The sequence below is a fragment of the Mizuhopecten yessoensis genome, unplaced genomic scaffold, assembly GCF_002113885.1.
Source record: "Mizuhopecten yessoensis strain PY_sf001 unplaced genomic scaffold, ASM211388v2 scaffold10603, whole genome shotgun sequence".
Taxonomy (NCBI): domain Eukaryota; kingdom Metazoa; phylum Mollusca; class Bivalvia; order Pectinida; family Pectinidae; genus Mizuhopecten; species Mizuhopecten yessoensis.
This window is the reverse complement of record NW_018408629.1, coordinates 2272688-2333803: the sequence shown is the minus strand read 5'-3', so window position 1 is coordinate 2333803 and position 61116 is coordinate 2272688. Positions and strand designations below refer to the sequence as shown.

At 36.3% G+C, this 61116-nt stretch overlaps 2 protein-coding genes across 2 annotated transcripts; one reads left to right on the top strand and one right to left on the bottom strand.

Annotated features, from left to right (window-relative positions):
* Positions 1-7855: 7855 nt before the first annotated feature.
* On the top strand, positions 7856-14515 carry LOC110461343 (mitochondrial import inner membrane translocase subunit Tim22-like). The gene is made up of 4 exons (XM_021514784.1): positions 7856-8094; positions 9828-10012; positions 10849-10921; positions 13161-14515. The coding sequence occupies exons 1-4, from the start codon at positions 7857-7859 to the stop codon at positions 13241-13243; spliced, it is 579 nt and encodes a 192-aa protein (XP_021370459.1). The 5' UTR covers position 7856; the 3' UTR covers positions 13244-14515.
* Positions 14516-18181: 3666 nt separating this feature from the next.
* Positions 18182-58175, bottom strand: LOC110461381 (protein PRQFV-amide-like). Its single transcript, XM_021514831.1, has 3 exons — positions 58080-58175; positions 39181-39246; positions 18182-22239 (listed from the first exon to the last, which is right to left on the bottom strand). The coding sequence occupies exons 2-3, from the start codon at positions 39230-39232 to the stop codon at positions 20465-20467; spliced, it is 1827 nt and encodes a 608-aa protein (XP_021370506.1). The 5' UTR covers positions 39233-39246; positions 58080-58175; the 3' UTR covers positions 18182-20464.
* Positions 58176-61116: the final 2941 nt, after the last annotated feature.

Sequence of the window (61116 nt, the reverse complement as noted above, 5' to 3'; positions counted from 1 at the left end):
GAGTATCGCACCAAGTACAAGATTTATGTAACCAGACATAACGCCTCCATTGCTTTTGATTAATTAAACGTTTCTGATCACAGGGATATGAGAATTATAGACATGGCATTTTGAAACCGTTCTTGATGTGAACGAAGTATTATTACAATTACTGCAGACGTTTTCAAGGTTGAGACCAACCCTTGACAATAATGTGGTATCTTTGCGGTTGTTCATTTAATTGTATATATCCCGAAAACTGTTTCATAATTTTACCTACACACCAGAAAGTATATAAAAACAAGGCAAACAATCTATTAGTCCCCTACCGTTAGTGTTTGTTCTTTACCAAACTGTTCACCTATCTTAGGATCAGCATGCAATAAAGAAAGTATCTTGATACAGAATACGGCTTTTTTTCATTGATGACAGTCAGAGGTTTAACATCAAACTCACAGCGTTTTTCTTCTGGCACAGTTAATTCCGTCTCTCGGGGATCTTTCTGCATACCAAATGGTGCTCCTACCTTTTTATCACTCCGGTATCATATACCTTTATATCAATTAGGTTAATCCTGATGAAATAGTGAAGAAGATACGCCCTAGAAAAAAAGGGTAAGGTAAAAGCAAAGGTCACAGTGACCGCCTTCTTGTACTCTGCACTCCGCCATCCAAAGTTGTACAAACATACAAGATCGGGTTAATCCTGGTGAAATAATGCATGGGATGGGCTCTGGACAAACTCTTTCAATGGCTGAGGTCAGGGGTCAAAGCCAATATCACAGTGACCTACCTTACGTACACTGCACTCCACCATCAGCATTTGGTTAATCTTGGTGAAATATTATATAAAATATGCCGCATTATTTTTTAATTTAGGTAAAAGCATAGGGAATCTGCTTCTCTTAATCTGCACTCCGCGATCTCATGATGTACTTGCATACCAAATCTGGTTAGGACCTAGCTACTCCAGGTGAAATTATATAGAATTGTATGCCCCAGACATTTTTTTTTCAAATGTAACTAGTTCGCGAAGTCACAGTGACCTACTTCTTTTGCTCTGCACTCCACCATCCCAGGATATATTTGCACAAAAGTGGACGGGCGGAGTGAAAACCTATAGTCACCGGTGGGGGACTAAATATCAGGCCACAGTGTTCCTGACCAGCGATACAGACAAAAATCAACTAATTAACTTGGAGATTTTCCAACGTTGACTAAACAAACTCTCCGTTTTTCTTGGCACGTGCATGTGTTTGCCGATATGAATCACAGAGTTAGTATAGATATACAATAGATTTGTTGACTTACCGACCTGTGATGGCGCCTTCTGTTTTCCTTTGCCTTGTTCTCAGTTCATAACACGGGAAAGGGTTTATCGGAACCCTTTCGGGACTGAAAGAAAGCAACGAGAGTTGTGTGCGTTAATTACACGGCTCTAAAACAGCACATGGTAATTTGTGGCTAGAACCCTTTTGTAGAAACCATCACTAATTAACNGAGCTACATAGAGGAAACCATAGAACGGTAAGCATCATCTACATAGAGGAAACCATAGAACCGTAAGCGTCATGTACCTAGAGGAAACCATAGAACGGTAAGCGTCATCTACCTAGAGGAAACCATAGAACGGTAAGTGTCGTCTACTTAGAGGGACCATAGAACGGTAAGCGTCGTCTACCTAGAGGAAACCATAGAACGGTAAGCGTCATCTATATGGAGGAAAACATGGAACGGTTAACTTAGCTACCTAGAGGAAACCATAGAACGGTAAGCGNGCAATTTTCTTTGTGCTTTTTATCTCATAGTAAATGAAGAAATGTCACAGAGACATGTACAAATGGAGAAGGCTGTGAAGATGCCAATCAAAGTAAACTCCGACCCCTCAAGACCGCTTTGCAACCTAAGCTGAGAAAGCGTAGGTGTCGAAATGGTCTAGAGAGGTCTGATTTTAATTAGACTATAAAGATGTACGAGTATCGCACCAAGTACAAGATTTATGTAACCAGACATAACGCCTCCATTGCTTTTGATTAATTAAACGTTTCTGATCACAGGGATATGAGAATTATAGACATGGCATTTTGAAACCGTTCTTGATGTGAACGAAGTATTATTACAATTACTGCAGACGTTTTCAAGGTTGAGACCAACCCTTGACAATAATGTGGTATCTTTGCGGTTGTTCATTTAATTGTATATATCCCGAAAACTGTTTCATAATTTTACCTACACACCAGAAAGTATATAAAAACAAGGCAAACAATCTATTAGTCCCCTACCGTTAGTGTTTGTTCTTTACCAAACTGTTCACCTATCTTAGGATCAGCATGCAATAAAGAAAGTATCTTGATACAGAATACGGCTTTTTTTCATTGATGACAGTCAGAGGTTTAACATCAAACTCACAGCGTTTTTCTTCTGGCACAGTTAATTCCGTCTCTCGGGGATCTTTCTGCATACCAAATGGTGCTCCTACCTTTTTATCACTCCGGTATCATATACCTTTATATCAATTAGGTTAATCCTGATGAAATAGTGAAGAAGATACGCCCTAGAAAAAAAGGGTAAGGTAAAAGCAAAGGTCACAGTGACCGCCTTCTTGTACTCTGCACTCCGCCATCCAAAGTTGTACAAACATACAAGATCGGGTTAATCCTGGTGAAATAATGCATGGGATGGGCTCTGGACAAACTCTTTCAATGGCTGAGGTCAGGGGTCAAAGCCAATATCACAGTGACCTACCTTACGTACACTGCACTCCACCATCAGCATTTGGTTAATCTTGGTGAAATATTATATAAAATATGCCGCATTATTTTTTAATTTAGGTAAAAGCATAGGGAATCTGCTTCTCTTAATCTGCACTCCGCGATCTCATGATGTACTTGCATACCAAATCTGGTTAGGACCTAGCTACTCCAGGTGAAATTATATAGAATTGTATGCCCCAGACATTTTTTTTTCAAATGTAACTAGTTCGCGAAGTCACAGTGACCTACTTCTTTTGCTCTGCACTCCACCATCCCAGGATATATTTGCACAAAAGTGGACGGGCGGAGTGAAAACCTATAGTCACCGGTGGGGGACTAAATATCAGGCCACAGTGTTCCTGACCAGCGATACAGACAAAAATCAACTAATTAACTTGGAGATTTTCCAACGTTGACTAAACAAACTCTCCGTTTTTCTTGGCACGTGCATGTGTTTGCCGATATGAATCACAGAGTTAGTATAGATATACAATAGATTTGTTGACTTACCGACCTGTGATGGCGCCTTCTGTTTTCCTTTGCCTTGTTCTCAGTTCATAACACGGGAAAGGGTTTATCGGAACCCTTTCGGGACTGAAAGAAAGCAACGAGAGTTGTGTGCGTTAATTACACGGCTCTAAAACAGCACATGGTAATTTGTGGCTAGAACCCTTTTGTAGAAACCATCACTAATTAACACCCTGAGAGAAAGCAATAATCACCAATAATATGAGAGAAAGCAAGCTCCAACACCCTGAAAGAAAATAATTACCAACGACCTGAAAGAAAGCAATTATCAATAAACATAAGAAAAAGTAATCACCAACATCCCGAGCAAAAAGCAACCTAGCTATGTCTCCAAGGCCAAAATTAGCAGGAAACACAGAAGAGTAAGGTAAACCCGTGATTCGAACACGTAATCGATGAAACCAATGAACTACGAACAAACAACAAAGGAAAAAGATAAGCGCCATCTACAAAGGGGAAACCACAGAACGGTAGGCGTCATCTACATAGAGGAAACCATAGAACGGTAAGCGTCATCTACGTAGAGGGACCATAGAACGGTAACCGCCATCTACATAAAGGGAACCATAGAACGGTAAGCGTGTTCTGCATGGAGGAAACCATAGAACGGTAAATGTCATCTATATAGAGAAAACCATAAAACGGTAAGCGGCATCCACATAGAGGGAACCATAGAACAGTTAACTCAGCTACATAGAGGAAACCATAGAATGGTAAGCGTCATCTACATAGACAAAACCATAGAACGGTGAACGTCTTCTACATAGAGGGAACAATATAACGGTAACCGGCATCTACATAGAGGGAACCATAAAACGGTAAGCGTCATCTACATGGAGGGAACCATAGAACGGTAAACGTCATCTATATAAGGAAACCATAGAACGGTAAGCGGCATCTACAAAGAGAAACCCATAGCACGGTAAGCGTCATCTACATATAGGGAACCATATAACGGTAACCGCCATCTACATAGACAAAACCATAGAACGGTGAACGTCATCAGCATGGACGGTAAGCGTCATCTACATAGTGGGAACCATAGAACGGTAAGCTATATATACATAGAGGGAACCATAGAAAGGTAAGCGGCATCTACAAAGACAAAACCATAGAACGGTGAACGTCTTCTACATAGAGGGAACAATATAACGGTAACCGGCATCTACATAGAGGGAACCATAGACCGGTAAGCGTCATCAACATAAAGGGAACCATAGAACGGTGAACGTCATCAGCATGGACGGTAAGCGTCATCTACATATAGGGAACCATATAACGGTAACCGTCATCTACATAGACAAAACCATAGAACGGTGAACGTCTTCTACATAGAGGGAACAATATAACGGTAACCGGCATCTACATAGAGGGAACCATCGAACGGTGAACGTCATCTACATACAGGGAACCATAGAATGGTAAGCGTCATCTACATAGACAAAACCATAGAACGGTGAACGTCATCTTCATAGAGGGAACCATAGAACGGAAAGCGTCATCTACCACAGAACGGTAGGCGTCATCTACATAGAGGAAACCATAAACCGGTAAGCGGCATCTACATAGAGGGAACCATAAAACCGTAAGCGTCATCTACATAGAGGGACCCATAGAACGGTGAACGTCATCTGCATGGACGGTAAGCGTCATCTACAGAGAGGAAACCATAGAATGGTAAGCGTCATCTACATAGACAAAACCATAGAACGGTGAACGTCAGCTACATACAGGGAACCATAGAACGATAAGCGTCATCTACTAAGAGGAAACCATAGAACGTTAAGCGTCATCTACAAAGAGGAACCTATAGAACGGTAAGCGTCATCTATTTGGAGGTAAACATAGAACGGTTAACTTAGCTACCTAGAGGAAACCATAGAACGGAAAGCGTCATCTACCACAGAACGGTAGGCGTCATCTACATAGAGGAAACCAAAGAACGGTAAGCGTCATCAACATAAAGGGAACCATGGAACGTTAAGCGTCATCTGCATAGAGGAAACCAAAGAACGGTAAGCGTCATCAACATAAAGGGAACCATGGAACGTTAAGCGTCATCTGCATAGAGGAAACCATAGAACGATTAGCGTCATCTACATAGAGGGACCCATAGAACGGTGAACGTCATCTTCATACAGGGAACCATAGAACGGTGAGCGTCATCTACATAGAGGGACCATAGAACGGTAACCGTCATCTACATAGAGGGAACCATAGATCGGTGAGCGTTATCTACATAGAGGAATCCATAGAACGGTAAGCGTCATCAACATAAAGGGAACCATGGAACGTTAAGCGTCATCTGCATAGAGGAAACCATAGAACGGTGAGCGTCTTCTACATAGAGGGACCATATAACGGTAACCGTTATCTACATAGAGGGAACCATAGAACGGTGAGCGGTATCTACATAGAGGGCACCATAGACCGGTGAGCGGTATCTACATAGAGGAAACCATAGGACGGTACGAGTCATCTACATAGAGGAAACCAAAGAACGGTAAGCGTCATCAACATAAAGGGAACCATGGAACGTTAAGCGTCATCTGCATAGAGGAAACCAAAGAACGGTAAACGTCATCTATATAGAGAAAACCATAAAACGGTAAGCGGCATCCACATAGAGGGAACCATAGAACTGTAATCATCATCTACTTAGAGGGACCGTAGCACGGTAAGCGTTATCTACATAGAGGAATCCATAGAACGGTAAGCGTCATCAACATAAAGGGAACCATGGAACGTTAAGCGTCATCTGCATAGAGGAAACCATAGAACGGAAAGCGTCATCTACAAAGAGGAACCTATAGAACGGTAAGCGTCATCTATTTGGAGGTAAACATAGAACGGTTAACTTAGCTACCTAGAGGAAACCATAGAACGGAAAGCGTCATCTACAAAGAGGAACCTATAGAACGGTAAGCGTCATCTTCATAGAGGGACCATAGAACGGTAAGCGGCATCTACAAAGACAAAACCATAGAACGGTGAACGTCTTCTACATAGAGGGAACAATATAACGGTAACCGGCATCTACATAGAGGGAACCATATATCGGTAACCGTCATCTACATAGAGGGAATCATAGAACGGTAAGAGTCATCTACATAGCCTAGAGAATCATAGGGGAACCATAGAACGGTAAGCTATATATACATAGAGGGAACCATATAACGGTAACCCTCATCTTCATAGAGGGAATCATAGAACGGTAAGCGTCAACTACATAGCCTAGAGAATCATAGGGGAACCATAGAACGGTAAGCGGCATCTACATAGAGGGAACCATATAACGGTAACCGTCATCTACATAGAGGGAATCATAGAACGGTAAGCGTCATCTACATAGCCTAGAGAATCATAGAACGGTATAAGCGCCATCTACATAGTGGGAACCATAGAACGGTAAGCGTCATCTACATAGAGGGACCATAGAACGGTAACCGTCATCTACATAGAGGGAACCATAGAACGGTGAACGTCATCTGCATAGAAGGAACCATAGAACGGTGAACGTCATCTACATAGGGGGAACCATAGAACGGTAAGCGTCATCTGCATAAAGGGACCATATAACGGTAAGCGTCATCTACATAGAGGGAACCATAGAACGGTGAACGTCATCTACATAGAGGGAACCATATAACGGTAACCGTCATCTACATAGACAAAACCATAGAACGGTGAACGTCATCTTCATAGTGGGAACCATAGAACGGTAAGCGTCATCTACATAGCCTAGAGAATCATAGAACGGTATAAGCTCCATCTACATAGTGGGAACCATAGAACGGTGAACGTCATCTACATAGTGGGAACCATAGAACGGTAAGCGTCATCTGCATAGAGGGACCATATAACGGTAAGCGTCATCTACATAGAGGGAACCATAGAACGGTGAACGTCATCTACATCCAGGGAACCATAGAACGGTAAGCGACATCTGCATAGAGGGACCATAAACGGTAAGCGTCATCTACATAGAGGAAACCACAGAACGGTAAGCGTCATCTTCAAAGAGGAAACCATATTATGGTAAGCGTCATCTACATAGAGGGTACCATAGAACGGTGAACGTCATCTGCATAGAAGGAACCGTAGAACGGGGAACGTCATCTACATAGAGGGACCCATATAACGGTAACCGTCATCTACATAGGCAAAACCATAGAACGGTGAACGTCATCTACATAGTGGGAACCATAGAACGGTAAGCGTCTTATGCATAGAGGGAAATAGACGAGGATCTATGAAATTTTTGGGGGGGTGCGAAAATAGAAATAGAATCTATATGTCTATGTATATCAGAGACGTTTACATTGTATATATAGATATATGTAATGTATACGTCTCTGTGTATATCATTATTTTAATATAATATAAAAATATATAATATGATAACATTCAGAAATGTTAGAATGGTTAGATGAAATATTATTCAAATTCGAAATTTCATCATTATGATGTCTGTACATGAACTGAAAGCAGAGACCTAAAGTAAATTTAGGTCTATGCTGAAAGCGGGAACAGAAACCTGATGCAACTATTCCGGATATACAAGTCCGGTTACTTTTCCAATTTAGAAACATTCAAAATGGCTGCGCCCACAAAGCCCCACGGTCCAAGTAAGGACGGGGCACTGACAGACTTATCGTTAATAAATTTTACCAATGTGGTGGATGAAGTGTTAGGAGAAAAGAATGGAAATCGAAAATACCAAGCTCCTATTATTATTGGTGGCATACCCAGACTTCCAATGCACAAACAAGAGGTCAGGATCTCCAAGTTCTTCGAAAGTTGCAGCTTCAAATTTTGTGCCAGTGGGGTCATGGGTAAGATCTTCACTAATTATATATACATCATATCCTGATCATATATTGGAATACACATTCTATATCGATTCTGCTACTAGCTTTCATGTTAGGTGTATAAAGTTGATATGGCAGCACTTTTCAGTTAGTACCTTTTATATATGGGCCTACAGCGCTAGCACCAGACTATAACCAGGTGGTGATACAATTTGTCATTTTCACAAAAGTTTAGACAACTAAATTTATAATTTTTGTACTGAATTGTATTTTTTATTTGATTATGTTGAAAGAATGACGCCCTTTTTTGTTCATAATGTGTAAAAGATCTTTGTGTTTTTTTATTTCACTTTATTACCCATTTCAGTAATAACATTATTACTGAAATGTGTAACTAGTACTGTTACCCGAATGTAGGATGATTACCCATATGTGCCATTGTGCCCAACCTGATAACGTTAGTGACCGGTTGTTTTGCCGTTATAATCCACCTACTTGTGTTTTTAATTGATTGTCCTGACATCCCCAGACAATTATATTATATGGTCTAAGGCATATTAGTCTGTTTACCAATTTGTTATATGATTTGAAATTAAATTGTATTCCCAGCCTTCCAACATTTTATGCAAAATTGTATAAACTATTCATTTATCCAATATTCTGACCTATAGAAATAAAAAAAATAGGACTCAGTAATTGGAGTCCTGAACTCGTGATTTTCCTGTGTGACTCAACAACTGTGTGAGGACACATAATTACTGTATATGAGATTCATAAAAAAAAATGAGAAAAGAGATGTTCAGGCCTCGCCTGAAAAAAATTCTACCAAAATCACTGAGTCAGATTAACCAGCACACCAGTTCATCAAGAAATAGTATCTTATCTGTAGAAATATGTTTCATAGTACATTGTTTATATATATACGTGTAGTTGATCTGGACTGGTATGATCATCGGCATCAAGATAGCTCAATATTGGTAGAGGCCTATAGCTAGGGTCCATCTAAAACTTGGAGGGTCCTAGGATCAAATTCCAGTCTGGTTGTACATTTCTCTTTCTCCTGTTACAAAGTTGGCGAGCTTGACATCTTTTGTTCCAAGCAGTGATTAAATGCATGGCAAGGGGATACGCAAACCTAGGTTAAAGATAGTTGTGATTTCGGGGCAAAACTTAATAATAGGAGGGAGGAACATCAATGTAGCGGATCTGGACTGGGTCAATCGTCAGTGACCAGGCCAGGTAGCTCAATTGGTAGAGTGTCCGTCTAAAGTTTGGAGGGTCCCAGGTTTTATCTACTATACCACAACTAATAAACACTATGTATATATATAGGATCTTATAGGATCTGATGTATACATGAGGTTCTGTTTCATTTGAGATTCATGAAATGAAAAATGTGTGACGAGTTTCATCATATGAAATGAAAACAAGTGTAAGATCCCTTTTATCACATAATCAAGATTTGTGGCATTTATTTGTGTAAAACGACAATTTTCATGCAACCTTGAAATTTATAATCCGCCATTTTGACTCCAGTGCGTAAGTCTGTGACATCACGTACTTGTCCTAGGCGTGACGTCACAATTGAAACTTACAACCAATCACAGGGCGGATAGGTCATATTACTTGGGTTAATACGCAAAAAAAATGAAATGGGTATATTCTCTGGATAACACAGTAAAATAAAATAAAATACCTGGTATGAACTGAATTACATCCATCGTTACATCCTAACACAATGTGTTGGTGTGTTTCAGGGTTCGCCTTAGGAGGTGTTTTTGGACTGTTCACTTCGGCCATAGACCCAATGTCTACGATGTCTACAGAAACCCCAACTACAAAGATGGTGCTAAAGGAAATGAAAGCACGATCCTTGAGTTACGGGAAAAACTTTGCCATTATTGGAGCCATGTTTGCCACAACAGAATGTGTTATTGAATCAGTAAGTTACAGTACATGTCCTTGGAACCAGTGTAAAATGAACGTCACTTGGAGTGGGTTTTTTTTTTAAATAGACAAGGTTTTGGTTTTTAAGCTGGTGCACTATGAAATTTAACTGTAAATGTCTTCTTGTATATGTTTTTTGAAGAAATTCTTTTACAGATAAAAAGTCAGTTTTAATCTTGGTTGATTACTTTTAACATCACATATGTATGGATCATCGCAGAAGGAATTTCAATACCCCAGTTATTTTAGTTTAAACAGTATTTTATTCAATACCACACATGGGTTATAACAAACATGTGATTTCAGAAGGATTGCAAAACAAAGTTTTTAGCTTATATTAAGTTCTTTCACAGTATTAGTTTACAGTTTCCTTGAAGCCACATGACACTCCTAGGGCTAGATCTAGTGTGCTTGATTGGTGCTATCCATATATGGCATATTTGCAGGGTAAAATGTGTCCCAATCATTTGGATGCTTATCACTCAATCACAGTGGCGTTATTGATTTTCTTGTGCTAACTTTTACAGCCAAATTCTAGCAAAGATTTGCTTGATTTTTTCCAACACGAACAAAAAAATAAGAAATGTCTTCCCAATTCTAATAAAAAATATTGTTATATTTTCTCCAATTGTCAGTAGGCACAGGCTGTTGCAAAGTTTAGGTAGAAAAATCACTGCTGTTAATCATGTAACATAACTTGTTGTTGTATCTTTGATCTCTATATATGCATACCTTACAATCATGGTTTTATTTCCATGACCAAAACTTAAATGCAATTACCCTTAGTTCTAATTCCTCCAACCATTTGCCATTTCTGTTTCTCTTACACAGTACCGAGGGAAGACTGAACTTATCAATGGAACACTATCTGGTGGAATAGTTGGTGGTGTCCTTGGCATAAGAGGTAAGATACAAGGGAGATTATTTGAACACATTTAGTACAAATAGCGACCACAGTTCTGCATGTTACACATTATAAAAGGGAGATAATTTTTGATAATATGTCATATGTGTAAAATATATTTAACAAGGGAAATAAGTTTGCATATTTGTGAAATTTAAAAATGAATATTAATCTGGGATGTTTCATTCAATGCAAATCACTTTTAATGGAGAGTTAGTGGAACATATTGTACAAGGGAGATAACTTTTACAGAGAGTTCAAGGAAATTTTGTGCAAGGGAGATAACTTTTACAGAGAATTCATGGAACATTTTGTGCAAGGGAGATAACTTTTGATAGGAGGATATTTAAAGTACATGTACATGGAACATATTATACACGGGGGATAACTTCTGATACTCTAAATAGAAAACATTTGACTTCTCGCATGATAATGATACACATGTAAAATATTATTCAATGTAAATAACAACTCAAAAGTTAAAAGATCATGGTCAGACCAAACTGTTTTGGTATTTAAAATAGATTCCAGATGAATAAATACATTCATTTTACCATATTCACAGGATATTTGATTACCAATCAGGAAGGTTATTAGGTGAAATATTCATTATACATTGGGACTCTGGAGGGAGTGCTTTGCTGACAACTGATTCATTTATTAGTTTAAAAACCTGTTTTAGGGGGTACTTGAAAATAGCCCTTTCATTAAACTTACAAACACACAAGTAATTGAACATTTCCTGTGGTTTATTGAGATTTTCACATCTTCTTGATGCCAAACATTTTACAGTAGCAGCATGAGGGGTTGGAATTTTTAGCCCACCATCATCTGATGTTGGGCTATTCAAATCACCCTGCGTCCGTGGTCCGTCGTCTGTCTATCTGTCGTCCATCCTTAAAAAATTCTTGTTAACGCAATTTCTCAAGAAGATCCAGAGGGATCTTTCTTAAATTTTATATGTAGGTTCCCCTTCGTCCCTTGTTGTGCATGGCAACTTTTGAGACTGATCGGATGAACAACATGGCCGACAGGCAGCCATCTTGGATTTTGATAGTCAAGGTTTGTTATCGCTATTTCTGAGGAAGTACTGAAGGGATCTCTCAAATTTCATATGTAGGTTCCCTTTGGTCCTTAGTTGTGCAGGGCAACTTTTGAGACTGATCGGATAATTAACATGGCCGACAGGCAGCCATCTTGGATTTTGATATTGAAGGTTTGTATAATTATCACTATTTCTCAGGAAGTACCAGAGGAATCTTTTTCAAATTTTATGTGTAGGTTCCCCGAGGTCTGTAGTTGTGTAGGGCAGACAGGCAGTCATCTTGGATTATGATAGTGAAGGTTTGTTATCACTATTTCTTGGGAAGTACTGGAGAGGTTCATCTCAAATTATATATGTAGGTATCCCTCGGTTTGTAGTTTTCAGGCTGATCGGATATAGAAAATGACCGACAGGCCACCATCTTGGATTGTGACATTAAGGGTTTGTTATCACTATTCCTTAGAAAGAACTGGAGGGATCTTTCCAAAATATGTTATGTAGGCTCCCCTAGGTCTGTAGTCGTGCATGTTAAATTTTGAGACTGATCAGATAAACGAAATGGCTGACAGGCAGCCATCTTTGATTTTGACATTGAAGATTTGTTATTGCTGTTTCTCAATAAGTAGTCGAGTGATCTTTATCAAATCCTATATGTTGGTTCCCCTTGGTCCTTGTGCATATTTACTTGTGAGACTGATCAGATAAACAAAATGGCAGACAGGCTTCGATTTTTGACATTGAAGGTTTGTTAGTACTATTTCTCAGGAATAACTTTAAGGATCTTTATTAAATTCAATATGTAGGTTCCCCACGATCCCTCGTTGTGCATGTTATATTTTGAGACCGATCATAAAAACGAAATGGCTATAGGAAGAACTAAACAGATCTTTCTCATATTGCAATGATCAATTATATTTCTTTCACATTAAGTACTGTACTAGTAAATATGTGAAATGACAAACTCACTTTGAAGGTTGGCTTTCATACACATCAGTATTAAGTTTAGATCAAAAGTTACCTCAAGGTGCATTTACTGTTAACATGACTTGATCAAACAGATTAGAGAAAAGAAGAGAAAAGATCGAACTGACAAAGATGTAATGAAGATGGTACAATGGTGGGCATCTCTTGTTAAAGTTTAAGATGTGACTTACTTTCTGTACTTACTTATATATGACTGGTTTCTGTTTTCAGCGGGACTCAAAGCCGGAGTAATAGGATCTCTAGGATTTGCAGCCTTCTCAACAGCTATAGACTATTACATGAGACACATGTGATGAAATGATTATTCCTAGGATTTATATTCTAATCTTCATAACAGTTACTACATCGGACATGTGACACAACAATGGGGAAAGAGTTTCCTAAAATGAAAGCATATGGCTGCCATTTTGTTTTAGCTGGTGAAATGAAATTGGCATCATACCTAATCATGATTGCTATATATGCTGATGATGATAGACCATCATGAGATGGCTATATATTTTAGGAAGACACTTAAATTTTCTAAAATATTAATGGACATGGAACAAAACGCTTTACTCTCTAAGTGTTGAAGACATCTTTATGTGTACATGTATAAAGCTTTGAAAATGTCAAGTCTGTAATACTATCTGATAAGATATATTTTAAGTGTTTCCATCATTTCATTGGTTATTACGACTTACATCATTACATTGGTTACTTTGACTACCCTACCAAGTATTTCTATAAACACCCTGGTTACTATGGCTACCCAACCTGGTGTTTCTATTAACACATTGGTTACTATGACTACCTTACCATGTGTTCTTTTAACACATCGATTACTATGGCTACCTTACCAGGTGTTCTATTAACACATTGGTTACTATGACTACCCAATCAAGTGTTTCTATCAACACATTGGTTACTATGACTACCCTACCAAGTGTCTCTATCAAAACATTGGTTACTATGGTTTCCCTATCAAGTGTTCTATCAACACACTGGTTACTATGGCTACCTTATCAAGTGTTTCTATCGACACATTGGTTACTATGGCTACCTTACCAGGTGTTTATATCAACGCATTGGTTACTATGACTACCCAACCAAGTATTCTTATCAACACATTGGTTGCTATGTCTACCCAACCAAATGTTTCTTATCAACACATTGGTTACTATGACTACCTAACCAAGTGTTGTTATCAATACACTGGTTACTATGACTATCCAACCAAGTGTTGTTATCAACACATTGGTTACTATGACTACCCAATCAAGTGTTGTTATCAACACACTGGTTACTATGACTACCCAACCAGGTGATTTATAGTTATTTTGGTTGCTACAGTTTGGTTGGGGATATAATTAGAAACCACCAAATGTCCAAAATGTTTTAAATGTGAGCTCTGTGAGTAGAGTGGGTGTGAGTTGATACTTTATGATATAGTTATTAGTATGTTTTTAAAGTCTGTCAGTTGGATTGTGTGAATGTGCTGTATGAAAAAGAATCAAATTTGTGATATTCTTCTTGTTGAAAAGTTTTTAAGAATTTTGTTGTACAAAATAAATAATGATTTTGTGTGGAAATTCAATGTGCTGATTTGTTTGTTATATTTAAAAAAGATCCTTTAATAGGCCAACTAACCGTATTTACCCTATTTCTTTGGCATACACAAAACATATTTTAGTAATATTTCTCCTATTTAACGTTGCCAAAATATTGAATATAGGATTTATTTCCGACAATTTTACCTATCTTAATGTTTTGAGACATGTAACAGTAAACAAACAGCAAGTGAGCTTATGCCATGGTGCGGCGTCCGTCGTCCGTTGTCCGTCTGTCCGGCGTCAACTTTTTACTTTAAACAACTTCTTAACCAAAAGGCCTAGGATGATGATATTTGGCCAGTAGCATGCTGGAATCAAGGGCTACCAAGTTTGTTCAAATAAATGAGCGAGACCCATTTTCAAAGTCACTGGGGTCAGATGTCATAAATCTTTAAACGACTTCTTCTCAATAACCAAAAGGCCCAGGGTACTGATATTGGGCCTGTAGCATGCTGGGATGAAGGGCTACCACGTTTGTTCAAATGAATGACCTTGACTAACTTTCAATGTGACAGGGGTCAGATGTTGTAAAATCTTTTAACGACTTCTTCTCAATAACCAAAAGGCCCAGGATACTGATATTGGGCCTGTAGCATGCTGGGATGAAGGGCTACCATGTTTGTTCAAATGAATGACCTTGACTAGCTTTCAATGTGACAGGGGTCAAATGTCTTAAAATCTTCAAACAACTTCTTCTCAATAACCAAAACGCCCAGGGTACTGATATTGGACCTGTAGCATGCTGGGATGAAGGACTACCAAGTTTGTTCAAATGAATGACCTTGACCCACTTTCAACCTAATGTCCTTGTTTGACATTCAAGGTCACAGGCGTCATATGTTTAAATCTTTTAATAGGTTCTTATGGATCAAACACTGGTATTCTGCCTGTAGCTGTATTATAGTCCACTTTTAAGATTACAAGTGTGAGATTAATACCAGGTGAGCAATACAGGCCCATTTTACCTCTTGTTTTTAGTTCACATGGCACGAAGTGCCAAGTGAGCTTATGCTGTGGCGCGTCGTCCGTCCGTCCGTCCGTCCGTCTGTCCTAAACGACTTCTTCTTAATAACCGAAAGGCCTAGGGTGTCGATATTTGGCCAGAAGCAAACTGGGATGAAGGACTACAAAATAAATGACCTTCACCCATTTTCAAGGTCACAGGGGTCAAATATGTTAAAAACTTTAAACAACTTCTCCTCAATAACCAAAATGCTCATGGTGATGATATTTGGCCAGTAGCATGCAGAGATGAAGGGCTACTTAATTTGTTCAAATGAATGACCTTCACCTATGTTCAAGGTCACATGGGTCAAATATGTTCAAAATATTTAAACAATTTGTTCTGAATAACCAAAAGGCTCAGGATGTTGATATTTAGTCAGTAGCATGCTGGGATCAAGGACTACTATGTTTGATAAAGTGAATGACTTTGACTTATATTCAAGGTCACAGGAGTCAAATTTCTTTAAAATCTTTAAACGACCTCTTCTGAATAACCATGGGTTCCAGGATGTTGATATTTTGCAAATTGCATCCTGAAATGAAAGGCTATAAAATGTGTTCAACATAATGACTTTGTTCGACTTTCAATCACAGGGGTGGAATGTTTAAAAAAAAATGGGTCTTTTGAATGAATTTTAATCATCAATACTGATATTTTGCATGCAGCTTTATTTTAGATCACTTGTAAGGTTACAAGTGTGAGATTTATACCAGGTGAGCGATGCAGGCCCATTGGGCCTTTTGTTTAATGATTTGCCGTATCCCGTAAAATTTTAAGAGAAAATGTTCGGAACTGCAAAATTTAAAAACTTCATATCCCAAATTGATTGCGAAATCTTATCTTGCCGTTTGTACTGGATAATGTTGTAATATTTGGAAATATAACATTACTGTTAAAATTCGAGAAAATTTAAATGTTTTAGATTTGTTTGAACTATGTTACATACTACTCACATTTTGCAAAGGATCACCTATATTTTGAAAAAAAATCAAAATGCTAGAAAGGATATTATACTTTCCTTCCGTACTGTTTTGAGCGAAAATGTTAGCCTTCCAAATCGTCCTGTGTGGGTGTGTTCAGTCAACCATTCTTATTGTTATTTAGGATGAGTTTTGTTCAATTCAAGTTTTTTACTGAATACCTCGTTGTTACCAATTTTAAGGGTAACCCTTTTCTTGTGGCTCATTTCCCGACTGTAATTACGATTTTTGGATTTTTTTGCATGTTGATGAATTAAAAGAAAAATCAATTTTGCAAAAATTATCTCAGTATAACTTATTTTCACATATACTCAAAAATAAAAGTGATCCTTAGCAAAATGTGAGTAGTATATATGTATGATTGCTGGATTGGGTTCTCGTCCCGTCTGTAGACAGTTTATCTAGTTTATTTAAAAGTTACAGACAAGGTTTGATGACATTTCACACACACAAAATCCATCACATAACATTTGTGCATTTGTGACTACTGTTTCCCTTTCCATCAAAATAACATACACCCTTAATTTACTTCACCCGACAGATCATTGTGAAGTCTGTTTCTACAAAAGACATATTTCAATAAACTTGTTACCTGGTAAACCTGTTGTTATTGTAAACAATTTCAAAGAGGTATGGCAATTGTACTTGTAAAATACAGTTTTGTCCAGACACCTAAGATCATGTCTGATGTTAATATTATTTGGCACACACCCTTCCCATAATATGTACATGTTATTTGTAATTGTTTTGTTCTTTAGGTCCAATTCCAATGGTGGGCTGTTCACATAGCGTTTTCGTTCGTGGTCAAGCGTCCCGACTATCGGTAAACATTTGTTTGTTAACATTATTTATTAGAAACTATTAAAGGAATTATAATGAAACTTGGTGTACAGGAATCCATTTGTCCGGCCGTAGTTGATCATGCTCCAACTTGAGATGGATCGAAAAAAACAAAATGGCACCCAGGCAGCCGTTTCGGATTAAGCACTTGAAGTTTGTTACTGCTATTTCTCAAAACATATACGTAGTGGGTTTTAGTGAATCTCAGTATGCAAATTATTCCAGTGTTCAATAGTTGTGCTTGCGTCGATTTGAGATGGATGAGAGAAAAACTGACCGCCAGGCAGACATCTTTGGTTTTGTTGGTTTACATTTTTGTTGTTTTTATTTATATCGCAAACTAGTGAAAGGATTAGAACAGACGCTTATATGCATATCACCTTTGTCTCTAGTTGTGCATGCTGCGATTTGAGATGGATTGGGAAAATAAAATTACCACAGAAAGCTATATTCGAATTTGCATTTTTAGCCTGTTACCGCTACTTCTCGTGAACTACTGAATGGATCATGAGTATTCGTGATCCTACAATTTACATAGCATGTCAGCTAACCACTCTTAGAATGATGGAGATCTTATTTCAATGTAAGAAAGTACATAACGACGGGCGTACATTGTCCCGACCCGTGGTACTCTTGTTTTTACTTCCTTTTTGAAACAATATTTCCCGTATGCCGTGTTCAAGCACTAAATTTCAATAGGGCAGATCAAGGTTGTTATGGTTTTAAGATATAGGACATACCATTAGCCTCTATATAACAGTTTCATTTAAAACAGCTATATTCTGTAATGAACTACAAAACACAGATTGACAAGATATCAATTTATTCATTTCATGTTAACGAAAACAAAGACATATTTTGGAAAAATACAATAATTTATCAAAGCACTACTAGCATATCTAAGACAAAATTTTATAATTGATATGTGTTTCCCTATCAAGGGGATACTCAAAGTACTCAATATAGTATTACGAACTCAACAAGGGAGAAAATATTTTGAAATTACGAAACACTGTTTCCGTTGACAATGCGATGCACTTTTAGCTTTAAAGTTCAAATACCATATCTAAATGATCAAAATTGAATACTTTTTAATAATTTAATAATTAAATAATTTATTTAACGAGTATCAGAGTTATTACAGAGTCGACTCGTATGATTGCCATGGCGATGTTTTCATGGGATAACAACCAAACCTTAAACTATCATAATGCATACTTGTCAACAGTTTTTCCAGACAGTGTTGGTCCTTTCGGAGAAACGCCTTTCAACACTGAAAACATAAAAGTTCGAAATATTCACTTATACTTGTGATAAAATCACGAAAACATAAAAAAAAAAAATATCCACAAGCACATAAACAAGAACTATTTGAAATTATCCAAACAACAAATAACAACATGGACTAAAGTCAATAAACACTTAACCTTTACCTATTAATAAAATGTACAATATAACCTTTCCCGGAATATACTGTGCACACGGCAGCATTCACTTTGCACATTAACTAGCAGTCCCACATTTAATGAAAAATGCCAAAAATATATATATATACGAAAGAAGGTAACTTGACAAAATAATCAGGCTGTAAATTTTAACAAAGATGAATTAAACTATTTTATAGGATAGACTATAACTTATCTGAATTTTCATCATCTGGAACAAAAAATAGCAAAGCATCCAAGTGCTTAATGCGTATAACAATTTCTGTTCAGGATTTTCTATAGACGTCGGAAAAGACGTCAGTCGACTCTAAAAAAGTATTTGACTAACCTCATTGAATGCCTGATTAATCTTGTAGCTAGGATTTACACAAATAAACAGTTGTTTTACCATAATGTTTAACCAAAGAAGGAGTTTATAGAATATTCACTTTACGGAGTGTACACGACTGCCATACACCTATGAACATTTCTTTGTTCAAAGTTTCTTACTGTCTGTGGCTGATAGTAAATCCCCTAGGTAGAGGATTTAATAGCTCATCTGCTAAAGAGTTTGCGAAGATCTATGGTACCAATGAACACATGATAATCATCGTGCTTAGCAAGTCTAAATGATTTACCAGACATGGAAGGTACCAATGAACACTTATGAGCTGCATGAACAGTGCAATACTGACACGAAAACGATTGATCGGAAATTAGAAAAAATAAAGTGCCACCCACCCCCATCACTGTGTAGGTATAATTCACCAAAAGTCTTTCCCGTCTTTACATGTTTGAATGTTTCTTTGAAATGAAATGCTATACTATTGAAATAAGACGCCTTTTTGCGTTTACACATTTTAAGATGCATGCTTTACTTTTAACATTACATGATAAAAGATCCTTTGAACTATGATACTTATTATGTTTTCAATCCAAAATGAAATTTTATTACAGATACTTTTACAGTAATGAAATTTCTCACTATCAATTCCAAAAATGACAAAATCTTATTAATTAGTTTTACGGTTCCAACCTCGCTAAACAAACTGATAGCATATGAGTCAGCATCGTCTCATCAATTTATCGTTCGTCTACGTCGACAAATGTATAATAGCTGACTACAACATCTTTGAACATTGTCTGGAAACATACACATACACACACGAAAGACACAAAGATATCTGACGGCCAGTCTGTTCTTTTCATCAGCTTTGAATTCGTGGGCGTGGGACGTTTCCTTGTCTGTTGAAGCACTAACATAACAGTCTGCGAGATTAACGTATATACTATGTCTGTCCATTTACAATCGGCTCAGTAATATGACCTATTTTTTCACCAGGAATACGCTCACGTGCATTTATTGACGTTACGTATGATGTCAAAGTGGCACGGTAAATCATTCAATATCTATTTTCTCCAGAAATAGACAAGAAACACATCAATGGCGGCTCGCCGTTTCTCAAACTGTTTTCGTTTTTTATTTGTTTCCTACTTTTTGAAAGAAAGACAGTTTGCAACATCACATATTTTCATTTTTTTTTTTTTAATTTATAGAATATTCTGTTTCCGGAAGTTGAAATGCAAAAACGTTACATTTTTTACCAATCGCCGAGAAGAGATCTCTTTTGAATGCGGGATTTATGTGTGTCGGAATAACCTCGATCAAGCTCTAACCCTTCAGTATGGTACTTCTCTTATTTACGGTAGGATGTTGGCTGAGATCATTGCTGTTATCCGCCTTGTGCAGTTCGTCATTGGTAGTTTCTGCCTCGAAGTCTGTTATCTCGGGATCGCGCTTACCAAGTTTGAATGAATTACTAGACGTAAATGGGCGTTTTTCAAAGTTGTAATTGGATGCTAATAGACGTTTTGTAATTTCCTCTATGGTGTCCAAGCCTGTATTACCGCCTTCTGATAGAGATTCTCCTGCAGATGTATGCATTTGGTTATCACGCTTTCCAAACTTATATCCGCCTCCTAAAACAAATGGTCGTTTCCCGAATTTATACCCGCCACCTAACACAAAGGGACGTTTTTCGACTTCTTTGGCCATGTCAGCGCGTTTGCCAAATTTGTATCCGCCTCCTAGCACAAATGGACGTTTTCCAAATTTGTACCCCCCACTCAACACAAACGGTCTTTTTTCAATTTCTGTTTCCGGATCTGCTCGTTTACCAAATTGATAGCCACTTCCAAGTACAAATGGACGTTTTCCAAATTTGTAGCCGCTTCCAAACACAAATGGTCGTTTTTCCACTATGTCACCTTCATTATCTAGACCACGTTTGCCGAAATTGTAACCACCTCGCATAACAAATGGACGTTTCCCAATGTTATAACCACTTCCAAGAACAAATGGCCGCTTTTCAATTTCTTCATCGTCTTCAAACTCGCCCATGCCACGCTTTCCAAATTTATATCCGCTTCCAAAGACAAATGGACGTTTCCCAAATTTGTATCTTCCTCCTAAAACAAACGGCCTTTTCTCTATTTCATTGCCTTCATCATTCTTCATGTCACGTTTTGCAAAAATATGTCCCTCGCGCATAGCAAAGAACCGTTTACCAAAATCGTAGCCACTTCCTAGAATAAATGGTCGTTTTTGTACATCGTCATCCCCAACTTCTCTTTTACCAAATTTGTATCCACTACCAAATGCAAATGGTCCTTTGCCAAATTTATACCCTCCTCCTAAGACGAATAATCTTTTGATCGTGTTAATTTGTTCCCCGTCGTCAATGTTGCGTTTTCCAAACTTATAACCACCTCCTAATATGAAAGGCCGTTTACCGATCTTGTAACCTCCACCTAGAACAAGCGGTCGCTTTTGTACACGGTCCTCATCGTTGTCACGTTTTCCGAAATTATAGCCACCGCTTAAGACAAATGGTCGCTTCAGTAGCGTTTCTCCAGGTTCACCGGAATCCCTTTTTCCAAAGTTGTAACCGCCCCTCATCACAAATGGCCGTTTATTTACTGTAGCTTTGTTATCGTCAGTATCGTCGTCGTCGTCTCTTTTCCCAAAGTATCCACCACTTCCAAAAACAAATGGTCTCTTCCCAAGCTGATGTCTCCCTCCTCTAAACACAAAGTATCTCTTGTTAGTCGCCATTTTATTGCCACGGTCGTTGAAGTTATATAAGGGTTCACCATCGTCTAAAATATACTCGTCTTGTTGTCCGTTTTGTTTGCCAAGTCCATATCCTCCGTATACATTTGGACGCCTACCAAATGTGTAACCTTTTCCTCCAATCACAACCGGTTGTTCCATATCGTCAACCGGAAATTGAGCATAATAGCGGGGTGCATAGGTAAGGCCTTCATCTTTTTCTGGACGTTCTTTGAAACTGTATGGTCCGTCGTCTACAACTCCGTCTGAACTTCCTGGTTCTTCGACACCCTGGTCCAGTATATGTTCTCTGTTATCTTCGTAATATATTGAAGCTGCAAAAACAATCATATAGAGAAAATGAAACTTTTGATCGCAGAACGAATTGAAGTAAAATATGATATAATAATGAAATACAAACTTACATCAAACTAACTAACATGTACCTTTACTAATACTTGATCATTTTTTAAAAAAAAATGTTAATCTGTTTTAGAGATATGAACTGAATTGAAGTGTAGTATTTATAAAAAAAGTCCCAAGGATCATTTAAATGTCTTAAACTTAAGGCTCAACAAGCTCCCTTAAAGATGATATGGTCACTATAACCAATGATGAGTTACAAAACGAATTAAAAAACCCACTTAAGCATTGGAATTCATAAATGCAATTTTGATGTACTGAGCTTCAACTTTAATTATTTAAACAAATGTCACTTCGTAACCAAATGGGTTGCGAAAGAGATTCCCATGTTATAATGCCGATGATCTATTTTTTGAAGAAATTAATTGCAATGCCTTATCATAGACTCAGTATTCCGTCTTTGCGTATTGCAGAGTTATCTTCTCTAGGGAGCAGGTATTGATTGTTACGTCATTGGTTTGGGTGAGAAAATTACGTCGTTTTCACAAAAATTGATGACGTTCCTCTCTTAAATAAGTGACGTAACAATCAATACCTGTTCTCAAGAGAAGATAACTCTGCAATATGCAAAGACGGAATATGCCGTTATGTACCATTTAAATAAGTATAAGTACAAGTTTAATATATCCCAGTTAGATATATGCAAGTTAAATATCTTCTATTAAATATTTAACCAGGTCTTTAAATATGACTTTAGGGACAGTTGAAATAAGGGGTTACTTATTACTTGTTGTTGAATCTTAACTAAAACATTCAGATGTCGAAAAATAACTATTTCCCTTGGTATTTCTCCTCAGTACACATGTAGCTCAGCAATTCAGATTTACAATACATTTATGTGCTTCTATGCAAAATTACATTGTGATTTGGACTTGAAAAATCTTAAACATTCATTTTGACTTTAGTTTAAATCTTTTATGAATTCTGTGCTAGAACTGTAACATTAGCACAAATGTGTCTTTCTATTGTATATGCTTCTATAGAAACCGTATTGGACTTTTAAATGAATAGATTAAAATGGTACACATATTTCTTTATCTGGAAAAAGAGAGAGAGAGAGAGAGAGAAAGATAACGACATCGTGTGTAACTAGGTGTAGCAGATCAGCTTTGTATTTTTAATGTCCACCAGTAAACAGTTTATGAAGAGGGCAACCAACTTCGCCGGGAGCACTAAATTAAATCACCTCATATGATATCATGTAACATGACAGAGAAGGTCAATTATCCTCCGCTCATATTATGCAGTGGCTATCTAGGTTGTTGGCAATACCGCTAATAAATATTGATTGAGCGAATAAATCACTTCATGAAAGAAAAATAGTATGAATGTCAGCTGAAAACATTTGCCCTATAATTTTATTAGCCTTTATCAATATAATAAAACACAAACACCATTGTGTTAGTCAGAAATAAACTTTCCATTGATACATATACATACATGTCTACAACGGGTGTTTGTCTGCATACATGTGAGGGGTTTTGTTTGTCCGGATTGAAAACATATATATTTTCAAAAATATTGTTTCCTATATAGAAATTATTAGGATCGAAGTGCTATAAAAGCCAGTTAAACGTCTGTCTGCTTCGGCTAATATGTTCAGATCTTTAGATAAAAATCATAATGTCGATATTTTTGTTCATACAAATGCTATTATCATTTCACATGTGTGCTCTTTTTCAATGATCATCCTTCTTTTTATTGTCAAACATTGCTTGACATTCCTTTCTCAATTCAATTGTAGCCAGCAAAATATGTATGACATTTCATATTTCTTCACGTAATGTGTTTATAGTCATCATTCTTGTACCAATCTCATATTTTTTAAATGCAGATAACGTAAGCCACTAGTCCAACGAATACACCTACATATCTCAATTTATATACAATGACATAGTTCTCCATCATTAAAAGCCGTCAACCCTTTGTTCTTTAGATTACACAAAAATATAACAGAGCACGATGAGGCGCAGCAACAATATCGTGTCCTGTGTTTATATATATACACTGTTCTTTCAACGTGAGAATGTCTTTTGGCCAATTTACTAGCCCAGCGTTTAATGCATAACAAGGGAAACCTACATTTGATATTATGGAAGACCTGTCAATTACGTCTTGGGAAATAAACACAAACTAGAACTGTCGAAAATAAAGATGTCTGGTGGCCATCTTATTTTGCTAATCAAAATGAAATGTGCACAACGACCAACCACGGGAAACCTAAAGATGAAGTTTGAGAAAGAGCCCTGAACTAATGTCTGAGAAATAGTGACAACAATCTTATCTCCTATTTGATGATCAGCTGTCGGCCATCTTGGTTTCACAATCAGTCCGAAGATTAAATATACTCAACTATGGGAAACCTTCACGTGAAATTTTCTGAGAAAAGAGCTAAACCACTTTAACTTTTGAAATTTAAGATGTCTGTCTGCTGGCCATCTTAGAATGGAATAATAAGTCTACAGGGGTTTCATTATATCATTCCAAGTGGGTTTTTTATTCATTCCCCTAACTGAGTTTTTACTCCTGGGTGTAAACGAAAGACTGCGAATTCTAGCATTTGAAAGTATTCCTGTGCGATTTCATGTCATGTGCAGTTGGGATAGATTTTGAAGCGAATGAATAAACAATGAAATTTCATTGCTCTCAGTATATGCGATTGTTCTTTTGTTAGATATTCCGCTTTTAATACATTACAAGAAATGTCAAAATGTGAAAAAAAACTGAAAATAAATGGAAATAATGTCTTAATAGCCGTATGTTGAATATATGTTACGATCCGTTAAAATACGTTTTAGAACAACATAGTCCTTATATGCATGTATATTAAAACTCATTTTAGGAATGTAGCATAAAGATGTATGCCCATTTGCATTAAACAACCTGTAATCAAAGCAACAGATGATTAATCGTTTTCAACACTTATTCAAAACAAAATGTGAATTGTTGTTCTGAAATCAAATCCAATGTTATGTCCAATTATATTCATAGTAATTGCTATTGATTTAAAGCTCAGTGTTAAGTCTAGCACGCAATACAAACTGATATAAATATGAAATGGATAGCCTTATTTGAAATCTGTTAAGGCCATGTTACATGATTCATAGACGGTCTGTAGTGGCTTCAACTCATATTATATTCCTATATAAAGTGGAGATTAGTTGTGTCTGATCCTACATCAAGTGTAATTGAAGACATCGCTATTTGGAAAAACGGACTTATTATAAAAGGGTAACGTTCGTATAAACAATGTACAACCGCGTCAACACGCGGGGACAAAATTGGTATGGAAAGATCACACAGGAACTGATGAATCAAAAAGAGTACAAACGGTATTTACTGCTTAGTGTTATGTGGTATGAGTGTGATGTGTATTATTAATGACTGATATATACAACTAATGACTAATTTCGTATATCCTGATCATAGTTGGTATATATTCATGAAAAAATAGTAAAACGTGAAAGTATACATCCCAAAATGACAAAATATTTATCACCTAGTAATATTGACGAAATTTAATACTTAATTTGTTTTTTCAATATGGCCGTCTATAAACTCATTCATTATCAAGTAGAATTGTGTACAGTTTTCCGACAAAATGAGTCGATTTACCATATTGCTACATTACATAGCAGTTCATCAGCCCAAAACCAACTAATTACCATTGTTTTTTAAAACTCAGGTGTTAAGCACTCTCATGTTCACTGCACTCCTGGAATATGTCATGATGTAATCGATGGTTATGTAATCATTACCTTGTGAATGCTTCCAAAAGACAAGTTTGATACTTTGTTTTGTACATCAACAGAATCGCGCGGCACCATAACGTTAAAATTGACTTGCTTTGACGTCGGATGTCGCTCTTTGAAATCTTAAAACGGCTAGGTATAAGCATAGCGATTAGTGAGGTGTTTTTTTTTACATAAAACCAGTCAAACAACTAACCGTGTGCTATCGATGTTTCCATGCCATGTTCCAGGAGTGCAGAGAACGTAAGTCAGCGTAACCAATGGAATTTCGATGATGTTTCGTATACGTACAAGGACAACATCGGGTCTCGATTAACCCTTTCAACCCTAGGTAACTTTAATAGACTCTACCTTGTATTTATTTGGATGAGTCCAGTATGGTCTACAGTGGTGTAAGGGTTAAAGGCAACAAGAAATGACAGCAACAGCACCAAAGGTGACACCAAAAAGTCACTATAAACTGACATAAAGAAAAGACAAATTGAGCATTGTATTCTGGAGAGATACCACACACAATGTCTGTTTCATGCAGGAAAGTACATCAGCAACCGATACTTTGGCTGAGTTTTTCGTTCAACCAGTCCATTTTCGGAGTCTTTCTCACTTCCAGTTAGTCAGTTATCACATGATGACGTCACAATACTACTTTCTATTGAAACACGCCTCATACTTCTATAATGAATTCTAGAGCGATGTTATTCACTGTCGATATTACGTTAAGGTAAACTGTCATCGATAATCGCACTTGCCGATGCTAATGAATACATATTGGAGTCCCGTCAAGTTATGAGATTCATGTTGTGAAAAACATCAATATATATTGTTCATATCTCATAACCAGAGTCATATACATAAACATAGCCATTAATTATAGATTCGGTTGTGCTAATTCTATTTCCTGAAGAGACTCATTCCCACGTCATAAGAATGATTAATTCTATTGTTAGCAAGGGTAGGTTTCCACAGAATTCATCTGAAAGAGATGTCTTTCGCTGTGTTATGGTCCAGGAAATGATAAAATATACTTATAATATGAAGTCTATGATAATTAACAACTATATAGTTTGAATGTTCGTGGCAGACCATATAATACGAAGGGACGCCAAAAAAGAGAAGAATAACTGGCCCCGTCCTTAATTATAAGGTCGAACCGAATAATAACAGGGATGCCAATTTCATCAATCGCCGGATTCGATTGGCTCTCTGCTGGTGACAGGATTCAAAGACCACAAATAGATCGAAGCTGGCGATGTGTGTGTGTTATAGATGAGAAGTAGCTGTATCGAAACATTTCTTTATGCGTTTCTTTTTCAGTGGAGTATCGATTCATGCTGCAAAGAGGGTCTAGAACAAGATCCCCAAAATATACACGCGATGTAGAAGCTGACCACAATGGCAAAGCTGACCACAATGGCAGCTGAGTTTAACAATATGTAATCTTGACGTCGAGGGAATGACTTTTCCCTTCATGTCCAAGAAGCCCTAACATATAGTATATTCACCCTAAACCCCGTTATAAGTCACAAATACTACAAGTCAGGTATTCAATTTTGATACATTGACTTTTCACCATAGTTACTAAAATGGTACTTATCGTCAATAACGTAGACAATAATAAAAGCATTAAAGCTGATATCTTCACAAAAAAATAGTTCACCAGCATTAAGGACATAGCAATGGATTTTGAGAACCAACTGAATGATACAAGATGATATTCTTAAAAATGTGGAGCTTAATTTCTTTTTTACAAGCTCTGTAGAGGCATACCGGTCTCAAATCAAGATGGACGTGGCAATGCAATAACAACTTAAATCATAATAAACTGTGGATAAGAATAGGAATGCTAAATGAATTGAACTTAAGATTTTCATTTCAGAATATTTATTGTTAAGATTTTAGATACAAAGGAATTGGGCAACAGGCAGTAATAAACAGTTTACACACAGGAAAATGACATAAGCACTTACGATGAACTTAAAATAATGTACCACATAACATTCTGTTTAACATAACGGTTATAATGTTAAAGCATGCCTAGCTTGTAACACTGAATGTTACAAAAAGGACACGGTATAGGTTATCTTATTTATTACGGTCACAAGGCTCTTTGTTGTAAAGTACATGTGCTGTACCGATACAATATTTTAACAGAGCATTTATTTCACACTGAATTTTGCCGGTTTACAAAGCCGAAACCATCTTGGTTTGAAGCCAGTTTCTATCTCCAAGGCTATTAACAGAAAATAAGCGCTACATGATCTTAGTATATAGATGATATGTAATATGTCACTTCATAGCATTCCTTTAGGTTGATAAAGAGATAGACATGTCATTATGAACACCGGCCCTCATGCCTTACACTACATTTAGTTAACGTCGCTTCCATTACCATTTTGAAAATTTTGAGTAAAAGCGCAATTTATCAAAATTACAAATCTGAATTTTCATGTTTAATTTAGAGTTAAAATATAACTTATCAAAATGTTGAACAATTGGGTGATTATACCATCTTTGGTTAGTTTGTTGAAACTTAACAGTCAAACATATATCATAGGATAGCTGAAATGCGACAATAAATACAAAATCGTCCTTTGGGTGGCTTGAGGTCTTACAGATTCGTTGATATATTTCGTAGGAAATCAAACTTGAACTGTACAAGCACTGTCTATAAATAAACAGGTGGTAGAAGCATAAAAACCCTATACATAAGCAATCTCGGTACAAATACCAGATCCAGACTTAAAACAATTAATATCATTAACAATTAGATTGTAAGAAATCAACAGACGGTTCATGGTGTTTCATTACAAAGATTTGGGTTCATCTTTCCGTTTTTGTTTTTGTTTGTTTTTGTTGGGTTTTTTATTTGGGGATGGAGTTGTTGTTGTTGTTGAATGTTTTATACATAACCTTTTTTAACTCAATAGTAATATAAAAGTTGAAGACAGGAGTGATACAAGAATAAAATCATAACTAACTTCGGTCAGCATTCACAAATTGAATTTGTTTCTGGAATAATCTACAAAAACACTACTAATTCGTGCAAAAAATATGGCCTTTTCAACACCAATCGATTGATTTAATTTTAAACATATTTTATTGACACTGAATAGTCAAAGGGATTCCTTAATCACCAATGGAGGTACCGAAAGAAGCTAAATTACCATTGAATGATAAATGGCCTTCCAAAATGCAAGATGGGTCTATGACGATTTTACTGTTTATATGAATTTCACGATAGCAATTAAGAAGTTGTGGGCGTATACATCAAGCATTGCAACATCTGAGACAGAACGAAATCATTAATTATTAATGTTAGTAGTTATTAGCACGAACATTAGACATCAAGTCAATACATGGTAGTTGCCATTATCGTACTTTAGAATTACCAGCTCTTCCGGTCGCTGGAGTCGGATCTTATGAGAAGTTATGCAAAAACATATTTTGTCAATCACGAAATATTTATATAAGTGTCAATTAATTCGCCTGAACAGCCCATCGAATCACGAACTTAAGCCTCTTGTGAAGTTACAATAGCAAGGTGTATCTGCCCATGATGAGTTTTTATAGAATATCAACTCTTTGAACAAAATCTTAAATTGTTCAGTTGCTATTAATAAATTAAATAATTCATACATACTCATAAATATTTATTACAACATTGAGTTATTTATCAGTCTAATCATTTAAGTCGGTCTATATTATCCATCTTCCAACAGAATTGTAACAATTCTGTATCAACATTCTAAGCAATATGTTTTCTGATCCTGCATGAATGTAATTTGGAAACAATTTACAATGAACCCAACTTTTTTCCTACATTCAACGTTTTAGTAACCACGAAGTGTTGGATTGATCAATTGTACTTATTTGATCACCTGTGTTTGTATCACCTGTTTGTATTACCTGTGTTTGTATCACCTGTTTGTATTACCTGTGTTTGTATCACCTGTTTGTATCACCTGTTTGTATTACCTGTGTTTGTATCACATGTGTTTGTACTACTTGTGTTTGTATCACCTGTGTTTGTATCACCTGTTTGTATTACCTGTGTTTGTATCACCTGTTTGTATTACCTGTGTTTGTATCACATGTGTTTGTATTACCTGTGTTTGTATCACTTGTGTTTGTATTACCTGTGTTTGTATCACCTGTTTGTATCACCTGTTTGTATCTCCTGTTTGTATCACCTGTTTGTATCTCCTGTTTGTATTCCCTGTGTTTGTATTACCTGTGTTCGTATCGCATGTTTGTATTACCTGTGTTTGGATTACCTGTGTTTGTATCACCTTTTTGTATTACCTGTGTTTGTATAACTTGTGTTTGTATTACCTGTGTTGGTATCACATGTGTTTGTATCACCTGTGTTTTTATTACCTGTGTTTGTATCACATGTGTTTGGATCACCTGTGTTTGTATTACCTGTTTGTATTACTTGTGTTTGTATCACATGTTTGTATTTCCTGTGTTTGTATTACCTGTGTTAGTATCACCTGTTTGTATTACCTGTTTGTATTACGTGTGTTTGTATCCCCTGTGTTTGTATTACCTGTGTATGTATTACCTGTGTTTGTATCAACTGTTTGTATTACCTGTTTGTATTACGTGTGTTTGTATCCCCTGTGTTTGTATTTCCTGTGTTTGTATTTCCTGTGTTTGTATTTCCTGTGTTTGTATTACCTGTGTTGGTATCACATGTGTTTGTATCACCTGTGTTTGTATCACTTGTGTTTGTATTACCTGTGTTCGTATCGCATGTTTGTATTACCTGTGTTTGTATCACTCGTGTTTGTATTACCTGTGTTCGTATCACTTGTGTTTGTATTACCTGTGTTCGTATCACCTGTTTGTATCACCTGTTTGTACCACCTGTTTGTATTACCTGTTTGTATTACGTGTGTTTGTATCCCCTGTGTTTGTATTTCCTGTGTTTGTATTTCCTGTGTTTGTATCCCCTGTTCGTATCACCTGTTTGTATTGCCTGTTTGTATTACCTGTGTTTGGATTACCTGTGTTTGTATCACCTGTGTTTGTATCACCTGTGTTTGTATTACCTGTGTTTGTATCACCTGTTTATATTACCTGTGTTTGTATCACATGTGTTTGTATTACCTGTGTTTGTATCACATGTGTTTGTATCACCTGTGTTTGTAGCACCTGTGTATGTATTACCTGTGTTTGTATCACCTGTGTTTGTATTACCTGTGTTTGTATCACCTGTTTGTATTACCTGTGTTTGTATCACCTGTTTGTATTACCTGTGTTTGTATCACATGTGTTTGTATCACCTGTGTATGTATTACCTGTGTATGTATTACCTGTGTTTGTATCACCTGTGTTTGTATTGCCTGTGTTTGTACATCTGTTTGTATTACCTGTGTTTGTATTACCTGTGTTTGTATCACCTGTTTGTATTACCTGTGTTTGTATCACCTGTGTTTGTACTACCTGTGTTTGTATCACCTGTGTTTGTATCACCTGTGTTTGTGTGTTACGTTCATCTCACAATCTACAAGGTGATAGACTTTTCTCATTTTTAGTCCACAAGGTTTGATGTAGCCTGGATGGCCACATTTGTCTCCTTTGAGTTGTGTCATTTATAAGTTAAAGGGTTCCAAGAAAACGAGGAGTCCTAGATGGACGAAACAGCTGTATGATGCATTGTAATTGATTTTGGTATACTGTGTGTCTATTACAAAATTTTAAAAGTGTATAGTGACCTCTCTGTATATAACAGCTATAACTTGTGTGGTTTTTAATTTAAACAAATTTGATTGCATTCATATTTACAAAGGGATTGGCCGCCAGTTGTGCCAAACTATTTAATTTGTTCATGTAACAAGGTAGTATATATTTACAATCAAGCAATCGTCTAACCAGTCTAATCAATAAATTTGTAGAGAAACAGTGAAGAAATGAGAAAGATAAGTGGAAGCAGGAGGATCTATAAGGAAACTTGACCATCCTTTTTATGATTTCAAATAATTAATATTTTTTCAAGATTGTCTCAACTTGTGCGTTGGTAGGCGGGGGTATGGTCTATGGTGTTAGGACACGCGGAAAAATTTACACACTGTCAGGGCACATCGATATATAATGTTCGTCTCGTGGAAGCTCTTGATGATTGTATTGATTAACCATGTCTCGTCGTTAATGGGATATTTAAATCAGGGTAAATACGGGCAGTTGAAGTGTTACCCTTCGGCAATCGAAAAAGTATTTAAAACCTCAAATACAGTATACTGGGTATAATGTGGGTGTATCAAAACACAGACAGTACTCGAGGCGGAACCGGAAATACGAATGTTAATTGAAGAAAAATCTATAACATTGTAAACAGATCGGCCCTACCCGTAAAGTTTACACACTTTTCCTTAACCAAAATAATTATAAATCAAAGGCAATCATGGGTCGATATCATTTACGCATCAAAAGAAATTACGTAGTCGTATGCTAAATACCGTTTTATGACATGTAAAAGAATATTAATGCTTTTAATTTCAAATTATGGAGCTATTGATTAATATGAAAGAACTAGCTATTCATTAACTGTATATTATTAAATAAGTTTTGCAGACATAAACAGAACACGGTTTCATTACTCCCGGTTCGTCATTCAAATAACCAATAAGAACGGAAGGGGTACTTTTGAACATGAAACTTATTTTGATGTATATTTCTAGGTATTTGGAATCGAACACCTGTCCGCCCACTCCTCCACACGAGTAAACCGTTGCGTCCCACTTAGATGTGACTAAGGTGGCTTCTGTATGTTAGGAATTATTCCTTATCCAAACCATTATTATACTTTATCATCCCTTCTGGCAGTCGATTAACACTACTGGCTTCCCTATATTCTTCTGTTGGGTTCTGTATCATCAAACTATACGGTTGTTAGAGAGAGAGATATGATTGTTTCATCTTAGTTAACGAACTTTTTAAAAACATGGGATGGGGAGGGGTAAAAGCGGTATCCCCTTTACTGACAAGCACCGTAAGTACAGACATGGAATTAAAGACCTGAACGTAACGTAAGGTCAGTGTTTAAAGTAGCAAGAATTTTAATTTTCGTTTTGAAAAAATGGGGGGGGGGGGGAAGAAATGAAGCAAAAATTAAAAGATGGAGAAAGAAGCGATATACCCCAAGTTTGCGCAACCTTTTGCGGCTGTCATTGATCCACCGCCTTATTGTACTTTGAACTATGTATATCANTACCTTCCATGATAACCTTTACGTACATTTTTATGCTTGTGTGGATATTCCTGTTTGTAATAGTGCCGACATCAACTTGAAAAGAAGGGCTGATTTTGTCTAGATCTACGGAAGCACTTTAGGCTAGGGCCCAGCGATCCTCGTAAACAAGTCTGTATTGGTTAACTCTACCATACGCTCACACTATTACCACATCTAAATTCATCAATGTTTGTTTCAACCTCTTATGTCCTGCTTACCGGATGTTGGGACTAGACGACCGGAATTGACAGAAAAAGACCGGACACATTTATCTCATCTCAGTTTGAGGATAATGCCCTGGGACATTGTTATTTAGTGCGTTGTATTCTCTGTGAATTCTGCATGTTATGTGGTTAGTCTTGAATAACATGAAGCACATCATGTAATGATCATCCCTGAAGCCACGAGTGCATTTTATTTCATCATAATCATATAACTACGTTTTTGTTAATATATATATAAGATAAATATTTCTAACCTCCAATGTCACTATATTTCAACACGAATCATGCAAGTTTTAATACTTTGCAAAGAACACTTCCTCGTCTAAGATACGGTTATTACACGTGTACAGCCTGGTTAAAATTAAAGCTTCTATTATATTTTTATTCCCAAAACATAACAAACACCAAATAAATCCTGACTGTTTTCGGACCTCAGATGTTGTCATGACAATATGTATATCCGCTATTGATGATATGATTGTATATCAGCATGGAGCTATCTTGAAGCGTTCAATATATTCATTGAATACAAATAGCGTTTTGTAAACCATGTATTAAGTATAGCAGAATCTGAAGGATCTACACACAATGCGGGGTCATTAGAGTCCCGAGGGGTTACGAATAGATTTTCGATGTTAGCGGTACATGTCCCTTCAACAAGACGGAAAGTCCCTATTGTTCAAAGCTCTGTTAGTTTGACAATTCGCCATATGAAATTTAAAAAATGTCCCAAAATGAACGCACATTTTTTATCGTCTTAATACACACCCATTCTGAATCATATCTAGTGAGGTATATATTATTATAGAACTACATTTAATCAATAATTGATTATTTCGCGAAATTAATAACTTTACTATAAATAATATTTACTCACGAAAAGTAGATGCTTTAGAGAAAATTGACGTCCTGTATGATAACAATGATTTTAACAGCTACACAAATAATGACATTTTTGTTGCACCACACACTACATCAACTCGGGAAGAAACACCGACAAAAGAAAATTGGCAACGGTCATGTTTCAACACTGTCTGTGTCCGTTAAAATATCATAGTTGCAACCGATCTGCTTTAATACAGCCACCTTTTAGCCAGTTTTTCTATTATCTACCATGTGTTTTAGGGAATATTTCTCTTTTAAGTGCCAGTAATCCTACTGTTTCACTTTCTATTCAACATCAGCTGCTAATGCGACTGTACAAAGGACATTCCATAGTATACTTTGTTATTCTAAGATGGGTGTCCCTGATTGATTTGTATTCTTCAATATAATGGACAGGCCTTTCTTGATGTAATTCATTAAAAACTATATATATAAAAAGAAAGAGTATGATATTTTGAATCAATTTCATTGCGTTATAAACCGCTGAAAAATCTATTCAGAAGGAATGTAAGCTAACCAGTGTCACATTGTTTCTATGTGTTGTATATGACAAGTCTAAAAATAAAGCTAAGCTCTGTCCGCTTAATCTTGGCTTTCACGTGAACAGTCATTACAACAAAGAATGTATAAATAGTTTGAAAGATAATAGTGGTTCGAAACGATGCAGCGGTCAGAAACTTTAATAATTGTGGAACTTGTCTATCGAATTCAGGTACTAACATATGACAAATTGTTAGACTATTCTATTTTGACAATTACAGAGGAGTTTTGTATACAGGACTTTACACAGAGTCTTGCTGCACCCTTCCAACAACTTTAGTCAAAGACAGGAATCCAGAAGTGTACCTGTGTATAGAGCCTTCAAATTTGTCATGGCATATTTCCAAAGGGGTAGAAAAGATTAAAAAAAAAATTGGCTCAAACTTCCGCCAGACAATGAGAATTTGTATCAGCGAAATAGTTATAAACGTAAATCCGCGAAATAAAGTACTCACGAATATTTGATACACAGTATATAAAAGTACGTATCTAAGGATGCATGTTTTTAAGTAAACGTTAGCATGAACTGATTAAAAGTTAATATTACTTTTGTAGTGAAAACAAATATTGGGAGATATGCGATCATTTTTTGATGACAAACAAAACTATTTTTATCTTGGAAACATTTTTATGTGATGGATATTTTATTTTTTGTTACTTCGTTCAAATGGTTTTTACCATAATTTGAAAAACAAAGCTGATACGAACCAGTCCTCCCTGGAGAATATCAATTGGTAGAATGTAGAAATTTATTTTATGGTACATGATATGATGTTCTAATTCAGGGACGGCTGTCTTGTTTGGCATAGATTTCCATTTTTTTTATAACAGTACACGATATTTCACAACAGATATCTGTCCATAGGGACAACCTTGTGTATCAGTTCATCTCTATATCAAATACATCGAGAGAGAAACAAAACTACAACTCTCAATGAGCCAGTCGGTTTTACTTTCTATAGCTTTTAGTTTGTAATGAAATCATTATCATCATATCAGATTTCAAACCGTACCGATGAATCGACCTGTTAAACTGCATTAAGTAGAAACAGATTCCATTAACTTTCCATTGCGTATAATTATGATTCATGTGACATATTTAATGTAGCACTTACATGACGTGTTGCAAGCGATACGTTTGTTTATCGGAATCCTTGGAACAATTTACACCTTTACTGGTCGGTCAAACAAGGCGATGACTATTTACTATGAGTTAAGATCAATAGCTGTCCTACTAAATGTGTAATAAATTAATAATTACCCTGTGTCACGCAAATCGCAAATACCCGAATAGTAATGTAATGTAGTTTTAACATTAGAACATACCACAAGATGCTCGTACATGAATCAATCCGTAGGAATTGTCTTAAAATAAAATGATACGGTCTCAATTACTTAGGCAGTCGTAATACTATTGGCGAAATGGCGCACTATGATAAAGTTGTAAATGCACCGGATATCAGTTGTATCAAGATGTATCATCTTTAAAATTAATGCAATGACATTTTCCGTTTCAAAGTCAGCAAAACCAAAGGTTTCTTCGTTGGGTGGTGATCAGTCTTGTCCAGATATCTCGGCGAGTTTCTCTTTTAAAGATAGGAATAGGAATATCGAAGATTTATATTAACTTTACCGTGTTATTAGAGGAAGCTTTCTATGTATTGTATGTGTAACACTAAAATAATCATATATTTATAACCTAAGTTTTATTATAGTTACTCATTTCGTGTCTATGGATTGTATGTATGTATTGTGTGTGTACCAATAAAATAATTATTTATTTATATGCTTTTTTATATGTTATATAGTTATATTTGTTACGTATCTGAATTGGCGATCGTTTCCTCTCGCGAAATAAAGCGATGGTAAATAGGTAGCATAATAATGCAATAATTATAAATATCTTGCAAAATAACACGAAATAAATATCTTGCAAAATAGCATGATAGTAAATAACGCAATGACAAATAACTCACAGAAAAATGCAAAACAAATATCTTGCAATATGCGCGAAGATTATCTCGCAAGAAAACGTGATTACAAAAACCTCGCAGAAATATGTCGATAATATGCTTTTGGCAAAATAACGCTGTAGCGAATATCCCGCGTAATATCTATGACTTGAAGCATGTTGTTTAAAAGAGGTGAAGATCTGTAAGGCAAGCATCGAAACAAATGATTAAATCCAAGTGAGACTTGTGTACTACATGTTTAGACAACGTGTGCACTGTACTGTAATGTATGGGTATAAAACGAAAGATCTTTTTTAAGACCAAAATCCGAGGAAATTTCAAGGGATTTTGTTCTCAATGAGCTTATTCGGAAAATTCTCATTTGATAAAGTACACAAATATGACTTAATTCAACCAATCTTCACAAAAATACTCCCTACGTCTTATTATTAGAAGCATCGTCAACTTACCGAAAATAAAGGAGAAAATATTTTCTGATATTTTCAGAAGTGTTTTCAGGGCTTATGTCTTAAAAAGAGCATCCAAATTCATGACGCATACAGTTTTCATACTCGATTTTAACAATAATGAAAATATTACACGTATTTGAAAACCTTCGTTAACAAAACTTAAAGCTTACTGTGCTTCCAACAATCCCGCCTTGACGTTTATTTTAGCGATATGAGATCTTGGTTGTCTGATAAGAAGAGTATTTTAAGCAAACCAACTTGCTCCCCATGTCCTAATCCTATAGAGCTCATTCGATCGGAGCTGTATCCGACATGCAATTCCAAGTGAAGCAGTATGGGGCAGACCTCCGTTCTATCGGGACTATCCCACAGCGGGCCCATCTTACTTTGAGATTAGGAAAGAAATCAGTTTTCCTTTACAAATCATGGAAACAACTATTAGTTGGCATTCCTTGTGATAATTGGTATGCGTCGTGTGTATTTAATCGTACGCCGATATATGGCTAATCTCTGTATATATATTTCTGTGCAACATCACATGTTCATGCAACAAGGCATTTTCCTACTTTAGAATAAAGTCATCGAGTATATCTACGCTCTTAATAGCATGTTATCACTAATGAATGGTATATGTAAGTAAGCGGTAAATATTTATATAACAGTTCATGATTAAAAAACACGCAACCTGTCTAAAACACGTGGGACCCTATTCGCATGTATACCACAAAATTATGTGCTCGAAGCAAATTCCTAGTAACTCGGTAATACCATGTGGCGTAGTCATATGTAGAGGTTTAGATGTATGTAATTAAAGCAATGCAACTGATTTATTTATCTGTCGTCAAAGATAACACTTTGTTTATCGCGCATATCACGCACACTCGTATCTGTCCCACATTTTTAACTGTCATGCTAAACAAATCTGGACATCGACTAAGTTTGTTAATGAAACAGCCATAGAATGCTGTATAAGAAATAGACCATTCTTTTAAAAATTATTTTTATAAGCTATAACATATTAGTCTGGCGTACGCTCAATTTTGATTTGAATTAGTGAACTTGTGATTCTATAAATGAGTTTAACAAACTCTATACTGTAGTAATATCAGATTATATCATGACATAATTAATTCTTTCTATATGTATACATGTCATAGGTTTTACTATTACGTTACTGCAAATGATAGCGGGACCATAAAATACACTATTTATGGATTATGATTTAAAAACATGCAAGTACATTATTGATTTTCTGATGTTAATATGTAAGATCTTTCAGAAATAAGCTTAACAACATGGCTTAAAATGTATTACAAAATTATTTAACAATCACCATGGACATTCAATGAATGAAATCTTAAAATAGAGTTAAACATAAAAAGCCTGTTTAGCTGGATGGTTGGAGATCAGGGGAGCTTCTACTGACAGAAACTTTTGATGTTGAATATTTTGTCGCAGATAATTTCGTTTGCAGTTTAATATTTCAACAAATCTATTGATAGAGTGTTTTGCGATGTATCAAAATGCTAAACGTTGGTGGTTTGGAAATAAATTTTGCTTTTGCGGCATAATACGATATTGTAAATTGATTGCGACAGAAAACACAACACAAGTGTGGCATGTTTTACAAAACAATAACCTCCATTTAGCAAATCAGATATGACGCATATAACATAGCGCCAAAGTAAGAAGGGGAAACTAAAGATATCAGTGGGCACCCACAAATATGGCAGTGGATCAAAATGCTCTAAAATGTCAAGATAAGTAGATTATTTTTCGATAAGAAATATACCAACCGTTTGATGTAGCAAATGTGACCGACAGAAACAGGCATAGTGGCCACAGCATCCTTAAAGCTTCCTCTGAAACAATTAAAATCAGAAAGATCTCAGATAAGTTAAATAAAACATTTAACTTAAATACTCGTAGACGAAATAGGAACTCTGAGACAGTGCAATAAGGTCCGCGGAGACACTATTTAAGCATAGTATTTGCACTGTGTCATCTATAGATACCTATATGATTATTCCGTCTTTGCGTATTGCAGAGGTATCTTCTCTTGTGAGCAGGGATTGATTGTTACGTCATTGGGTTGTGTGAGAAAACTACGCTGTTTTCTCAAAAATTGATGACGTTACTCTCACAAACCAATGACGTAACAACCAATACCTGCTCACAATAGAAGATAACTCTGCAATACGCAAAGACGGAATACCTAGTTCGTAATGAGTTTTTAGTTTGATATAACAATGAAGTGTTCGCAGTGGTACAACACCTCCTTGACACTCGGATACTACTCTGTTTGTGTATATGACAATAGCCGTTCACCACCATCACAGTGGTGTTGTAGTGACTAAGAACATGTCAGCATCCTATCAAACTCAAAAATAAATCCTGACTGGCTGTATACATAGTCGAGAACTAGAATTAATTACGTTTTCTGTCTATCAATGTTAATGATATGCATACACTTTTTAAAATATTTGAATTTAAATATATAAACTTTATTTATTTAACAACAATTATGAAACAAGTTATTTCAACTCTTTCACTCTTGTTGGCTCGGATGTTCGCGCATGGGGGGTCTTAGTGTGGGAGGAAACCGGAGTATCCGGAGAAAACCCACGTGATCGGAAAGGTGACCCCAACCTTTTCACATCCGATCGGGATATCGAACCCCGGTCGCCTTGGTGAAAGGCAAGTGCGCTATCCACTGCGCCACCCGACCACCCATATATTTGAATTTAAATTAGAAAAATCTAATTAAGAATGTCGTAAAATCTTCAACTAAATCTAATTTACACGCCGATGCAATTGCAGCTTGTAGGTAGGAAGAATATTTCGTGAAAATGAAACTCAAATTAAATGTATTAGGACTTATTACAATGTGTTATTTATTTGAACTATCGTAAGTGGAATAGTTGAATGTCGCATTGGTTAGCGTATTCGCTTGTCGTCAAAATGGCTGGTATTTGATTCCCTAAGTAGACGTGAATAGGAAAGCGGTCCTTGCAGTTTCTTTTCCTATCAGGATGCCCTGCACGCTTCTACCCGGGTTACCAAAAACAGTTAATATAAGCCTAACACGTGTTCCTTATATTTTTGTAGTATCAATGAAGATAAATATTAATTCAAATGAAAAAAATGTATATTTTTAAGATGCTTATATAACTATAGCTAAAGTAGTATTTTTTATGTAAGTTTTATCATGTTTGATTGTCGTACTTAAGTAATGAGGTCAGACACGGGTTTGCAAAGATTATCGATGCCCTTTACTTAACCTGCATTTCACACATTATATATATACATACGTGAGAAGAATTACGGCCAAACTGTGTAAACTTTCCATTACGTCAATACCTAGATTCGTTAATAAGAAAGTGACAGTTTTTGTCTTTTGATAAGTCTCACACGGAGAACATGTTTGCCGTTTGGACATACAACTCGAAACATATCACTTCAATCAAAGTGACAAACAGTAAGCAAAACGGACAAATATCACTTTAGCACTGTATATCTAAGGTAATGCAACGTGTTCTTATCCAACCGGATTGAGTATCCATTTACTGATAACAGCAATCCATACTAATTGAAAACTGCCAACTAGTATTCAATGCTGTGAACAAATGTAGGTCCATGTATTGCTTAGTGAAAAGAGTGGTGTGGTTATGATTTCAAAATACTTTCAAGGGCTCCATTTAAGAGAATATCTCGGATGCAGCGGGTTTTTGGTATAAATGACTATTAGAAATTCTCAACTTTATAAATTTATGTAGTTGAAACTCGTAAATCCATCCAGCATGAAACCAATATTTTTGATTATCAAGCTACTGTATAAGTGGACATGTTCCCTTTTTTTAAGTACAATTATCCTAGTATTGAAAATTCAGCTCTTATGATCTAGAAATAAAGGTCGCTGATTTAATGACATTCCCTTGTAATCAAATTCAATTATAAATGGTCTTTGATGAGTTTCCAAACTCCAATAAAACAACCACGGTATCCAATTCTATCATCGAGTTCATACATGAACCTTAATTTTCGCGAATAGTGCTTTTGCATTCGCGCTCCAAACTGTTCAATTTGGAGTATTTATGTATCAAGAAAAAATCTCTCTATAAAATAATTTTCAAGACAATTTTCATAATGAAAGTTTGTTGCCTGATAGTTTCTATAGAGTCTTGATATAAAATCATTTGAATAATAAGAAATATATGAAACTATTTATTTTGCAGTTGTTAGTCGATAGCGTTAGATGCCTACTTTCAACTTGTATCAAACAAATAATGTGTATTTCTTTATCACTCGACCAGTTCAGAGCTCTGACCTTCAGACGCACAGTGTCACGTGATGTGACGTTGGTGAAAAGCCCGTTCTTAACATAAACACATATTGAGCTACAGGACGGTATTCCCATATTTGCATTTTGATTACAAACGCGTCGAATGCCACTAAGAAGAAGAGAATGAGCTCAGAACTCTGTGTGTGGTGTCATGTGTTGTGTCAGCTTAACAATACAAACCTATATAATGAAAGTTGTCAAATGTCATGTAGGAAGCAATGGCTTAACATCCAAAAATAGTAATTGTTTCGTTAGGCACGTATACACCAAAACATCAAATTTATCTTAAATGAGTTTCAATTCCATATGAAATTTACAAAACGAGTCTCAAAGTTTCCATTTAAGTCGAGCGAGGCTATGTTTTAATGAAGGGAAAGTCTCGGATCGCGGTTCGTAAAATTCCTAAATTTTGCACCAAATGGAAAGAAATTAAATTCTTTTTGAATGACATTTTTTAAAATTATGCAAATATTCGTGGAAATAAACAAATATGTTTCTTACCATGACGGTTTCTCTGTCGTCATATGACGCTGTTGCTATTACGACCAATGTAACGTCACAAAGATATGAAGTCATATATATTTTCTTAATGCTGACGTCAAGAAGTTAACCATATTTGGTAATATGCATACTACAAACCAGTGGGCCATTGATACAAGGTAATACGAAAGGGCTTGGTTTCAACTGATGCAAACTAAACAAGTTTCCTTTCTCTGTGTGTTTTTCTTGCATCTATAGCTGTAAAACTAACCATGCTATTCTATTTTTCTAAGCAGTAGAACAAGAAGGGAAAGCTCTCATCTGCAATGGCGTTTTTGAAACCAAGCAGAAAATTGGGAAATGTCGCCAGCCGTTTTGTTCTAACGACTACAAATTGTTTGCATAGTAGTGGGAAATGATAGAAGGATATCACTAGCACGTGTCACTATTTCTACACATCTACTTATCACATAAACAACTTCACGCTTTGTCTGGCGACGGAAGCGTGTAATTCAGGGATGTCAGAAAGCAATGCTTACAATCAGTTCTGTTACCATTTACAAATAAATGGTCTGATTACGAAAGCTAACAGTATTTCGACAATGTATACATATATAACGTCGATTGCAATAAATCGCACATGAATTCCTTTAATTTCGGCACATTGTATCAGAAAACATTGTCTTATTCAATATTCATGAAATAGGTATATTTGCATTGAATTTAAATGTTTTAATCTTGAAAAGAAATGCTTATGTTAACAATAGTCGCTTGCGTATTCATGAAAACATTTTTTACCATGTTGTTGTATTGTGGGGGTAGCCTTTTGCGTATTTCACAACGAACTGCGTATGTATCCAGCGGGGGTTTAAAGATTCGGGAACAATATTCCCAGTCCTCTCAACCCCCGCATGCCCATTTTCTCTAAAACTACACGGGGTTTTTTTCCATTTGAAACGCACACACCTTTTAAATTGATCGCAGGTCCTGCCAATTAATATGTATATTTTGTTAGTCACAGCAGTTATAGCCATCACAAATGCACCATGTATTTCATGTTTTACATTAAAACGTTCAGGTGTTAATAATCAAATTAAAATAGTTCTCAGATAAGAATGTGTGCTTGAGAGCGTCAAGAAACGACTATGACGAAAGATTCATTCTATAATCGTTAAGATTTTTGGTTCGGGTAAGTTTGAAGAATTTATGAAACCGTTATTTTTTTCCCCCATCCCTCTATAGTTAGGATTTGGAAATGGTCATATGGTAATAGCGTTAATAATGTTCATGTGCTGCAGGGGATTAAACAAAAACAGGGGTGAAATGAGCAACTATATCCCGTTGTAAAAGCCACTAAAATTGAGCCCTACAAAAGTTAACGTTTCCTTCTGTATGATCTGTTGCGGGATATTTACTGACAACATATAAGCCTCTACTCCCACTGCAACCCGTGGGATGTTATGCTCTCCTTTCTTCTACCTATTTCCATCCTTTCCCTGTTGTTCCTCTGTATCTTCAAAATTATAAGATTTATTAATTATGATGGCGTTATTCCATCAACCAACAAACAAAAATCTAACTGTTAAGGTTTCAATGGCAGCCATGGAAACCTAGTCCATTCTTCAAAAGTTATTCATATTTGGAAATCATTATTCTTTTTGCCTCACGTGCTCGAGTTTGTCTCGTGCTACTCTACTCGTTTTGTCGTTAACTCTGTCTATATTGCCACAATGAAAAAAAGAAACATCGGTTATTAAGACTCACAGAACTAAATCAGCCAATCAGCAAGTGGTCCATAAGATTGTAATCCCNTAATATAAATGTGTAATTGTTGACTGGTTTTTTCTTATTGAATGCAATCTACACGTTTTGAACTTCACAAAAATGTATAGTTTTGACACATTTTAATTTTCCGTCGGCAGATTTATAAAGGGATAAAAAGTAAAGGGGTGTTCTCGTCCCTCTTCACCGGTTTAGCTTGTAAACATTTGGTTTTTAACAACAGAAGCCTGTGGTGCTCCTTTCTACCTTTAAACATGTTAAAACAATGCCTTTTGAAGCCTTTGCCATGTATGTACCTGTATATGTGAATCTAAACAGTTTCCACTAAAATTGAACTTAAAATATTAAAGCTATTAACTCAAAAGGTATAAAGGTACAAGAATGTAGTAAATGATTTTTAGTACAAAAGTTGGTATTCATTTTTGTTTTTCTTAAAACGGCATCGACTTGCAGATGTTCTGTAAAAATGTTGTTTCAATAAACTAGCGATTTTACCAGACACGATGTGATAATGACTTCAAGCTGATTTTAACACAGGTGTCAATGTTTATGTGTTTACGTGTGTGTATCTGAAATCACTTTATTAAACATGAGGTATGGATACTAAACATGAGGTATGTGTACTAAACATGAGGTATGGATACTAAATATGAGGTATGTGTACTAAACATGAGGTATGGATACTAAACATGAGGTATGTGTACTAAACATGAGGTATGGATACTAAACATGAGGTATGTGTACTAAACATGAGGTATGGATACTAAACATGAGGTATGTGTACTAAACATGAGGTATGGATACTAAACATGAGGTATGTGTACTAAACATGAGGTATGGATACTAAACATGAGGTATGTGTACTAAACATGAGGTATGGATACTAAACATGAGGTATGTGTACTAAACATGAGGTATGGATACTAAACATGAGGTATGTGTACTAAACATGAGGTATGGATACTAAACATGAGGTATGGTTACTCAACATGAGGTATGGATACTAAAAAAGTGGCGTCTTAACAGATTCACGGCCTCAACATTTATCATGCTTCTGATCAACGTTCTGAAACCACTCAAGTCAGCCGAATGACAGAGATAAGAACAGAATCTTCAAGAAATTACTTGGTATAAATGGAGTGCCATTTTCTATTTGGATATCTAAACACTTTTTACTGATATATTAGCCATGTGGTTCGGTATGATTCCATTCCGTGGAAACGATTGCTATCAAAAGGCTATCAATTCTTCTCACTAAGAATATTGGCAATAGTTTGAGACTATTTTTCTTGATGCTAGATATTTCATTCTATGCGTGTGTATTTCATTTTTAGATTTTTTTGGAATAGATATAAATAGTTAATTCAAAATATTCTTCTTAAAAAATATTTGCCTTTTTTTTTACCGAGTGGAAATCATTCACTGCTGTACAGTAAACTGTTCAATTCATTGGTCACGTGATCATGCATTGTGGGTAAAGGAATCTTGTTCACAGAAAAACTCTTTTTTTTCAGGCGTAAAACTGATATGGTGTTATACCGCCTTATCAATGTTTGACAAATTATCCAAGAAATTCTTGTCTAGTTCAGGCGCAACGTTTTAATGAAATTTTGAGCTATTTACACGGACGTTGTATCGATTAGCTAATAGTGCATTCCTCAAAACAAAAACATCTTCAAAGATTATTTTTTTGAAGCGTTCGCCTGACCAAGTCTTTGATATCCTTGTCAGGCTGATTAGATTTGACAAATTCAATATTACATTGCGTGGCTTCCGCTGTTTAACCACTTCATGTTTCTGCACAGCGCATTCTTAAATCAGTGTCGTAACACAAACTTTTGACAGAAAGGTTGATTGAAAAAAATTGAGAACAGAAGCGCTTGTAATGAGACTTTCTGTCCCGAGTTTTCTCGAGAAATATATCATCTAAATTTAACTTAACGTAATTCTATCCCGTCAGTTGTTGGTCTAGGTCGATCTGGTAAAAGTCGCATGGAATTTCAGCTAAAATTCCTATAACTAGTTATAAGATTATTCTCCTATCAGCTAACCGTGACCGCATTTCCAGAAACTACCCGTATAGCAAATGCAAATCAGTGAGCCTAGCATGTGGAGTGAGGGTATACGCGTGCATGTACGTAAATAATTGTTTTCATGTTAAACAGACAGGAAAAGACCTCTGGCTGGCTGCATCCTCAGGAAAACGTTTAATCAGTTTCGCGCGGGTTTTTGGTGAATATAAAACGAGGCATCACGTGCCAGCGGAAAATAAAATATCAAATTTTAAGTATTTGGGATACCTAGGTCAGGTTGTCTTTTAGAAAATAAGGTAGACAAGAAAACACATTCAATTGTTATCTGGCGTGATACAATTCATATAATGAATGTATGTTTGTATATAAGGGGGAAAGATATATATCGCGGGATTTGAAAATGTTTCACCGCTTGATTATTCCTCTGGCAAAATAGAAAGGCATATTAAGATCATTAATAAAAAGTCAAACAAGTATATTATTAAATCACAGTAGTGATCAATCAACAGATATACGAAAACAGTCTACGTAATCCAATTTTCAATCCGCACCTATTTCAAAAATCGTATTGGTAGTCACCAAGCAAAGACTGCGAACACATTTAAGTACATATATACATTGTGTTCAGCTGAAAATCATTAAATGTCATAGATTTAATTTCAATTGCAACCACCAACGATATCACTACCCATTAATGAGAAGTACAAACTTTGTTCCGACTACACAACTTCCATACTTGTCCATAGATTTATTTCTTAATGACGCCTGTTGAAGCAGAGCTATGTTTGCGTAGTAAGTTAATGCACAAAATACTCGGCGTAGGACGACATTTTGTTGACGTCACTGAATACTTGCATATTTCCGATACGTTATTTTGGTATTTTTCCCATAGACTATTTGTCTCATATGCAAATAAATGGATTCAAAGTTACTCAAATCTTCATCGATATCCTCTCACAGTGTTTATCTTTCAACTTCCGGTAAAAACGTCGTTCGGTTAATGTTTATATATACTTCCGGTTACGTAGCTCGGCAGACATGTAAGATTAACATGACTGTATAATAGAGCCCTTGTGTGCGTCATACAAATCTGAACATAAATCGTTAAGCATGTGGATTTCGGATAGGTCTAAACGTGTACAAAAATCGGTATCGGTGATCTCCGCAATGCGTACTTCCGGTCAATTTGTTCAGTGAAACCTATTTATTCGACTCTCTCTGGGATCCTCAAACTTGTTGGATACGACAGGTTCTCAACATTAAAAGCGTTTATTTAGTAGACGACATTAAAAGTGTAGGTCGAAGATGACACAATGTCAGAACAAGCAGTGGTCGGATTAGGCAGGTTTTACCGGTTACAGTTTTTACTTTATATACAATAATCCCATAATAGTAATATTTCTCGTAGTCATGCAAATTACATTGTATATATACTCCGATACATATGGATTTTCTGACAATTGAGTTGCGAAAAAGCATGGAATAGAAAACTTTCTAAATTTAAAATCGTCTTAAATTCTACTGATTTTATCATAAATTCAGGGAGAAAAATCCATTTAACAATTTTGAATGTTGCTGTACCAACAATTGCATCAATCAAAAATGAAATATTCTTCAATCACTTTTCTTTTCCTGCGGAATTGCCGTCATGATTTAGGCTAAGACCCATTACTGCGACAGCAATATAAAAAACGGGCACACGAGACTCATTATGTCTGGCCTTGAGAGGTCACTGACTGCTTATTCCATCTTTGCGTATTGCAGAGTTATCTTCTCTTGTGAACAGGTATTGATTGTTACGTCAGTGGTTTGTGTGAGAAATAGCGTCGTTTTCTCAAAAATTGATGAAGTTACTCGCTCACAAGAGAAGATAACTCTGCAATACGCAAAGACGGACTACAGGCTGGTCTCGGCATTAAGAATATGACAGTCGTGTGCTTTATGAAAGACTTAGAAACATGCGTTTTTATAATATTGTTGTACTTAAAAGAAAGGAAATTTAATAAATAGTAAAGAATTCTATTAAACGCTAATAGTGAACGGTAATGAATGCAAGCAAAGGTTAGTTCATGAAAAATACTTAATATCAGTAAAAGTAATTAATGAATAAAATGAATTCACTATAATTCTAATAAATAAATAGTAATGAATTGTAATGATTTGCTAGTTCATGAATAGTAATGAATGAGGGAAAATATTAGTTAATGAATAGTGATGAATGCTAAAATTTATCTTTAAAAGGTAAAGTCGACACAAGTGTTTGCCAATGAGGAATTAAACGATTTCTTCAACCATTTTACCCTTAAACGTAATCCCTCGCCTGTAGGACAAAATAGTCGCGTTAATATATCAAAAATGTAATGTTCTATAGTAAAACAGAAATTTAATTTAAGAAGCAACTTCATAAAAAAAATCACAAATATTGCTATGACAATAACAAGTAGTTTGTTTGTAAACATTTCGCAGTGAAAGGTTTCAAAAAGTGTTTTATTTGATTTAATTTCAGGTTCGTTTCATTTAAAGGACGCCTAGTTAGTAATATCTAACAACTCAAGGTTCTGACCAATAAAGATAGGGTTCGCATCGTTTCAATCCTGCATGTGGCGTATTTATAACGTGAGGTTGAAAGGTGATAATTGATAAAAGGTTACATCTTAAAGGCGAGATGAATCGACGTCAATAAAGAGAACCAGATGGCGAAGTGGATAACGCCCTCGCCTTTCACCAAGGCGGCCTTGGTTCAATTCACCGGTCGGACGTGAAATGGTACGGGGTCACCTGCCCCACCACGTGGGTTTTCTCTGGGTACTCCGTCTTCCTCCCACATTTAGCCCACACACCCCGCGCTAGCTTCCGGGACAACAAGAGTGATTATTACAAGTTGAAATAACTTGCTTCATAAGTATTATAAAAATTATAAATATTTTATAAAGAGAACCAATCTCTGAAGTGATAGCAGTAATTTTACTTTAAGTTTCTTAACGTTCAATTCATCGCAGTTAACGCTTAATGCGACATAACTATTGTGTCAAGGCCGCATCCTCCTTGCTTCCCCGACATCGGCTTGAAACTCTTAATGACGCCATGCTATCACGAACCTAGATTTATTTATGCTATTGCCTATCATAGATATAGTTATTGTTCAAGCAACAAATCCATTAAGAAGGGATCGTAAATAAAAGGCGAACATTTCTAGAAAATAAAACATTTCTAATCTTAAATGAGCTGTAATTGAATTTTATGGAACTGTAAAAAATGAACCTCTATACTTTCTCTCGTTGGCATCTCTTTTTCTTTCAAGCATCAGATCCGAGTTGCTTAAGCTTAACGAGAACTTAATGCACACCTTTCATCTAGTATATTTCAAAAATATCGGAAGTCAAAGTAACTATTTTATAAACAATGATTCTGACTAGTTACTTGAAAGCAAGAAACACACAATTATATTGAATTGATTAGATATTTAAAAAAAGAAAATTGAATTTTTAATATCTGCGTTTACCATTCGTTATTCTAATCGTATTCTTTAAACAGTTGGGGCCTGATTTCAAGAGCATTTAAAACGGCGCCGCTATTTGCGCCTGCCGCTTTCAAATGGGTAGTCATGTCATACACTGGAAGCTCAAATTAAACTTTATATTGTTTAGCGGTTGAAATTGGATTAGAACAGGAGACATAAATCTTTTCACTCACGAATTCGCCTCAGAACAATACATTGAACGATAAAGGGTTTGGCATTTAGCCTTCCGGAAGTAGTAGGATAAATAATGTCTTCGTGGACTCTCCCAAGTGTCTTACCGGAAACGATTCTTCTGTTAAACGACTAATCCATCAGCGTTAATTGAGGTGGGTTTCTTTAAAATCGTAAAATTTTAAATAAATAAGCTGTATATTAATTTCAAAGTTCGTTTGTCAGTATTGTTATTCATCAAAACCTTTCACGGTAACATCCAAGCATCGTCTATAAAATTCTACTCCCTGAAATGTGCGGTTGAGCGTACATGCACTAATATGTCCATCAATCGTACGTGAATCCAATTGAGGGTATCTCTTCCCACATTACCGCCCCTCCCCCCCCTAACAGGGAGATTCTTTTGCTGTCAGTGTGTTGGATTTATACAACAAACGATAAATGAAGACGAACGTAGCCACTTAGAAACTGTGTGTTCCTAATATAACGGTTAATGTGTCGTCATCGTAATTATGCAAGAACAAAACATGGTGTTTAACTACACAGTATATTCTGTCAATCATTTCATTTTCGCGATTGCTGAATTTCGCGGTTGCGCTGATAACCTTTGATCTACGTATATTTGAATTACGCATTGAATGATTACAACTGTCAGTCAAATGTATTTTGCATTATTCAAGTATTAATTACTTCAACTCGTGATTGACTCCGCGACTTGGAAAAATAGGTGTAATTGACAGTAGCAGAGTTATTATTTCTCATTTTACGGTGTAGCACATTGTAAAGTATACAGGTTTTTTTTCTATTTCATTCTGACTTTTTAATAACCTTAGTTATCTCGTTTGCGGTGAAAATTAAATACAACAACAATAGAAAATCATACCCGCCTCGGCGATAAACACATCATATTCACCTTAATTTCATAGAAATTTTATTGATTTTACAATAATTATGAAACAAATCATTGCAATATTAATCACTTTTGTTGGCTCGATTGTTTGCACGCGAATGGTCTTAATTTGGGAGGAACCCCCAGTAACTGGAGAAAACCCACGTGGTCGGACAGGTGACCCCATACCTTTCCACGTCAGTTCGGGGAATCCGGGGCCCCGGCCGCCTTAGTGGAAGGCGAGTGCGTTATCCACTGCGCCTCCCGGCCACCTTCATTTGTACTTTGGTTAGACGAAATTTTGTTTGGAAAAACACATATATAGGGAATCAGAAAAAGAAACAATCACCCGGATAAGCATTGAAATACCTTTTTTTTTAATTATACGGGAATTTGTTTTAATCTGATCACTTTGCCACAGAACACTTTGTGAATACTAAATATTTAGAAAAAAATAAGATTACCTAAAATTGATCATTTGAACCGCATGCGGAGTATATACAGACGCCATTCAAAATTGTGTTGGAATCCTCACTTTTCATTTTCTTTTTTTATCCCCTCCTGATATATTTTGACAGATATTTGTTGTGACATTTGGTCTGGTGATCGCACGGCACATTACTCACTCAAAATGATGATTTATCATCAGAATCGATTTTGATTTAAGAAGGCGCACACTGACAGGAATCTATGAGAGATGTAATCTTGTTTTTCCATTCCTTTTATATATATACTGAAACCGAAGCATTGGCTCTAAGGCATGGTCAGCTTGGTGAGAATTAAATACTAATCTATAAGCTAGTACAGTGTATAATCTATAAACAATTATAATTAAATTATAAGTAAGGCCGATTGAAATTGGAAATATGATTTGGGTTTTTTTCAAATATTTTATTTCCCCCAGCCAAATATTATATATATATATAATACTGATAAGTATATACAGATATATATAAATAAATATGATTATCACGGCCGACACTAATTGCGAAATTTTCTAATTCAGTAGGATTTTCCCACAATCCTAAGAGTTGCTTCCATCTCGTTTTTGCATTTTAGTTATAGTGTACGTATGTATAGTAAGAGGCGACTTATGTGGGAACCCCCTGCAGAATTGGGGATTTGCTTTTGTGCCCACTACTTGGACACAAAGCCACCAACGTAAATCTGCTGTACCCATTGCAATATTTGGTTCCTTTATGTTTCTTACTAATTTAACTATTTTCTATTTCCTAGCTATGCTGCGTGCCTTCGGTATGGTATTTCAGTGAGATAGCACTATAATGTCGAAATCAGATCCACGCTATCACAAGGAGGCAATTACCCCAACATCCCTGTCTCCGGTATACATAAACCCATGCACGCTTACACAACATACATGGAGGCAGGTCCGTAAGTGACATGAGCTGTTAATATGACGTTAAACAATTTAAACCAAACCAATTAATTTTTCGAAATTTTCTTTATTCGCAATGTAACATTTGACGTTTGAAAGAATAACAAATTACAATGTTTTTTCAATAAATGTGGTAAGAACAGTGCGCACATCTATATCCTACTCAGTAAACAAGAGTCTTAACCGATTAAAAGGGACACGGTGAAATCATATTTATATTCTAAACTTTCATTACATACTCGTTTCAAGCGATTCAAACCTACGGTATTCGTTAGTGTACAGCGAAAACTGTCTTATCCGACCATAATTATTTGGTCAGCCTGTCTAATCCGACTCAATTATTCCTATATCATAAAATAGCCGTCATACGACTGAAATCCAATTCTTTAGCAACAAACTGTCAATTTCAATAATTCCGTGGAGGTGGAAGTGTTTTCTGCGATAGCTTTGGTAGAATGACGGTCGCTTGCAATCTACCCGTGATGAAGAAATAAAAAGCAAAATATTCACTACTGTATTATTGATCACGACACAGCTGCCTCATTAAATATTCGTGGATTTGGCAGAGCACCACAATTCAGACAACAAAACGTAGACTGTATCCTAAGCAAATTTCATTAAAAACCGATAACCATTTCAAAACAAATCACCCGAAAACAAATCTGTCCGCCGCTGCACAACAACGCGTTATTGAATTTCGATTCCGACTTAAAATCAAACTTGATCGAGGAATCAATATTGTATGTATCTGTAGGAAATTTAATTTAAGATCGGCAAAGTAGCAGAGTTGTTATTGCACTGTTCCGAAATCAAAGATGACTGCCGGCAGCAATATTAAATGTTGGATCCAAATCGAAACCAAACCTGAGTAGGGAACTGACAATACAATCACAGTATTCCGTTAACAGTTACAGCTTGAAAACAACCTCGGATGCCAATATACAAGATGGCCACTGGCGACCAAAATGCAATTGATATCTGGGTCAAAACCGACCTTTAACGGGTGATTGATAATTGAAGTAAGCCTGTTTGAAGAAAATATTATGAAAATCAAGGCCTTGTAAGATGTTAATACGACATGTTCTTCTGTGAAACCTAACGACTATTATCCTACTGCAGTCAAACACTAGAGAATTCCACTGCAGTTTGTCTTACATACACTAAACTAAACTCCTTAATTCAGTTCTGTAGCACGACTGGATCAGGGTAGCGATGTTGACTTGCTAAAACGACAGTGTAATAATTAGGGGTCCGGGTTCGAATCTTGCCAGGGCCTATATTCATTAAACCGTTCTCCATACTCAAACTCAGATTCTGTCCTCAATTCAAATTTCTTGTTCCGAGGATAAATGAATAGCCTTTTTGGGTTTTTTTTAATATTTGAGGAATTTTGGAGATATTTTAAGCCGAATATTGATTTCAATGTTTAAACATGACCTTTTGGTCGTGTAACATGATTTGTGCGAGTTGCAAAACAGTACGTTTTATCACATGATCCGTGATTGAGCATGAGAATGGTTTCATGAATGCGAGTCCAGGCCCGTATTCATAAAAATGTTCTAATGCTCAAACTCAGATTTTGTGCTCAAGCCCAAATTCGTGATTTAGTGATAAATCTTCCATATTTCACAATTTGACAACAAACTGGAAGAGTTTAGGGGGGACTTGAAGCAGAATATCGTTTTCAGAGTTTACACCTGACTTTGTACCATGACTTTTAAGCGAGCTAGAAGAAAATTTGTTTGATCATAGAATTATTTCTTGAGCACGAGAATGGTTTCATGAATACAGGCACTGGTATGACCTGTAGTATTACTTTTACATCAATAATACTGTTGCTGTTGGGGGGGNGATTTTTCAAAGCTATCCTGTCCCGTAAAAAGTACTAAGCGCATCCTTACTATTTCTGACAATGGTGTGGATCCTTGGAGTGTTGAGTTGTCAATGTTTACACATATACCTTACACATTATAAATTGTCACTATTGGCAAAGACCCGGGTGACACTTTACGGGGCAATTAATGCCTTAAAGTGGTCCGATGTTGTTAACATAACGTTTGGTTTGGTTTGGTTTATTTGTGCTTAACGTCCTATCAACAGCGGTGGTTATTTAAGGACGTGTCAGGTTTTGGTGGTGGAGGACAGCCGGAATTCCCGGAGAAAAAAACACCGATCTACGGCCAGTGCCTGGCGACTACCCCATGTAGGTCTCGAACCCACGACACAGTGGTGGAGGGCTTGTGGTAGCAGAATGTCAGATGCCTTAACCACTTGGCCACCGCGCCCCTTTAAACATAGTGATATCGTGTGACTTTATTATGCATGAGGAATAGCAAAAAAAGGCATTAAGAGAATGTCGATACATTCAAAATCAATAACGTTCATTGTAAATACGAAATGATTAACTGAGTGTCAGAAATGAACAATTTGGCAAGATGATTTGTTTTATATCAATAACATGATGATGTTTACATTAGCACAGGGTCGCCATGAAAATACCAATACATCCAGGATACCAGGACTTAGCATTGGGTTCGTCCCGACTTCCGGGGACTTAGTCACTTGGCTTTATCGTAGAAACGACTGAGATATCTTTCCTAAAACTAAATAGATTCCTTTCTGATAAGGCGAGCAATAATTTCAATATGAACAATAATTGCTTGTTTATTGCGAGAGTATCGACATTTTCGACGCTCATTGCTCACAACGTCATCAAATAAACATTAAAAACGATGTTAAATCAGCGCTTGATATTCACATACGAATATTAAGCGTCGACGAATCGATGCTTACTTAATGTTCATTTGAACAATGAGCGATACGTAAACAATAAGCGATTTTACAAAGCCTTCAATCCCGATATCTAGACTTCCCTCCCAGAAACCTTCAGTGCGGACGACGATATCGATGCCGACACTATCGGAGCGATACGTTTATGTGAAGTTTGCTTTGGGCGATACAAAAACCTGTGTATTCTGAGACCCTGTCTAATCCAAAGCATGTATTGAGTTAGTAGAAATAAGAGGGTGTTGGGCTAGACAGGTTTTACCGTAGTTCTATTTCCATTGATGTGAATGAATGTGTGAAAGAGCCTGTAAATGCTCTGGATTGTCCAAGGAATTTCGATCAATTCTTTTTCCGTTGATGTGTGACTAATTATGGACTAAAATACCAGGCTTGACAGTGAAACATGTTTATGTAATATTCTTAATAGAAGTACAGGTCTAATTAGTACGAGCAATGTAAATGGGAATTGATTTTGGCGATTCGGCGGACCCACATGAAGATCGTCAAAACTAGCATCGTTGAAAGTAGAAATGAATGTCTACCATAGGAGATACATTGTACTTGATTGTATTGCATGTAATTATGTAAGCTGTTGACAAATACCATAGGAGATACTTTGTACCTGATTGTATTGCATGTAATTATATAAGCTGTAGACAATAACCAGGCTTGACAGTGAAATATGCTTATGTAATATTCATAATAGAAGTACAGGTCTACTTATTACGAGCAATGTAAATGGGAATTGATTTTGGCGATTCGGTGAACCCACATGAAGATCGTCAAAATTAGCATCGTGTGAAAGTAGAAAGTAGAAATGATGTATTGTATTGCCTGTATTGGAGATATCTACCATAGGAGATACATTGTACCTGATTGTATTGCCGGTATTGTAGATATCTAACATAGGAGATCCGTTGTACCTGATTGTAATGCCTGTCCTGTAGATATCTACCATAGGAGATATATTGTACCTGATTGTAATGCCTGTGCTGTAGATATCTACCATAGGAGATATATTGTACCTGATTGTAATGCCTGGACTGTAGATATCTACCATAGGAGGTACAGAGTACCTGATTGTATTGCCGGTACTGTAAATATCTAACATAGGAGATACATTGTCCCTGATTGTAATGCCTGTACTGTAGATATCCAACATAGGAGATACATTGTACCTGAGTGTATTGCATGTATTGTAGATATCTACAATAGGAGATCCATTGTCCCTGTTTTATTGCCTGTGCTGTAGATATCTAACATTGGAGATACATTGTACCTGATTGTAATGCCTGGACTGTAGATATCTACCATAGGAGATACATTGTACCCGATTGTAATGCCTGTACTGTAGATATCTACCATAGGAGATACATTGTACCTGATTAAATTGAATGTACTGTAGATATCTACTATAGGAGATACATTGTACCTGATTATATTGCCTGTACTGTAGATATCTACCATAGGAGATACAGTGTACCTGATTGTAATGCCTGTACTGTAGATATCTAACATAGGAGATACATTGTACCTGATTGTAGTGCCTGTACTGTAGATATCTACCATATGAGATACATTGTGCTTGATTTTCTTGCCTGTAATTATATAAGCTGTAGACAATTACCATAGGAGATGCATTGTACCTGATTGTAGTGCCGGTACTGTAGATATCTACAATAGGAGATACATTGTACCTGATTTATTGCCTGTGCTGTAGATATCTAACATTGGAGATACATTGTACCTGATTGTATTGCCGGTACTGTAGATATCTACAATAGGAGATACATTGTCCCTGATTGTAATGCCGGTACTGTAGATATATACCATAGGAGATACATTGTACCTGATTGCATTGCATGTATTGTAGATATCTACAATAGGATATACATTGTACCTGATTTTAATGCCGGTACTGTAGATATCTACCATAGGAGATCCATTGTACCTGATTGTAATGCCTGTTCTGTAGATATCTACCATAGGAGATACACTGTACCTGATTATATTGCCTGTACTGTAGATATCTACCATAGGAGATACATTGTCCCTGATTGTAATGCCGGTACTGTAGATATCTTCCATAGGAGATACATTGTACCTGATTGCATTGCATGTATTGTAGATATCTACCATAGGAGATACATTGTACTTGATTGTATTGCATGTATAGTAGATATCTACAATAGGAGATACATTGTTCCTGATTGTATTGCATGTATTGTAGATATCTCCCATAGGAGATACATTGTACCTGATTGTAATGCCTGTGCTGTAGATATCTACCATAGGAGATACATTGTTCCTGATTGTATTGCATGTATTGTAGATATCTACAATAGGAGATACATTGTACCTGATTGTAATGCCTGTTCTGTAGATATCTACCATAGGAGATACACTGTACCTGATTATATTGCCTGTACTGTAGATATCTTCTACAGCAGACAAATGGTCTGATCAATTTCCAATTATGAAAAGTTCTTTTTGCACAACCAATAAAATGTGTGTGAAAAGAACTTTTCATAATCCATACTTACCAACATGAAGAAAATGTTAAGAAAGATCAATTTCCAAACTTTAGGCCGCGAATCTTTATAAACTCAATTTCAGGATAAAATTCCACATAAAAAACACATTTTGATGCCAAAATTACTGATTTTTGGTTTCTAAAATGACGTTAATTCACCATGATGTGTAAGCGTACTGATTCAAGTTTATAGCTGGTGTTCGTATATTTTATCACAGATACCTTTATCTTTTTCTAAACATTTTATTTGATATTTAAAACAACAGGACCTGATCTCACATACATGGTAATATATCAGAATTTCAAGTTTTGTAGAGGTAACTCGATGTAAAATGTAATAGTTTTTCATTCCAAATTCATACAGTTTGAAAATTCACGGGAGCAATTTTTTAAACAAAGGTCAAACGAATCGTTTTTCGTAAAGACTTACTTTAAAAATCATTTGCGGTTTTAACAGCAATAAGATTACTGCCTGCAAATTTACACCAATAGTACGGGCGAAATTATGTAAACTATTTATATGATTTATATCTTAACCGGCTATTATTATTTAAACTGGCAACAATTTCCTTCAAAACTTACGTAAAATATAGACATTCTGAGAAGAAAAATCATGCCGTGAACGAATAACTGTAAATTTGACTGTTTTAATGTGAGAAGACTTTACAAAGGACTTGTCGATATTTAATACATAGAAATAGTGGCAGAATATTCATGTCAAATTGCAAAATATATCTTAAATTTAAAGAACAGAAAACTTACCTCGATCAACGGGGCAGAAATCCCAAGGAGAACCCAACGCTAGACGGTGATGCTGTGAATACCGATGTCATTTAAATATCGACTTCATTAACTATGGCCATGTAATAAGTGGGGGCAGTCGAAAACAACCAATCAGAATCCTTCTCATTCATCGCCGCACGTGAGCGTTGACGCCAAAAGTCTCACTCGTCACAACAACAATAGCTGGTACAATGACCGGTCTACGCGGTGAAGATATGTCTCTCTGTTAACAGAGATATTGACAGATGATGGTGGTATGCTGTGACTTATAAAGGAACGATGATGTCAGCGTTACTGTTGTTTACACCAATACAAGTCTAATAACGTGTCCACCAGTACGACAAACAATGGAATATAGATAGGCGAAGTACAAGTCTAATAACATTGTCAAACAGTACGACAAACAATGGAATATAGATAGGCGAGATTGATTTTTGTGCTACACTTTACACCAGGATTGTCTTTGGCTGTCAATTGTCTAGCTTATCAATAAATTGGAATTTTTTAAAATATTTATTGTAAAATACTGTCAAATATAGATATTAAGTTATTAAATATCTCTCTTTAATATCAAAACTGTGTATTTCTTATATAACAAATGGAATGTTGACAACCTAACGTAACACAAATATGTATCACAGTGTTGCCCTTATACTGTTGGTGCTTTGTGATAAATTGCAGATTATAGTGATTGATTCAGAGGCATCTTTTACAGATTAGAAAAACACATTTGTCAGTAACTTTATTGATAGCAAAACAAACTACATATGAACAAACATCTGTCAATGTTTAGCGTTAGTATATGGCACCGCTATGGTGAACCCAATATTGCAAAGTGTTTTTATAACCAATGTATCAGTCTGTATTACCAGAGCCGTTAGTGGTATCCCAGACGCGACTGTAAGCGTTACCCGAACCAATGTGTCAGTCTGTATTACCAGAACCGTTAGTGTTATCCCAGACGCGACTGTAAGCGTTACCCGAACCAATGTGTCCCCACATATTTGTATATAATCCGAACCGTCAGTATTACCAGAGCCGTTAGTGTATCCCAGACGCGACTGTAAGCGTTACCCGAACCAATGTATCAGTCTGTATTACCAGAACCTTTATTGGTATCCCAGACGCGAGTGTTAGCGTTACCCGAACCAATGTATCAGTCTGTATTACCAGAACCGTTATTGGTATCCCAGACGCAAGTGTAAGCGTTACCCGAACCAATGTATCCCCACATATTTTGTGTAATCCAAGTTCAAACGTTAATGTAACCCCAACCACCAGCGTTATCCTAATTATCAATGCGATGCCCAATCGTTAGTGTAATATTAACTGAAGGAGTAACCCTAGCTCTCAATGTTACCCCAACTGTTAGTGTAGCATTAACTGCAAGTGTAACCCTAGCTCTAAGTGTTACCCCAACCATTAGTGTAACATTAACTGAAGGAGTAACCCTAGCTTTCAATGTTACCCCAACCGTTAGTGTAACCTCAACTGCAAGTGTAACCCTAGCTCTAAGTGTTTCCCCAACGGTTAGTGTAACATTAACTGAAGGAGTAACCCTAGCTCCCAATGTTACCCCAACTGTTAGTGTAACCTCGACTGCAAGTGTAACCCTATCTCTAAGTGTTACCCCAACCGTTAGTGTAACATTAACTGAAGGAGTAACCCGAGCTCTCAATGTTACCCCAACTGTTAGTGTAACCTCAACTGCAAGTGTAACCCTAGCTATGAGTGTTACCCCAATCGTTAGTGTAACATTAACTGAAGGAGTAACCCGAGCTCTCAATGTTGCCCCAACTGTTAGTGTAACCTCAACTGCAAGTGTAACCCTAGCTCTCAGTGTTACCCCAATCGTTAGTGTAACATTAACTGCAAGTGTAACCCTAGCTCTAAGTGTTACCCCAATCGTTAGTGTAACATTAACTGAAGGAGTAACCCGAGCTCTAAGTGTTACCCCAACTGTTAGTGTAACCTCAACTGCAAGTGTAACCCTAGCTCTAAGTGTTACCCCAATCGTTAGTGTAACATTAACTGAAGGAGTAACCCTAGCTCTCAATGTTACCCCAACGGTTAGTGTAACATTAACTGAAGGAGTAACCCGAGCTCTCAGTGTTACCCCAACCATTAGTGTAACATTAACTGAAGGAGTAACCCTAGCTCTCAGTGTTACCCCAATCGTTAGTGTAACATTAACTGAAGGAGTAACCCGAGCTCTCAGTGTTACCCAAACCGTCAGTGTAACCTCAACTGCAGTGTTATCCTAGCTCTCAGTGTTACCCCAACCATTAGTGTAACACCAACTGCAAGTGTAACCCTAGCTATCAGTTTTACCCGAACCGTTAGTGTAACACCAACTGCAGATGTAACCCTAGATAAAAATGTTAAAAATGTTACCCCAACCGTTTGGATAATCCAAATTCAACCGTTTAGTGTAGCCCCAACTACCAGCGTTTTCCTTGGTATCAATTCTACCCCCAATCGTTACTGTAACATAACATGCAGGTGTAACCCCTTATCGTCTAGTGTCATCCAAAAAACCCATTAATATAGCCAAAATTCAACGGTTTAGTGTAAGCCTAACTATCGGTGTTACCCAGACTATTGATCTTACCGTTACAATAATCAAGTTCTGATGTAAAATCAAGCAATCTCTAAGTGGTTCTTAAGAAACTGTTAATATCAAACCGACTTTGGCACAGTGTCCGCCGTAGCTGGTCTCACGTCCGTGTTGAGAATGGAGGAATGAGGATATACCTTCGGACAGTCATTCCTGTCGGCCTTCTACAGATATACCGTCATACCATTTTGACTTATATGTTGGGGCAGTTATAACCGAAACAGTTATAACCGAAACAGGAACCTATAGCAACCAAACCAACCAACAAAACTACAAACAGGTGAAACATCAATGGCGAGATTGTACAGCCCTGATATTATCAAGAACTAACATAAGGCAAGGTATTTCTCTGATTAAGCATCAGAAACCCCGTAAATATTCTTAAAAGTTCGTATATCG

Bases quoted from the DNA above. Each gene is read 5' to 3' on its own strand.
- LOC110461343 (XM_021514784.1), top strand. From the start codon at position 7,857: ATGGCTGCGCCCACAAAGCCCCACGGTCCAAGTAAGGACGGGGCACTG. The intron at 10,013-10,848 runs GTAAGTTACAGT...TCTCTTACACAG, and splicing joins CAGAATGTGTTATTGAATCA to TACCGAGGGAAGACTGAACT. The intron at 10,922-13,160 runs GTAAGATACAAG...TTCTGTTTTCAG, and splicing joins TGGTGTCCTTGGCATAAGAG to CGGGACTCAAAGCCGGAGTA.
- LOC110461381 (XM_021514831.1), bottom strand. From the start codon at position 39,232: ATGCTGTGGCCACTATGCCTGTTTCTGTCGGTCACATTTGCTACATCA. The intron at 22,240-39,180 runs GTTGGTATATTT...TTGTTTTTGCAG, and splicing joins CACATTTGCTACATCAAACG to CTTCAATATATTACGAAGAT.